Genomic DNA, 69896 nt, shown 5'->3' with positions numbered 1-69896 from the left:
GTTTCCTACAGTTCCCTGCAGCTTAGATTGTTGTACAGGGGCTGTGCCCAGCCAGACCCTGACAATAAACATAGATTCAAGGGGAGCACCCAGCCAAGTGGTGGGGGTTGTGCACCTGTCACTTACAGAGTTCCTGCCACTGCTGGGCACTGTCTCTTTTATGGCCCCATGACAAGGTTCCCTTTGTGCAGGTGAGGACCTGAGACCAAGAGATCGCCGAGTCTCACCCAAGGCTAGGATTTGAACTTGGGTCTGTCTGACTCCAGAGCCCATGCCCTTCTCTGCCCCTAGGCCGTCCCCAGGCACTGTATGTGTGCTGGAGCCCAGAGCCTGGCCACACTGGACATCCAGAACCAAGGAGGCCATGGGGCTCCCCACCCTGTGGACCCCACCACGCACAGCCAGCCCGCCAAGTCCACTGGCACTCTCTGGACCGCACATGTCAGGGGAGCAGCGCTAGCTGGCTCTGAGTGTCCCTGCAGGAGGCATGGGCATGGCCTACGCCTGGCACTTTGGGAGGCAGCGCATGGTATAGCCGTGAGCCAGCTCCAGGATGCAGGGGGCTCGAAGCTCAAGTTTTAGGCTCTGCCACGTCCTGCTGTGTGACTGTGTCAGTGCTCTTTCATCTCTCTGACCCTCAGTTTCCTCCTCCTTAAAATGGGCACACTGAGCTTCCCTAGTGGTGCAGTGGTTAAGAATCTGCCTGCCAATGCAGGGGACACGGGTTCAATCCCTGGTCCGGGAAGATCCCACATGCCGTGGAGCAACGAAGCCCGTGCACCACAACTACTGAGCCTGCGCTCTAGAGCCTGCAAGCCACGACTACGGAACCCACGCACCACAACTACTGAAGCCCATGTGCCTAGAGCCCGTGCTCCACGATAAGACAAGCCACCGCAACGAGAAGCCCGCGCACCGCGACAAAGAGTAGCCCCCGCTCGCCGCAACTAGAGAAAGCCCGCGTGCAGCGACAAAGACCCAACGCAGCCAAAAATAAACAAAAATAAAAATAAGTAGATTTATTAAAAATAAAAAAGGGCACACTTGGCTCTCACCCTCCTGTGTACTACATTGCTCTCAGCTGCCACCAGGTAACCAGCTGAACAGGCGGCAAAGAACCAGGGCCCCTGTCCCCACCTCTCAGCCTGGGTACCGCCTCCTCTAAGTACCTCAGGACTAAATGTACCCCACAACTCCCGGCCCTGTGGATGACGGCTTCCAGCCTAAACACACGCCCCTCACCCGCCCATCATCTCTTTGACTCTCATCCACTCCCCTGGCCCAAGCCCACCCCTCCCCTCTCTCCCAAACCCCGGATGTCTGTCCCCATCCCCACCGAGTGACTGTGTCACAGCGCATCCGGCGACCTGTTCCCAGGACTGCTCACCGCAGGGAATTCCTCCTCCAGCCCTCCTTGGTCCCAGCTCTTATATCACCAGAAACTGCTCCACCTCCGAAATCTCAGTTTCTAACAATCCCCCTTGGTTTTATTTTATTTATCTATTTATTCTGGCTGTGCCGTGGGGCTTGCGGGATCTTAGTTCCCCAACCAGGGATTGAACCTGGGCCACGGCAGTGCAAGCACTGAGTCCTAACCACTGGACTGCCATAGAATTTCCCCCACCCTTGGTTTTAAAACAAATATAACAACTTCATCGGGATATAATTCACATGCCATACAATTCACCCTTTTATAGAGTACGATTCAGTGGTTTTTCAGTATATTCACAAGTGTGTACAACCATCACTACAATTAATCTTAGAACATTTCCATCACCCTAAAAAAAACCCTGTACCCGTCAGCTGTCACTCTCCATTTCCCCTTCACCCAGGCCCTGGTAACTGCTCATCTATTTTCTGTCTCTAGGGATTTGCCTGTTCTGGACATTTCATATAAATGGAATCATACAACCCGTGGTCCTGCTGTGACTGTCTTCTTTCACTGACCATCACGTTTTCAAGGTTCAACCATGTTGTTGCATGTATCGGTACTTGATTCCTTTTCATGGCTGAGTAATGTTCCATTGTGTGGATATACCACATACTGCATTTCCATTTGTAATCCATTGTCGTCCATTAATGGATGTTTGGGGTGTTTCCATTATGGAAAACACTGTGAACATTCATATGTAAATTTGTGTGGCCATAAGTTTACAGTTCTCTTGGGTACATACCTAGGAGCGGAATTGCCGAGTCATATGGTAATTCTATGTTTAACCATTTGAGGAACTGTTTTCCAAGATGACTGCACCATTTCACGTTCCCATCGGCAGGGAGGCTCTGATTCCTCCACATTCTTGCCAATACCTCTTATTTTCTGTCTTTTAAAAAATTAACATAGTTATCGTACTACGTATGAGGTGGCATCCCCTCGTGGTTTGGATTTGCATCTCCCTAATGATGAGCATCTCTTTGTGTGCTTATTGGTCATTTGAATATTTTCTTTGGAGAAATGTCTATTCAGATTATTCGCCCATCTTTAAACTGGGTTACATGCCTTTTTATTATTGAGTTATAAGAGTTCTTTATACATTCTGGATAAAAGCCCTTTATGAAATATATAACTTGCAAATATTTTCTCCCATTCTGTGAGTTGTCTTTTCACTGGTATCCTTGGAAGCACAAGAATTTAATTTTAACATGGAGTCCAATTTGTCTATTTTCTCTTTTGTTGCTTGTGCTTTTGGTGACATATCTAAGAAGCCTTTGTAACCCAAGGTCACAAAGATTTATTCCTGCACTTTCTTCTAAGAGTTTTATAGCTTTGCCTCTTCCATTTAGGACTATGATCCATCTTGAGTTAATTTCCGTATGTGGTGTGAGGTAGGGACCCAACTTCATTCATTTGCATGTGGGATGCTGTGGTCCCAGCACCATTTGATTAAAAGACTACACTCTCGGGCTTCCCTGGTGGCACAGTGGTTGAGAGTCCCCCTGCCGATGCAGGGGACACAGGTTCGTGCCCCGGTCCGGGAAGATCCCACGTGCCGCGGAGCGGCTGGGCCCGTGAGCCACGGCCGCTGAGCCTGCGCGTCCAGAGCCTGTGCTCCGCAACGGGAGAGGCCACAACAGTGAGAGGCCCATGTACCGAAAAAAAAAAAAAAGACTATACTCTCCCCACTGAGCGGTCTTGACACCCTCTCCCCTCCCCCACTCCGATATACAGCACTTTGTCCATCACCTGTCCTGCTCACGTGCCCCTCTGCAACGGTTCTGAGTCCCAGACCCCCTGGAGACGACCAGGCCTGACCTTTCCCGTTTTCTGGAGTCAGTCATCGTCCTGGGGATTTTCCTCTCCCTTCCTTGGGCGGCTCTGATCTTAGTGTCCATTCCTCAAGAAGTCCTCGTGAAGCCTGTTCTCTCCTCTTCGCTCTCTGTCTCTGTCTCTCTTTGTCTCTCCACCTCTGTCTCTCTATCTCTCTGTCTCTGTCTCTCGCACAGGTTTTCTCCTGGAATATTTGAGGGCAAGTTGCGGACGTGACATCTCTTTACCTTCAATTCCTCGGTGCACGTGTCCTAAGCACAGGGGCGCCCCCTGCATATCCACAACACAGTGAGCAAAGGCTCAGGTCTGCTTCTGGGGAACCCGACCAAAGGCGGGCTGAGGTGAGAGGGCAGACCATCTGAGTGTCCAGCCTGAGGTGAGGCTGGGAACCCAGCCCAGGAAGGGGCAGAGTTGACATCCGAAACCAGGAAGAATCCACAGCATTTCTGCAGCGCCCTGGGGACCCTGGCTCATTAACGACGCTGCCCTAGAGGCTTGCAGCTTACGGGGGGTGGGACAGAGGTGCTGACCCCGGCACTGGGACCCAGGCAGCCTCTTCGCCCTCCCCGTGGCGGGCTCGTGTCACTGTCTGCAGCGTGTCTCCCCACCAGCTGGGCAGACAGGCAGGGACACCGCCCCGCCCCACCGTACACACCTGCCTTCCCACCTGGCAAAGCTCTGCCTGTGAGCCGCCAGGTGGTTGTTAGCTGTAAGTGTGTCCGGTGAGGGAGTCGAGGTGCAGAGAGACGGAGGTGCCGCTTATAGCACGGGGGTGCCCGCTGCTTCCCAGGATCCAGACTCTGGGCAGAGTGCCCACGGCCAGGGCTGTGCTGCCCAGGACTGGACGCAGCTCCTGCCTCCCAGGCCCAGCCAGAGGGCACCGATGGTGGCGTGGACGTCCCCACTGGGCAGCACTCAGCATAGCCGGAATGTCTCACCGCCTGGAGGAGCCTGAAGGAGGCTCTCTGTGGCCAGAGTGTGGGCAGGGATGGAGAGGTGGGCTCTGGCCGAAGATTCCAAGCAGGGCTCCTGGGGGGCAGGGGCTGGAGGGTGAGCTGAGGTGTGTCCTTGAAGGGTGGCGTTGGCCGCTGTGTGGCCAGGAGGGGCGAGGCAGGGCTGAACAGGGATCGTGCCCATTCAGGCTGCGTCCCAGTGGTGTCCAGCACCGAGCTCGGCACTTCTGTGGCACTTTGAGCTGCAGACACGATGCCCCTTCAACCTGAGCACCCTGTGTGGGTACGGTCCGTGCAAAGCCTGCCAGGCTGTTCCCATCCTGCGCGCGGCCGGGGGCCCCTATAATTTCCCTGAAGGTTGGGCCGGGAGCTTCAGCCTCAGGGCCCGAGGTTCCCTGTCCCCTGTGAGGCCCCAGCGCTAGGCCCCAGCGCTAGGCCAGCTCCCGTCACCCCCCAGCCCTCCCCGACTTCGTGCAGACTCAGCACTTGGGCTCCTACTCTGGCCCAGCTGTCCTGGGTGACCTCACCTCCGAGGCATGCCCCCTGCCCGCACCCCTTCCCCCTCCCCTGCTCCGGGCCTGGCGCTCCAGTGCGTGGACTGGGCTCCAGGGCCTCCACAGGGTGTAGCTCAGGCCCCTCCTCTCCATCTCCTGGGGCCCCGCAGCCCCCAGTTCTCTGCCTCCCAGCTTGGCCAGGCTCCCTGCAGTGACACATCTGTCTGGAGATGGCGGTGATGTTCGCACAGCACTATGCATTACTTAATGCTACTGAACTATACACCTAAAAACGACCTAAAACGTGAGTTTTATGTTATATCTATTTTACCAAGATTGAAAAGACCCAATCCTCGTTTACCGGCAATAAAGGGCCTCATGCTATGACGGAGTCAGCCCCCGCCATCCCACGTCTGTCACCTCTGCGCCACCTGGGGAGATTTTGGCCGGCAGTACTCACCCCCAGGCCGCTGCCCACACTGCTTTCCCTCCGAGGGGAGCGCCCGCTTCATCTGGGAGTGCCCTCTGTGTTCTGAACCCATGCAGGGTGCCTTTGGGGGACGGGGACACCTGGACAGACGGATGGACAGGGACGGATTCTTGTACAGGCGAAATGCTGCTCGCAACAGGCTCCTAGGAATGTATCCCGAGGAGATGAACAGTTAAGGCTTTGCACAAATTCTGAGCTGTGATACGTCCCACGGCGCTATTTATGACACTGAAAACCAGGTGTGACTTAACGCCACGTGGCAGGGGGTCTGAGGGATGGTGTGCCATGGGGCACGGCACTGGTATGCAGGCTTCCACTCAGAGCAAGTGGAAAGTGTCACTTTACCTCCTAGGGTGACAAAAGGGGTCATACCCCAGAGGGGCCCTATGATGCCATTTTGGTAAAACTTAGACAGGATGTATGCCTATACATCTTTCTATCAAAATCTGGAAGGAAGTTCTCTAACATGTGCACCATGGTGGAGGGACCCTGGTGATTTGTTTTTTTTTTTAATTGGGGTATAGTTGTTTTACCACGCTGTGTTAGTTTCTACTGTACAGCGAAGTGAAGTGAGTTCCCTGTGCTATACAGCGGGTTCTCATTAGTTACATGCTTTATACATATTAGTTAGTGTATCCCCGTCAATCCGAATCCCCCAGTTCACCCCCCGATATCCCACAGCCCCGCTTTCCCCCCTTGGTGTCCATACGTTTGTTCTCTACATCTGCGTCTCTATTTCTGCCCTGCAAACCGGTTCATCTGTACCATTTTTCTAGATTCCACATATATGCGTGAACATACGATATTTATTTTTCTCTTTCTGATTTACTGCCTTTCTCTCCACTGACGCGTGTGGAGGGTATAACTTTTAATAGTCGTTTCATAGAGATGTGTGTGGGCGCGCACGTGTGCGTATGTGTTGATGCGGTGTGTGTGTTGCTTTGGGTGTGCAGGTGCCCACCTATGTGTGCTCACGCGTGCATATGTGTGTACGTGTGTGTGCGTGTGCAGGGTGTGTGTGCTGGGTGCGGTGTGTGTGGGCATGCTCTGCCTGGGTGTGTGTCGGCGTCTACACTCTAGCCACTGTCCCGCCCAGCAGACAGTCCTGGTCCCGGAGGTGCATTCTCAGGGCCAGGAAGAGAGTTCTTCCCAGACTTCCTGTCCTGGGACTCATTCCGGAGGGGGGAGGCCCATGGCCTCCAGCGGGGTCTGGGCAGGGGCCAGGGTGCTGAGAGCACAGCGCTGGTCAGTTTCCCGGGGACAGAAACTTGCTTTTCCCTTTGCTACCACAGATCAGAAGAGCAGGGCTTGGCAAGCACCCACCCGGAGTGTACGAGTGGGGAAACCGAGGCCCAGGGAGGGCACGAACTACGCCCAAATCAGAGCGCACGTGAGCGGCACAGTGGGGACGTGGACTCGCGGCTCAGAGCCCTGCAGCTCCTGCCCCTTCAGCCACCCCCCCCCCCCCCCCGAAGGGGTCCCTCCCCCGCAGGCCGGCTGCTGTCTGCGCAGGAACAAAATAGACGTGAGCCCCGCCCTCGAGGAGGTCGGTCCAGGAACATTCACTGAGCACCACTGCGTACACCGGGACAGGCCAAGGGACAAGTTTCCAGTCTGCATTTGGCCAGAGTCTGCATTGGAAATTGTCCTTGAGACCATGTGCCCTGTGCAAGTCGCAGCTCTGCCACTCCCCAGCTCTCAGCTGTGAGCAACGATCCAACTGTCTGAAATGCTGTGTCCTCACCTGTAAAGCGGGGGTGACCATGCTGACCTGCCCCAGTGGGGTCAAGGGTGACCTCCCCAAAGTGCTGCCCAGACAGCGCTCAGTAAACACGCTCACGGCCTTCCATCTGCTGCTCCCCAACAGCCTGCATCACCCCCGCCCTGTCCCCATCCTCTCGGGCCACGGGCCCCCCGCTGTGTGCCTGCACACCAGGGAAATGCCTGGGTGATGATGTCACCTGGGCACACCGACACAGCCACTCACTCAGGCAGTGTCCAGCCCTCTGCCATGGGCGGGGAGGGCCGGGGGTAGTGGGGGATGGGCATGTCTGCGCACCCGGGAGGGTCTGGCGCTCTGTTATCCATCCTTCTCGACCGTCTCTCTGTTTCTGTCTCTCTCAAGTTGGGAAAAGTAACTTCTTATTGTGCATTTCTTACAGTATTGTGAGTCCTACTGGTGCTCCTAATAATAGAATATTCTGTGGATCATTTAGAAAGTAGGAAAAAATAGGCAGACCGTTTTTTTTAAAGTGTTTTAAAAAATTTATTGATTGATATATGTACATATATGTCTGGCTGCGTTGAGTCTTCATGGCTGTGCGCGGGCTTTTCCTACTTGCGGCGAGAGGGGGCTACTCTTGGTTGCGGTGCGCGGGCTTCTCATTGCAGTGGTTTCTCTTGTTGCCGAGCAGGGGCTCTAGGCACAAGGGCTTCAGTAGTTGTGGCTCGTGGGCTCTAGAGCGCAGGCTCAGCAGTTGTGGTACACGGGCTCAGTAGTTGTGACACATGCGCTTAGTTGCTCCAAGGCACGTGGAATCCCGCCGGACCAGGGATGGAACCCGTGTCCCTGCATTGGCAGGTGGATTCTTAACCACTGTGCCACCAGGGCAGACAGTTGTTAAAGCTACCCCATCATAGTAGGTTGGATGGTGGCCCTGCAAAAGGTATAGCCAAGTCTTAACCCCCGGACCGGTAGGAATAAATTGAGCTTGGGATTGACATACACACACTACTATATATAAAGTAGATAACCAACGAGGACCTACTGTAGAGCACAGGGAACTCTGCTCAATATTCTGTAACAACCTAAATGGGAAAAGCATTTGAAAAAGAGTAGATACATGTGTATGTATAACTGAATCACTTTGCTGTACACCTGAAACTAACACAGCATGGTTAATCAACTCTACTCCAATATAAAATAAAAATTAAAAAGAAAAAAAACAACAGACCCTGTGACTGTGAACTTCCTTATTTGGAGATAGGCTCAGGACTTCCCTGGCGGTCCAGTGGTTAAGACTCTGCACTTCCAATGCAGGGGGCGCGGGTTTGATCCCTGGTCGGGGAACTAAGATCCCGCATGCCATTTGATGTGGCCAAAAAATAAGTCAAAAAAAAAAAAGGAAAAAAAAGGAAATAGTGTCTTCACAGATGTAATTGAGCTAAGGGTCTTGAGATGAGCTCACCCTGGGTTATCTGAGAGAGCCCTAAATCCAGTGACGAGTGTCTTTGTAAGAAACGCACACACAGAGAAGGAGGAGGAGATGTCCACACAGAGGGAGGCAGAGATTGGAGTGATGGGGCCACAAGCCAGGAACACCTGGAACCCAAAGAAGATGGAGGGAGCGGGCTCCTTCCGAGAGCCTCTGGACGGAGCCCGGCCCTGTAGACTCCTTTATTTGGACTTCTGGCCTCTGGGGCAGTAAGAGAATCAATTTCTATATTTTTAAGTCACCACGTTTATGGTACTTTGTTATGACAGGTCCAGGAAATGAATACTGACTCCAACCCCAGCAGTCAGGGTGGACCCTGGCTGACAGGCAGGGTGCTGTCCTCTGGCCTTGAGTCTTGAGGCGTGTATGCGCGTGTGAGTTTGTTATGTAGTTTAGATCTTACTGACAGACTTTGTATTATCTTCATTTTAAAAAACAGGGTTTCATGAAAAATTTCTCGTTTTATCCAGTAATTTTCACAGAATGTACTTTCTTTTCTGATGACCAAATGTATATTACAAAATACGTGTGTATTTCATAAAATTTGGAAGATACAGAAATATACACATAAGGAGTAAACATTATACTTGAGGATGGCCACCAGAGATAGCGATCACGTTTGTGCTTTTCTCCGAGGCGTGCACCTCGCTCAAAATCTTGTCGGGATGTGTAAAGTGGAAAATAATCTGACAGTTTCTTAAAAAAAAAAAAGAAATCTAAACTAAACCTATACGTAGGACTCAGCTATCATATTCCTGGGTGTTCATCCCAGAGAAATAAAGGCTCGCGTTCACACAAAACCTGCACCTAATCCTTCAGAGCCGCTTTCTGGGTAGTGGCCCAAAGCGACGACTTACATGAATGGTTAAGTCAACCGTGTGTGTCCGTCCATCCCATTCGCACCGTGGACGCCACTCCCAACGCAAAGGAGGAACCCACTGATAAACAGAACAACTTGGGTGGCCTCCAGGACATCATGTGGAGGGGAAAAGTCAGTGTCACAACTTCACATACTGTGTGATCCATTTATGTAAACTTGGAAGGACAAAATCACAGAAATGAAGAACAGATTCGTGGGTGCAGGGGTTTAGGGACGGTGGGGAGGATGTGACGCAGGGAGATGGCCGTGGGGGAGGACTGGCTCTGTGTCTTGCCTGCGGGGTGGTTGCATGAATCTACGTATGTGATAAAGTGGCACAGACACACACATACACACACCTTCTAACGTCAATTTCTGTGCCGTTGTTACATAAGATGCAATCAGCTGGTTGAAGGGTACCTGGGACCTCTCTGTACTACCTTTGCAACTTCTTGCAAATCAATAATTATTTCAAAATAAAATGTTAAAAAAATCCTCCTGGGAAAACAGACACCAGTCTCGGCATTTCAAGCAGGTGATGAATAACAGGCACTGGGGCTTCCCTGGTGGCGCAGTGGTTGAGAGTCCGCCTGCCGATGCAGGGCACGCGGGTTCATGCCCTGGTCCGGGAGGATCCCACATGCCGCGGAGCGGCTGGGCCCGTGAGCCATGGCCGCTGAGCCTGCGCGTCCGGAGCCTGTGCTCCGCAACGGGAGAGGCCACAACAGTGAGAGGCCCGCGTACCACACACACACACACACAAAAACAAAAACAGGCACTGGTCACGGGGCAGCAATGGAGGCACAGAAAAGCTGCAACAGTGCACGAAGCCACCTCCACCCCTGGGGGCAGAGGAAGGAGGGGGCGTTCCCAAGTTCTGGGGTCCCCTGGCCGGAGCTGGGGGAGATCTGAGGATCCCTGTCCCTCCCCCATTCTCCCGGGAGCTGAGCCCAGCTGGAAGCCAGCTGGCAGCCTGAAGGGCTCTTCTCCCCCAGACACAGGGTGGATACAGGGAAGACGAAGGGGCGCTGGGGAAGCGGGGTCAGTGAAGAGCGGGGTGTGCGTAATGGACGCTCCCACCATGGCTGTGCATCACATTTATCGACTCATGTCACAGAGCGACCACTTCCCCCTTCGTTAAACCTTCTCAAAAGCATGCTTTAGGTGGCCACGTGTCACCTAGCCGGGTGGGTGCTGTCATCTGTTTAGTCAACCCCGCCTCCTCGAACGGTGCGCGGCCACTGATGAAGCCGGGGTGAATGTCCCGGGCGTGAATGTTTGCGGGCATCGTAATGGTGTCTTTAGGGGGAAGTCCTGTAGGAGTAGTCACGGGGTCATGGATATAAACTCCTTTAAGACTTGGCACTGAGGGCCAACTTGCTTTCTAGAAAGGTTCTACTGGTTCATCCCTCCTCCAGCAGGAGGGCCCGTCTTGGTGCGCCTTGGCCATCCTGGAGTCTCATCTCTGAAAGAATATTTGCTGCGTGCGGTACCCCTGCAGCCCAGCTCCTGCTGCCTGAGGAGTGTCCTTGGAAGGTGACGGGGAGGGTGTCCAGCACGGAAGGCCGGAGAGCCGCCTGTGCTCGGGGACGACGCCTGGGGTCTGGCCGACAGCTGCTCACCTCAAAACCCTCCCACCTGGCGGCTGCTTGCTGGGCCCTCCCTGCAGCCCTGCCCTCGGCCACACCCTGCAGCTGCTGGTCCCAGGGCCCGGCCCTGGCCCTGGTGTGGCTCTTCCTGGAATTGCCCTGGACGCCCCTCTACGTGCTGCTGCCTCACGCGCACTCACCCATCCACACATGACATCCTGGGGACGCACAGACAACACTGAGAGCTGGCGACGTTGGCTGTCGCACAGAGTCAGGCCCCTGAATGCTTCCCCTTTGTGGAACCCTCCCCAGTCCCCGGGCGGGATGTCCAGCCCCTTCTCTGCACGCACTTCCTGCTTTCTGTCTGCCTCATCGGACGGCAAGAGGGAGGAGCATCTGCCTCTACCCGCAGCGTGTGCTGCATCCTTCCTCCCAGCGGCCCCAAGGGGACCCCAGACCCAGCACGCACCCGGCAGGGGCTCCGTGAACCCCTCACCTCCCTGATGGGACCCAGGTCTCTCAGGTACACTGTCTGGAGCCCGCCCACTTCCTGGCGCTCTGAAACGTGTTCACCCCTTCTCCCATCACCATGTTATAGATGAGAACCCGGGGCCCAAGAGGGGAGTGGCTGGTCCCCGGGCCCACAGCTGGCAGGCGTCTCTCCAACCTGAGGTTAGGCCAGAGTGCCCTCCCCGGGTACCGCCAGCGGCAGGAGGTGGTGATTCTGTGCAGGGGACACCGGGCTGGATGTCCCTGGACTGAAAGAGCCCCCATGGGAGTAGGGGAGGCTGGGCTTTGAGTCAGAGGCTGTCGGAGCTTGGGGGCGCCCACGAGAGGCAGTCAACAAACACCCTCCCAAGTTCCAATAACCACTCGCTGAACGTGGAGTTCAGACTTCTGGTCTCCCACACCCTGGGGCGGGGGGCCGTTGTTTCTCTTCCCGTGTGGCTGGTGTTTAAACCGAGGCTCAGAAGAGGGAAGGGCCCGTGTTTGACAAGGAGGAACGTGTGGGTTGCCGGGAAGTGAGAAGCAACTTTACGTCTTCTCACTGACGTGCAGTACCGTGCCACAGCCAAGGGCACAGGGCCTAGCTGGACAGCTGCATGGATTTTCACAGACCACACTCCCGTATCACCCCACCAGGTCAAACAGCAGGTGGCGACCAGCCCTCGTTGTCCGCTACTGAGGCCGGGGCGGGGCTTACCGGCCCCGGGAGTCCAGGTAGACTGGTCACAGCTCTCGCCCTCACTGTTTGCCGAGACAAACTATCACGAACTGGGCGCTTAGAACTTGTTTGCTTTTGCAGTTCTGGAGGCCAGGAGTCTGAATCAAGGTCCTGGCAGGGCCGCTCCCTCCTAAGGCTCCAGGGGAAGATCCTTTCTGCCTCTTCCAGCTCCTGGAGGCTCCAGAAGTTCCTGGGCTGTGGCCACGTCACCCCAGCCTCCACATCTGTCACCACCTCTTCTCTCTCTCATAAGGACTGGTCTGGATGTAGGGCCCATCTGCATCGTGATCTCATCTCCAGGTCCTAACTAATTACACCTGCAAAAACCCGCGCCGCAAGCAAGGTCACATTCTGAGGTTCCGTGTGGACCTGAGTTTGGGGGATGCTATTCAACCCACTACCTGTCCTCAGGGCCTTCCCAGCCTCCTTGAGATTATAGCTACATTTTAAGCCTGACCAACAGGCAAACAATACTTGCCATGATTTTTTTACCCTGAATCGCAGTGCCATTTTATTGCCCCAGCTGTAGGCCAAGGGCCCTCATGCAACAGTTAAATAAATAAACCATTAAGGGGACAAGGAAAGCGTTGAAACTGACACAGGTGATGAGGGGAGATCTGTGACATTCACAGCCCCTACTGGACACCATCCAGGCTCCAGCTCCAGCCCGCTTCCCATAAGGGTAAGCCCACCCCCATGTGCTGACCACCCCAGGGTTACCAGGACACGCCACCCAGGGAGCAGGTCGGGGGGAGCTGGGAACCACAGGCTGGGTCTGGGTTCTGTCCTTCCCAACCCACGTCCCCTCCTTGGGCCTCAGCTTCCAGAAGGGGCTGGGGTCATACGGTCCCTGCAGGACCTTCATCCTGAAAAGGCCACGGCTCCAACCGTCCAGCCAGGACACGTGCAATTGTCGTGCAGGACACAGGACACGTGTAGTTCAGAACAGAAACTCCCACACGTGCATTTGTCTAACACACAATTCACAGAAGTAGCCTGGCAAAGTCTCTGCAGCAGAAGATCCAACAACGATCTGCCTGGCCCGTCCTTCGGTGGAAAATATATATGACAATAACTCACGGTGAAAAACATGGCCTGGGAAAGAGGCGCTTAAGGGATTTCTGAGAAGAGAAAAGAACATTCTGTTCTGTGCAGAAATTCTCCGAGTCTCCCTCCACGTGGGTTCAAAGCCCTTTCTCAGCCACGCAAGGCAAACCTGCTGCCGTGTCCAGGGAGGCTGAGAGGCTCCCTCAAACCCCAACCCCTGGGGACACTTCTGTCCGCTTCCTGACCATCTTCACCGGAGGCTTACTCCTCCCGGACCCGCCTTCGGTCAGGAGGTCTCACGCCTGTGCCTTCCTGTGCTAAGCCTCCTGGGAACCAGCCCAGTGCTGAATGTGGCACAGACGGTGGATGGACCCACCCCAGGCCCCATAGTGAGCAGGACCCCCGCAGGCAAGCAGGCGGTGACAATCTAGTGTGAAGACTGCTGCACAGTGAGGTGTAGAGAGCAAAGTGGTGTCCTGGCGAGGGAGCCCTGCAGCCGGGAAAGGCTTTACGGAAGGGGCCATTCATAGTGGGTTCTGAAGGGTGAGTAGGAGCCCACTGGCTGGAGGAGGGAGCACGCATGTGCAAAGGAGGCATGATGGGTGGATTATGGCCCAGTGCATGTGGGTCATCCCTGACATGCTTCTCCCAGAAAAAGATAAGAACAGGGCCATTTATTGAGGGTTTGTACTTTACAAACACACCCTCACATGATCCTTGCAGTAACCCCTGAAATCGACACCATTACCCCCATTTTACAGATGAGGAAACCAAGATTCCAAGGGGGTTAAGTTGATCACAGGTGTAGGTAGCTCTGAGCTCTGGGCTATGCCTTGGACAGGTCCCACATGGTCCCTCATATGCCCAGTGCGATTGTCAGAAGCGCCAGACGTCCCTGACAGCTCCGTTCTGAGGTCTGTCTGTCCACGTGGGCAGGCATTTCTGGGGGTTGCTGCTTCCTGAATTAGAGACAAGGTCAGTGCCCTCAAGGAAGGCAATGGAGCCGGGCAGACCTGGGTGGGAACACCGTTCGGCTGCATTCTCTCCCTCCCCCTGATTCCTCTCCTTCCTCCTTCCCCCCACCACTCTCTCTCTCTCTCACACACCCACACACACACACACACACACACGCATCTCTCAAAGGAAAAGAAACCCAGATCTCAGGATCCAGACGCCAGCCCCAGCACACAGCAGCCCTCAAGGGCAGAAGGGACTCACACACAGCAGCCGGAGGGCTTCCACTTTCCTGGAGGAACGTGCCAGCCCCCGCCTGTGTTCCTGCAGAGCCAGTGGTGCCCACACAGGATCTGCGTTCCCAGGCTCCAGGCCACCCCCTTTCCCTCCCTCTGGGGCACTCAGCCTGCCTGTCCCAGGCTGCTGGTGTGGAGGGGACCGCCGCCCTTGCCCAGTTCTCTCTGGCGCTTGGCAGGGGGGTGCACACAGACAACGGTCTGTTGAAAACTGCGCCCGCATCCCCATCTCCTTCACCTGGCTCTGTAAGTCCACCCACAGGGTTTGAGTTGCCTTAGACGGCTGCGGGCAGCAGGATGGTGCCCTCTAAAATGCTCACTCCCTAACCTTGGACTCTGGGACCTTATACGGCAAATGTGGTTACACTGAGGACCCTGAGACGGGGGATTCTCTTGGCTTATCTGGGTGACCCTGCATGCATTCACAAGTGTCCTTATGGGAGGGAGGTAGACCAATGGTGATGTGAAGATGGAGCAGGGTCGCGTGAAGACGCTGCCCTTGAAGAGGCTGGTGTGACGTGGCCACAGCCAAGGAAGGCCAGCAGCCAGCGGTGCTGGAACAGGCAAGGAGCCTGGAGCCTTTGGAGGGGGGCCCTGCGGACCCTGGATTTCAAACTTCTGGCCTCCAGAACTGAGAGCGTACAATTCTGTTGTTCTAACCCAGCCAGTCTGTGGGCATTGGTTACAGCTGCCACAGGAAACGAATAGGTTCTTATACCTGAATAAACGAGTGAAAAGTTAAAAGGAAGGACTGGCTACCAGCCCAGATCCCTGTGTGCACCTGGTGTGTTTCCCTTGTGCCCCTGCCGTGTCCCCTGCATTTTTCCAGAAGGGCCCACCCTGCACTGGAAGCCTGCAGAGGAGAAGGGCTTGCTTTGAACCAAGGCTTGGAGCACTCCCAAGTCACCTATGGGCCCTGGCAAAGCTGGCAGGTATGGGTGTGGGGAGGGCAGACCCCACCATGTGGCAGTCATGGCCCTGAGTGCTGAAAAGATCAAGGTTCTCTCTCAGGCTTCTCTCGGAGTCCTCAGGGAGCTTTAACCAATTCTGTTGCCAGGTCCCCACCTTGAACCAACGAACGAGAAACTCAGGGCAGTGACCATGCTTGCTCCATTCCCGTGACCGTGTTACTCTCGGCTTTAAATGTGGCAGCCTTAGGATCCGAACTTGGCCACCCGGAGAAGCATCTCCCCCTTCCCCTCAGTTCTCGGGGGCTATTAGATGACTCTGCCATCAGGGAGGACCTCAGCTGCCGAGGAGACCCACACCCCAGTCCTGGATGTCACACTGCTGGCGGCCACGGTCCTGCCCAGGTCACCCGACATGAGCCCCCACTCCATTCACACCCCTCAGGGGGCCTCTTAGCACTTCCTGGCCCCCGAACTGGGGTCCGGGGCCCTCTGACTGGCTATCACCCCAGCCACGGCCGCTGCACCGTGGGGAGCCACAATGGACCACCTTCCTCTCTCCCCCCTGCTCCAGTTCCCCTAAGAGAGTTTGATGGGTTTCAGTTTCCAGACGGCAGGGCGTGGGGCGTTCCTCGGAACCGTCACCCTCTTCTAATTCACAGCACCTCCGCCGCACCGTCTGTCTTCAGTGGACCCTTGACCGATTTTTTTAAAAAAGACTTTATTTTAAGGGAAGTTTTAGGTTCACGGAAAAATTGAGGGGAAGGCACAGAGAGTTCCCATATACCTCCTCCCCCCCAGAATGCTCAGCCTCTCTACCGTCAGCATCCCCGCCAGGGTGGTACCTTTGTCACAGTCACTGAGCTACAGTGATACATCGTCATCGTCCAAAGGCCACAGTTTACGTCAGAGTTCACTCTTGGTGTTGTGCTCTCTATAGGTTTGGACAAATGCATAATGACATGTGTCCATCCTTACAGAATCACACAGAGTAGTATTATTGCCCTAAAAGCTTCCTATGCACCACCTCTTCACCCCTCCACCCACCACCCTGGGCAACCACTGGACTTTTTCCTGTTTCTACAGTTTCTGCCTTTTCCAGATGTCCTATAGTTGGAATCATACAGTCTGTAGCCTTTTCAGATGGGCTTCTGTCACTTAGTCATATGCATTTAAGGTCCCCCCCCCCACCACCATGTTTTTTAGTGGCTTGATAGCTCATCCTCTTTTAGCCCTGGTTGGTAGCTATTTATCTATCCATCACCTACTGAAGGACATCTTGGTGGCTGGAGCAAATAGTAAGAGTATGTTTCGTTTTTGGGTTTTTTTTGCGGTACGCGGGCCCCTCCCGTTGCGGAGCACAGGCTCCGGACGCGCAGGCTCAGCGGCCATGGCTCACGAGCCCAGCCGCTCCGCGGCACGTGGGATCTTCCCGGACACGAACCCGCGTCCCCTGAATCGGCAGGCGGACTCCCAACCACTGTGCCACCAGGGAAGCCCTGTTTCGTTTTAATTTTTAAAACTGGGCTTGTGAATAGTCCAATCAAGTCTAACATTTACTTTTTTTTTTTACGTTTTAGTTATTAGGAATTGTAGCATTCATACCTAAACGTGTACACATTGTAAGCAAGGCAGTTTGATGAATTTTCACAAACGCATTCGTATAAACAGCCACCTTATGAAACCCCCTAACAGTACCAGCACCCCAGAAGATTCCTTGAGCCCCTTTCAGTCACTAAGGATAATCGCTATGAACTGATTATGCCTGTTTTTAAGGGTGTGTTTAGTTTTGGAAGAGACTGCCACACTGCCTTCCGACGTGGCTGCGCCATTCCGCGTTCCCACCAGTGGCGAGCGAGAGTCCCTGCCGCTCCACGTTCTCACCAGCATTTGCTGTTGTCAGTGTTCTGGCTTTCGGTCACTCTGATCGGTCTGTGGTGCCTTAATCCAAAGTTAGTAGGGAACTGCTTTTTGTGGTACCTTTTCCCGTCTGTTAATCTAGGCTCGTAATCGTAAAACTGTTTTCATCCCTTTAGCCTTTGCTCCGAACCGTCCAAGCCAAGCCCTTCTGGGATTAAAAACAAAGCCCGCTCCATGTCAGGTGCTGCCGAGTCCAGATGGGGCAGAGAGAGGGGGCGAGAGGGGTGCCGTTGGGGCAGGGACAGGCTCTGGACTGCAGGACATAACCCCGGAGACTGGCCGGGATGGGAGGATCTGTGCCACCTGAACCAGCGTTTCAAGATAACAAACGTCGTATCGGCGGTGTCAGACTGTGTGCAGCGTGTGCCACCTGTTCTTCTCGTTTAATCAGTATTTATGAGATTCATCTAATAATGGCCCTGATTCCTTCACTTTCACTGCGGGATGGCATCGCAGTGCACAGGTCGGGATGCACTTTATTCTCCCTTTGGATGTTGATGAAGTCTTCAGTTCTTCATTGTATCTGTCAACTTTTGCTGACTGGTGCGATGCAACAAGCCATCTCAACACTTAGTGGGTCTATACAATGACGCTTTTATGTAGCTCAGGCGTCCCTGAGCCACCGAGCAGCCCTGACTGGGCCGGCCTGGCTGGCGGCCGCTGAGCTCTCTCATGCCCCGGTGGCCAGCAGGCGGCTGCGTGATCGCGCGATCTGGGACGGCCCTGCTCACGGGGATAGCGATCGATGAGGGTACCTGGGTCCTCCTCCTTGTGACCTTTTGCTCTGCAGGAGGCTCAGCTCTCTCGCGTGAAAGTCATTGCAGCCAAGCCCCCGCCCCGTGCACAGCACTTTTCAAGCCTCTGCTCGCGTCCCACGTGCTAATGCCCGCTGGCCAAAGCCACTCCCCTGACCAATCAGGATTCAGTGTGCGGGAAGGAGACTCCACCTCTTGAGGGGAGGGAAGAACTGTGTCCGTTACCTTCTGCCACGTTTACCGTCACGAAGCCACTTCTGTGCAATCCTACGCGTCCCTGGGGCCCGTGCGAGGTTTGCTGTATATGAAGGTGCCATACTGCTCTTGGAAATGGCTGTGCCTGTCCTAATCTCAGGAGCAGTGTATAGACACTACCCTGTCCGTGAGCTCACCAGTGCTTCCGGTGCTCTGGGACGAGCGGGCATCTCACTGGCCGGAGCTCATTGACAGGACTGCTGGTTGAGGCTTTGCAAATGCTATTGGCCAATTTGCTTTCTGCTTCCATAATTTGTCTGCTTCTATGTTTGTCCCTTGATGTAAAATGACTCTGTGTGTGTGTGTTTGGTTATATATGATGTTTTGAGATTATCTATCTTTATATACAGTTACATGTGTATACAGTTATATATTATTATGTATTATATACACGTGCGTATACATATATGTACATTACACATAGCACACACACACACACGCACACATTGTTACCACTGCTCTGGATACATGCATTGCAAACATCTTCTCCAAGCTTGTGGCTTTTTTTTTTTTCCTGAGATGTCTTTTCATGCACAGTGGTTTACAACTTTAATGGTAAACAAGCATCAATCTTTTCCTCTTGTGCTCTGTCTTGCTGGAGACATTCTTCCTTAGCCTGGCTCATGAAAATATTCTTTTTCTTTTTTTTTAAAGAAGTTCACATCATTTCTTCTTTCCATATTTTGGGTTTTTTTTGTTTTTTTTTGTTTTTTGCGGTACGCCGGCCTGTCACTGTTGCAGCGTCTCCCGTTGTGGAGCACAGGCTCCAGACGCGCAGGCTCAGCGGCCATGGCTCACGGGCCCAGCCGCTCCGCGGCATGTGGGATCTTCCCGGACTGGGGCACGAACCCATGTCCCCTGCATCGGCAGGCGGACTCTCAACCACTGCGCCACCAGGGAAGCCCCCATATTTTGGTTTTTAACCTGACAGGAATGGGTATTTGAGGAGGCTGTGAGGTAGGGATAGCATTTCACAGGTGGGCAACTCAGTGTCCTTAGGTGGTAACTCAAATACCTAACTTCTCCCTGAAGATCTGCACACTTTATAACGTGTCCACATGCTGGGTAGTTCAATTCTAGGCTTTTGATTTTTTCCATAGTTATTTCTTTATCCCTGTCCCAATACTACCCTGTATCCATGAAGTAACTTTGTAATAAACCATTGGGTCTTATAGGGCAAGGATTCTGAACTGTATGATTTTCCAAATGGCATTTCCTAACTCATGTCTGTAGGAACGAAATTGACTTTTGTTCACTCTTTTCCCAGGAAACTTGGCTTCGTAATAATCCTAAGAGCTGTCTGAGAGTCGCCTGGGGTTTTCTGTGTAAACAGTTTCCGTCGGTGAATAATGGCCGTTTGTTTCTTCTTTAACAACCTTTAAGCCTATTTCTTTTTCCTTGGTTTGCTACATTGTCTGGGACCTTCAAAGCGATATGGACTAGAAGTGGTGGCGGAGGCCACCTGGCCTCAGCCTTGAACTTACGGGGAACACGTCTTAGGCTCCACTAAATATGGTAGAAAATCGTTCTCAGGTCGAGGGGGTCTGCTTCTTATTTGCTGAGAGGCTTTATCGCGGGTCGGGTGAAAGAACGCGCAATGCGTTTCCTGCACCCGCTGCGGTCTTCCTTCGCTCTGTCGGCTGGGGACTGGGGTGAGACATCAAGGCCTGTGAAAGGCCACGAGGTGAGCAGCTGAGCTCACGGAGGCCCTGGCCTCCTTCCAGCCAGGACCCATCCGCACACAGAGGGCTGTCCCCAGGGGCCTCTCCATCTCGGCCACCCCGTCCCGGCCGGGGCCCTCTGGCCGTGTCCAGGAAAGCAGACGTCCAGGCCCGCCCATCCCCCCACTCGGCTCCCGGATCCAGGCCATGTCGGGAACAGGCGTGTCTCCTCGTGCCGGACAGCAAAGCCTGTGGTGTGCAGCCATGACCGCGCTCTGCGGGGTCCTGCCTGCTGGCCTCAAGGGGGCTGCCCGGCCGCCTGGGTAGCAGCCGGCTCACGGCGGGATGCGCGATGCAGGCAGGGGCTGCCCCATGGGGTGGAGGGGAGAAGGGGGCCTGATCCTGGGCCTGTCCCAGTCCTGGTGAGGGGACCTGCCACTCGCGCTGCCCTCCCCGAGGGGCGAGCCTGCCGGAGGAGCCTGAGATACCAGTGTTGCAAGAGCTGTTTCTCCCTCCCTCTGACTTCTCTGGAATCCCAGCCCCGCCCTCCCCTAGCCTCACGGCCTCCCCAGATTGAGAGGTTCCCGGAGAGGTCTCCACACCCTGAGGATGGGGCACCCGGAGCCGTCAGAGACGTGGAGCCCACCCTGTCTGTGTGTTCCCGGAGGTACGGCCCCCGTTTCCTGGAGACGCCCCGACCCTGCATTCCCCTTCCTGGGACACAGGGCAAACCCAGCCCGAAGCCACAGGGATTGTGAAATTTTGGTTCTGGCCGGGGGAGACGGCTGGCCTATTGAGCCCAGTCCTGGGCAAGCAGGGGCCGTGCTTGCACCACAAGCGGCAGCGCCTGGGGGAGAGGGATGCCCCTCAGAGCCCCTCATGCCCATGGATCCAGGGCCACCCCGCTCCATGAGGGAGGCCCTGAAGCCCAGGCTGCCCCGGGGGCTGCAGCTGTGCTGGAGGGTGGCTGAGAGCCTGGGGTCCTGACACCCGGGGCCCCCACCCCCACCTTTACTCCTGGTGCAGAAGCTGAACTTCAAGGCCTCACACATGGACTTGTAGAGGCTGGAGAGCACGGGCAGGTGTGTTGTGGGAGGGTGAGGATGGAGGTCTGCGGGGAGGCCAGAACATGGGTCCTTCAAAGTGGGGCTCCAGGCTGCAGGGACACCTGGGGCGTGGCCTTGGTATTTGTTATCCGTGCCTCATAATAAATACTCATAAACGTAGGTGTTAAAAGCACATCCATTTATTATCTCACACTTTCTGTGGTCAGGAGTTGGCAGAGATCTCTGCTCAGGGTCCCAGCAGACTGTATTCAAGGTGTCAGCTGGGCTGTGACCCCATCTGAGAATCAGGGGCCCCTTCAAAGCCACGTGGTTGTTGGCAAAATTCGGTCCCCTGTGGTCGCAGGGCAGAGGTCCCCACACCCTTGAGGGCTACCAGCCGGGAACCACTCAGCTTCTTGCCATGTGGCCCCCTCTATAGGAATTTCACTCCATGGCTGTTTGCTTCTTCAAGCCTGTAGGAGAATTTCTGCAGCTTCAAATCTCTCCCCGCAGGGAAGGCTGGACCCCCTTCTAAAGGGCTCACCTGATTAGGTCAGGCTCACCCAGGGTAATTCCTGTCTGAGTGACTCAAAGTCAGCTGATTAGAGACCTTAATTACATCTGCAAAGTCTTCACCTTTGCACATACATTACCTAATTATGGGAGTGAAATCCCATCACATTCCCTGTTTCACTCAGATTATACCGGCCCTTTTAGAATTCTGCCTTGGGACTTCCCTGGCGGTCCAGTGGTTAAGGGTCTGCACTCCCAGTGCAGGGGGCACGGGTTCCACCCCCGGTCATGGAATTCTGCCTTGGGACTTCCCTGGCGGTCCAGTGGTTAAGAGTCTGCACTCCCAGTGCAGGGGGCACGGGTTCCACCCCCGGTCATGGAATTCTGCCTTCCCTCTGGGTGAAAACACGTCATCATCTTCCTTCACTTCAGCCCTGGTGACCTTAAACCTGGGAGAAAATGCTAGGTGTTTATGCTGTTGTTACTCTTGTTAACAGTCTGGCGAGAAATGTACCCCCTTTACAGATGAGAAAAATGAGGCTCAGAGCACATTGGCCTATGGAGGAGACATGAAGGGTGCCTTCTGCTGGGTGCTTCAGGTCACACCAGGTTGGAGGGAGGTACAGCCTGGACTTGACCTTGCACAAACAGACCCCCACCCGGCTGCCGACAGGTCCCACCACCTACACAGCCTGTGACTGACAGCCCCTCCCCAGCCAGGCGCTGGGCACCCAAGGAAGCACAAGCTGACTGCTCTCAACTCCCCCAAGATGCGGTGGGATCACGGGTGGTGCAGACCCTAGTCCGAGGGGCATCTTACATCCCCTGAACGCTCTCAGAGCAGCCTAGACCCACCTCTCCTCCGTTCGGGAGGAAGACCTTCCGTGGCCTGCTCGAAGCCCTCTGCTGATGGAGAGCTCCCTTCTCCCTTAGGTAAGCTTCCCCTTCTCTTGAGAACTCAGCCGGAGAATTCAGCTTCATGCCGAGACACACCCACCTCCTTGCAGCTCCCACCCGCCCGTTATTCGGAGGTGATGGGTTGCTGTGGCTCCACCATGATGATGAAGATGACAGATATGCGCACACTTGAGATGGTCACTCTCCCTCTCTGAGCTTCAGTTTCCTCATGCAAAGCTAGGGGCCAACCTGGACTTGGTTCTAAGGGTGGAGACAGCGTGCTGGCAGGGAGCTTTAGGGCCTTGCAGTCGGGAAGGGTGCCGTGTGACCCTGGGCAGGTTGCTTTCCTTCTCTGTTTGGGAAAGTGAGTGGGAGAGTCTTCAGGGACCCCCCCACAAGGAGCGCGACTTTTATCCCCAGCCCCGGGGACTCCTCCAGGAGGGGCCACTTCTCCCTGCTTCCATGGCTCAGCCCTGTGCCTGGCCCACGGTCGTTACTGAGCATGTACGCAGTGAACCCGAGTGAGAAGGTGACTGGATGGACCCAGTGGAGACACTGTTTCTAAAACCGGGGCAGCAGGGCTTCTGGGCTGTGTGCCTACTGTGTACCAGATGCATGCCCATCTCACGCCTACTCTGCTGAAAGAGGAGATTGGGGCCTTGCTGCCCGGGGCCCCGGCCACCAAAGGAACAGAGAAGCATCGGAGCCCAGTTGGCCTGGGGCCCAAGCCAGCCACGCGCTGGCCTCCAGCCGCCTGCTTCTCGCCTTGGCCACAAGCGGGGGGTTGGCCACGGTTCTGCGTACCTACTGTGTGCAGGCACACAGCTTCTCTTCATGCTCAGAACCTTGAGGTAGGGTTTGGTTTTGGTCACAGATGCGGAGGAGACTGAGGGTCTGAGAGGCTGAGCGACTCGATCAGAGTGACTCAAACTTTGGTTCAGGACCCTGCGGCCTGCGGTTCCTGGAGCTCTTCCCGTAGCAATAAGCACCGTTAATAGGAAACAGGCCACCACTGGCCCTGGACCTGGCAGTGCGCTGAGCCCCCTGCCTCTCGAATACTCACTTCAACCCAGATGCGGGGATTATCAGCCTCGTTTCAGCTGCGACCAAACTGGGGCTCAGAGAAATAACCTTTCTCACCCCAAAGCCCACAGCCTCCAAGTGGGGAGCTGGTATTTGAACCCAGATGTTGGACAACGAGCCTCGCCTGGACCTCCAGGTCTGCCACCCGAGAGCAAGGGGTCCCAGGAGGCCAGAGCCCCCGGGGTGGGGCCTGGGGTGAGGGGCCGGGACTCCAGGCGGGAGGGGCAGGGGCACGACAGCTTGTGGAAGGTCAGGGAAGGCACGGGTTCCGAGGCACGTGGTGGGCCAGGAGTGAGCCGGCCACCGTCCCCAGCCCATGCGGCGAGGCTACAGGCCCATGACCTCAGAGAGCTGTGTCCCTGGGGTTACTGCGATGGGGCTTCCTGCTGCATCCAGCGCAGGTCATCCCGCCTCCGCGTTTCCAATTACAGCTGGCCTCCTCCTACCTTCCACACCCGCCCAGCCCACAGAGAAGGCAGGCTGGGGTCAAGGTTAGATAGAAGGTTTGTTGGCAGTTCTGCTGGGACCAGCTCCTTCCCCCAGGAGGTGCCAGTTCTGGAAGCTCTCTGCTGCCCCCTGGTGGGGGAGGCCTGGGAGGGGCCTGCAGCGCGGTGGGGCCGCTCTGGGGCTCCCCGACCCACCCCAGGACCAGAGGAAGGATGATGGAGCCCCCCTGCCCTCCTTCCCCGGGCCTTCCAGGCGCTGCATCCCGGGCGCAAAACCAAACCAGGGCTCTCCTGCCTCGGGAACCCCTCTCCAGGCTCCGTTTTTTTCTGTTAACCGGGAGGATGGGAAGTACAATGACTGCTTCACGGTCCAGGAGATTTCTCTGGGGACACAAAAATGTTTTGGAACTAGACAGAGTGGTGGTTCCGCAACCCTGCGAATGCCCTAAGTGCCACTGAATTGTTCACTTCAAATGGTTAATTTTATGTTATGTGCATTTCACCTCATCAAAAAGAGAAGCTTCGGGACTCCTCTGGTTAGTCCAGTGGTTAAGAATGCAAGCTTCCACCGCAGGGGCATGGGTTCAATCCCTGATCGGGGAACGAAGACCCCATATGCCACACAGCCAAAAAAAAAAGAGACAGAGCGAGAGAGAAGCTTGGAATAGTGCTGTGGGGTGGGTGAGAGCCACTGGGGATGCCCAAGGCCTCTGAACCTGGCACCCTGTCTGGAAGTCAGGGAGCTGATTTCAACCCTGCCTAGATTCCTGGTCCTTGGCGGGTTGCTGGGAGGGAAGGGGAGAGAGAGGGCGGGGAGGGCTGGGGTAGATGGCCCAGGTAAGCCTTTAAATACACTCAGCAGTGGACTACACGTCGGGCTGGAGGCCCTGACACTACGTGTCCTGAGGGCTGACTGGGGGCTGGAGGTGGGACTGGCCAGGCTGGGCAGGAGGACAGCCAGGTGGGGGGCACTTGGACCCCCTTCTCTCGTCTCCATCACTTTCAGGACACAGAACTGGGGTAGAGAGGTATGGAGCCATGTACCCGCCCTTGGGTCCTAATGGGACACATCACATGGGGCAGGCTGGCAGAGTGGTGCAGTGGTTACTATGCTGGGCTCTGGAGCTCTGCCCCTACCTACCTGCTGTGTGACTTCAGACAACAGACCTAACCTCTCTGTGCCTCTGTTTCTTCAACTATAAACACATATAACAGTCCCGACCTCACAGGGTGGTTTGAGAATTAAAGGCAGACAGAGCACAATGCTGGACATTCAGTGAGGGTCCAGGGAAGGGAGAAGAGGCCCAGGGAATCCCACCACCTGAAACTGGGGTTTGAGGGGAGGACTTGCCCAAAGCCACACCGAGAGTGACTGGCTGGGGGGACCTGGCCTGGGTCGGCTAGACTCACAGTCCTGCCCGCTCATACCCGAGGACGGGATGCAGCAGCAGGGTGGCCCCCGGGGACAGGGCCCAGTCCCCAGACACTCCCCAGGAGGCAGCCCAGGGAGGGGAGCCTGAGGACTCCAGTTTTCGGCAAAAAACATTTATTGCTACTTGACCCCTGCCCTCGTGCCCGCATTTCCCAGGAAGCGAGCCCCCTGAGACACTGGGACAGACGGAGGCCACGGCTCAGGACGGGGGCCCGGGGACCAGCCAGGCCGCCCGCCCGCAACACCGCCCAGGGGCCAGGTGTCCCCGGCGGATGTTAAGCTCGGTGGCGAAGGTCCGAGCCTTCTGGTAGAAGAACAGGGACTTCTCCCGGTCCAGGAGGAAGTTGTGGTAGATGGCAGCCAGGCGCGTGTAGATCTTCATCTGCGCCTTCTTGTTGCCCAGGTCCACGGCCGCTGCCAGTGCCAGCTGGTAGTACCCGGCCGCGTCGAGCGGGTCCTGCAGGGGACACGGCATGTAATCGATGGGACAGCTCCGCACCGGGTGCTTTGGGGGAGCTGTCTCCCCCAAGGCTGTGCCCTGCCTGCCTCTCCAACCCCGGGGCTGGGCCCACGACAGGGCTCCAGGGGGACAGGACGCTTCATCGCCCCAGACGGGCCACAGCTTCAGTGCCTCTGGGCTGGCCGCGCATGCTTCCCCCAAGGAGGCGCCCACCTGTTCCCGGGGCTGCCTGAGAGCGGCTGGAGGTCTGCGGGGGCCTGGACTGGTGTCTCGGTGACCCTGGTCCCTCCTGTGCTCTAGACCCACTGGTCCTCCCCCTTCCTGGAGCCAGGGTCTCGAACCTCGTAGCACCCAGCATCCCCTCGTCCTGGAAGCCTCTTCCCTGCTCACCCCTGGGAACTGGGGGGACATCTGTGGCTTCCCCTTGAGCTGAGCTGGGGTCTGACCGGCTGCTCTGAGAGCCCCCAGCAGGGCTATCCCGGCCCAGGGTGGCCACGGCTTGACTCCCTCCAGCCCACGTCCACACTGATGCCAGCACGAACGGCCTTCCCCAGGCCAGGCCCAGCGCAAAGCCGCTCACGGGTGTCATCTCAGAATCCCCTGCAGCTCCAAGGGGGCGTGCCTCCCCCCAGGTCATGGGATCCCGTTTCAGACACATCTTTGCCTCAAACCCAACGTCCCCAGGCTGGGATGTTCCCCCACTCCCGCCAACTCCTGTCTCCCACCCCAGCATCCCCAGGTCCTCCACCCAAGGTCACCCAAGGGACTGCTCTAAACCCAAACCCAGCCTGGCCACCCCCTGCTCACAATGCCTGCCCAGGACAGAGGACAAAGTCCAAAGTCACCAGCCCTGGCCCCTCACTCCCCCGCACCGCCCCCCGCCGAGCAAGGACCCAGATGACAATTAAAGCAGGTGTGTGTAGCAGTTCAGTGACACTGTCCCAGCCCCGGCCCCGGCCAGGCACAGGACCCTGTGTGGATGGCAGGGACGGGGAGGCCAACACGGCTGATTCTGGAACTACAGGACCACAAGGGTCAACCAGCGCTGAAACAGAGGGAAGCTGTGGGAGCCTGGGAAGCACCTGACTCAGCCTGGGGTGGGATGGGAGGGCTTCCTGGAGGAGGAGGCATCTCAAATAATGGAAGGAATTGGCCAGAGTGGGCGGTTGGGGGTGGTGGTGTGCATTCCTGTGCATGTGTGCACATGTGTGTGTAGAGGCTAGCGGGTGGCAGACCCAGAATTCACACTCAAATCTTTCCTAGTCCAAGCCTCACTCTTTCAGCTATGACCCACCACACACAGGCTAAAGATGGTCCTGCCTCTGTCCAGGTCCTCTTTCTCCTTCCCACCCCTGCCCCAAGCAGGAGAGCCCCTGGGTCACACACAGGGCATGAGGGGGCCGCTTTCCCTCCTGGGCACGTGGAGAAGGATGGGAGGTGAGGGAATGCCAAGGCCTCAGCATGGTAAAGGCAGGCGTGGCCTTGGCAGGGCGATCACGGTGAGGCTGTGGATGGCAGCACAGCCTGGGAAGCCCATTTGGAGGGAAGCGAAGGCGTTCTCTGCCCCTTGACCCCAGCTGCCCGGCCAAGGGAACCTGGCCTCAGCTGCAGCCCTGCCCTTTCCTTCCTGCCCGGAGTGACCGTGGAGGGATTAGCCCCCGTCCCCAGGGCTCCCTCCCAGCGTCAGAGGCCAGCGAGCGCTCCGCCTGGGCTTAGATCAGATACCTGGGGTCTGGAACTGACCCAGGCCTGGCTCACTCCTCCTTCCCCATCTTGGGTAAATCTGTTCACCTCCCCAGCCTCAGTTTCCCCTTCTTGTTTTGAGCTGAGGAAGCTCACACGGCTCCTTGCTGAGGTACGGAAGTGATCATGCAGAATCGGGGGTGGTACGTGCTCGATGTGGCCCTATCCTCAGGCCGTCCAGGGCCACAGGGCTCGGGGCGAACGGAGAGGTTGGCTCAGGAGAGGCTGGCCCCAGTCGCTCCACCACCAGGCCCCCCGCCCAGGAGGGGGGCCCTGATGTGGAGAGAATGAGCAGGGTCGCAGGGCCCCAGGGTGCCAGGGTGCCAGGGTGTGAGTCTCGGAGGCCCATGCCCGCAGGGCCACAGGGCTGCAGAGTCCCAGGTGCTGAAGGCCAAGCGCGCTATTCCTCATTCTACCGTAATTAGCTACCCACTCCTGGCCTCAGTCTCCACCCTGTCCTGTGGGCTCACCAGCTCCTCCTACAGCAAAGCATTTGAAGAGCCAACCACACAAATCCCGGACAGCACGGAGCTCGGACAGCACGGAGACCGGACAGCACGGAGCCCGGACAGCACCGAGTCTGGACAGCACGGAGCCCGGACAACACGGAGTCTGGACAGAATATAGCCCGGACAGCACGGAGTCTGGACAGAATATAGCCCGGACAGCATGGAGCCCGGACAGCATGGAGCCTGGACAGCATGGAGCCCAGACAGCACGGAGCCCGGACAGCACGGAGACCGGACAGCACAGAGCCCGGACAGCACGGAGTCTGGACAGCACAGAGCCCGGACAGCACGGAGCCTGGACAGCATGGAGTCTGAACAGCAAGGAGCCTGGACAGCACGGAGCCCAGACAGCATGGAACCCGGACAGCACGGAGTCCGGACAGCACGGAGTCTGGACAGCATGGAGCTCGGACAGCACGGAGTCTGGACAGAATATAGCCCGGACAGCATGGAGCCCAGACAGCATGGAGCCTGGACAGCATGGAGCCCAGACAGCACAGAGCCCGGACAGCACGGAGTCTGGACAGAATATAGCCCGGACAGTATGGAGTCTGGACAGAATATAGCCCGGACAGCATGGAGCCCGGACAGCATGGAGCCTGGACAGCACGGAGCCCGGACAGCATGGAGCCTGGACAGCACGGAGCCCGGACAGCACGGAGCCCGGACAGCACGGAGCCCGGACAGCACGGAGACCGGACAGCATGGAGCCCGGACAGCACGGAGCCCGGACAGCACGGAGCCCGGACAGCACGGAGACCGGACAGCATGGAGCCCGGACAGCACGGAGCCCGGACAGCACGGAGCCTGGACCCCGGCGGGGCTCAGCTGCAGGGGTCATCACTGCCCTTGGGATCCCCCAGCACTGCCTGGCTCTGACATAGCAGAGGCTGCAGTGACCACTTCTAACCACCATGTGTCACCAGTGCACAGGCTGGTCTGCCCTATAGGCAGGGGACTGGGGGTCACCTGCAGGGAGTGGGGGATCTTCCAGGGCCACCCCAGCTCCTAGATGCCATTAGTTGGGGAGGGGAAAGGGAAGTGCTCAGCCCCTGGGCTGGGGCACCCTCACCCCTCAGCCAACACAGAGCGGGGACACTGTGAAGGTGCTGTGCTAGACCCGGAGTGGGGGTGATGCGGGGTGTCTGCCCGTACGGGGAGTGGCGGGGAACAATAGAGGAGACATTTCCAGGCCCTTGTCTGCATCCACTGCGGGGCTCAGAGACAAATGGAAAAGCGGTCCCCTTCTCCTCCCAGTCCTGCAGCTCTGACAGGGCAGCGGCTCAGCCAGGGTGCTTGAGTGGTATCCCTGCCATAAAACCTGTGGCACCCCACCTTGAGCCCCAGTTTCCCTCTCTGTGAAGTGAGGTGATAATAGTGCCCCTACCCGCATCCAAGTGATGTGAGGATTCCAGGAAGGAAGCGCTCTGCAGACTGCCAAACTTCCTGGAGGAGATGCCAGGGTTTGGGTTGCACCTTGCAACGTGGGTCTCTGGGAATGACGGTGACCCTTCCCCTGCCCCAGGAATGTCTTTATCCCCCTCCCCCATTATTTTGTGGCTAATTCCTGCTTGACTCTCGAGACTCAGCTTTGCAGTCACCTCCTCCAGGAGCCCCCCGCCGCCACTACGCTCCATTTTGTCCTTTACCCGATGGCTGCATCATCCGTTCACACGTCAGCCTCCTGCACTGACCCTGAGCTCTAGAGGGCAGGGCCTGACCCACAGGGGGGACTCAGAGAGTGTCCGCTGGCCTCGCCTGCTCGTCACAGGAAGCCCAGAGCTCCGGGGAGACCACCGGGACCCAGGCCTCCCCGGTGTGGGTGCACGATGGCTGCCTCGCCCCAGCGTCCCAGCCCTGCCTGCACCCCCCACCTTGAGGTCGTAGAAGATGATGTCGCCGAGCACCAGATACACCTTCACGTAGTACAAGGTCTCCTCGTCAAATTCCAGTGGCGAGGTGCAGAGCGAGAGTGCCTTGAGGTAGAAGTGCTCGGCCAGCTCCCCGTGGCCCAGCTGCTGATGCAGGGCGGCCAGCCGATGGTAGGCCACCCGCTCGTTCAGCCGGTCCCCTGGGGATGCAGGGAGGGGCCCCGAGTGAGGACACGGCTGCTCAGGGTGGCAGGGCACAGGCCAGCCAGGAGCACCCGGCCGTCACCGTCTCCGAGCTCCAGCCGGCCCCTTCCTGGCCCCAGACTCACTTTCCCACCTGCATAGGGGACCTGATAAGGCCCGCTCCCTTTCTTCCTCAGGGATGCGGCAGAGTCATGGATCACGCTGCCCTGGCTCTGGGCCTGCACGGACCCTCCTGGACGGGGGGCTTTGGTTACTGTTTTGACTGGAGAACCCAAAGTCCTGCAGTCTGTGCACCTGCAGGTGCCAGGGCTCTGGTCAGCCTGCAAACACGACCTTTGGCCTCCCGCTGTACAGTCAGCGGCCCCTACCCCGTCCTCGGGGAGTCACCACACGAGGCTGTCTCCAAGATCCCCCCCCTTCCAGGACTCCCCTGCTGAGCACCTACTGTGTGCCCAGCCCTCTTGGGCCCCCTGTCTCGGGGAAGACATTAGGCACGGAGGGATGCCAGGCATTGAGGGACTGGCCTCTGGAAAGGGGACCGGGATTTGGCCAGCCAGCAGAGGCTGCTGGTGGCGAGTGGGGAAGGGACAGCGGGAGGGGACAGCAGGCAGAAAGGCACGGGGTGGGCCCGCCTGGCACCTTGGCCAGCCTCATGGTCAGCTAGGTGGGGGGCAGCGGGGGAGCCGCAGAGCTGGCGTTGCTGGTCCAGCCTGCGGCGCTTCCTGAGACCCCGGGTGGGCGGGCGGGGCGGGTGCGCTGCTGCCCGTCTCAGCAGCCTGGCCCGCGGGAGAGGCGCCTGCAGTCCAGGAGACGCGCGGCCGCGCTCAGACCTCAGGGGTGGAGGCCCTGGGCCCGGGGTGCGGCTTACCGAGGGTGATGCTGAGTGCCAGGGCCGTGTGGGCGAACTCCAGGCCCTCCTGCGGCGCCTCCGTCTCGGCCAGCAGCGCTGCCAGCTTGTTGCAGAGCCGCAGCTCGGCCTCTTGGCTCCCCGTGTTCACGGCCAGGGGCAGCGCCCTGTCCTGTGAGCACAGGCGGGCGGGTCAGGCCTCCGCCCGCAGCAGCCAGCCAGGCCCGGTACCCTCCTCAGAGCCCCCGCTAACCCACTGGAGCTTTACACAGCTCTGCCCCCGCAGGAAAGGCCAGCTCAGAGTGGTGTGACACCCCCAGCGTCACTGGGCCGTGAGTAAGCTGGGTGTGAGCCTTGCCCATCGAGCTACACCACACACACTCAGACCAGCCCTGACCCTCCTGGGTGGTGGGCGCCTGACCAGGAAGGTCCAACACCCCTCTAGGCTCTAAATACGCCGCGTTTATCTGTCCCCTGGGGCTGAGCCACACGCACGAGCTGGGTAGATGGACGGGGAGAAGCTGCCCTCCCTGGCAGGCACGTGCAGACCTGGCCCTGGTCCGGGTCCTCCCCCTGATGTGCTGTGTGTCCTTAGGCACACCCCTGTGCCTCTCTGAGCCTGTTTCTTCATCTGTAAAACGGGGACAGTCCTCGCATCCCAGGGTTGTTTGGATCACGGGGATGCATGTCCTACGATGGTCCTTCTTTGCTCTGTCCCTCCCAGGCTGGGGATGGGGGCCAAGGTCATCCCTGACCAAACCACTGGGAAACTAAACACGTACGTGGGGGATGCTGCTTCCAGGAGGGATGCCCCCTGAGGCCCACCAGCCTGGACCCACAGCCGCCGCTCACCCGGTAGAAGGACACAGCTTTCTCCCGCTCCCAGGTCCCGTTGAAGAAGATGTCTCCAGCTGCCTCAAAGAGCTGCAGCCCCAGCTTGGGGTCCCCTGTGTACAGGGCCGCGTTCTGTGCCACCTGTGGGGATGCAGAAACTCTCATGGGTCCCCCAGTGACCCGGCAGGGCGAGGTGGCCGGGCCCGCTGGGGGAAGCTCACAGCCACCTGCCGGCCGCCCGGGACCCTCTATCACACTGACACGGAGTGAGGGTTCTTTCCTCTCATACACCTCAGTCCCTGTGCATGCGGGGCCCTCGTCACCTGCTGGCATGAGGACAAATCATCTAAGCCCTGTGTCCCAGGAGGAGGCCTTTCCAGCTGAGGCCCCAGGAGCCAGCACGTGTGGGCTGGGGAGGCACTTGGGACGGAACTCAGAGCCAGCCTCTGAATCCCGCCAGCCATGCCCAGACCACAGCATCCTCTGCTCGGCTTCACCTGGGGCTCCCAAATCCTGGCTCCTTGGGCCCCCCTATTTTCCCTCCCAAGCACTTAGAGACACCCGACCGCACGTCCACTCGTCTCTCCTGCCAGAGGACTGAGGCTCTCGCTCCTCTGCTGCGTCCAGGGCTTCGCACGTGCCTGGCGCATAGTAGGTGCTCTGAAAAAAACGCCGAGTGACTGAGGAGACCAGCCCTGGTCCGCAGTCCAGCCACACCCAGCGGCTCGCAGCCCTGACCTTGCTGCACTCCCGGGCACCGCTGGGCCTTTGCACCTATGAGTCCTGGTGCAGGAATACCCCATATGCCTACCACCGCCCTACAGTTCAAACAGCCTCCGTGACCCCAGGCTGACCGAGTGCACCCCCCGCTCCTTTCTGTGCCGCAGCCCTGGCCCCAGGCAGCACTGCTTGTAGAGGAGGCTGTACCCTCCACCAGCCGCCAGCTACTGATCTGGTTCATCAACCCCGGCCTGGCCCAGGGGAGGTACACAGCAGGTGCCCAAAAAGGAAAAAAACCCACAAGGCTCTTGGGTCTCTCAATTAGTCACAAATCACGTCATGTTTGAGAAACTGTCAAAAAACGGAGCTTCTGTGATAAATGTGCTTTTTAAGGAGAAATGCTGTGGGCTGCTGAAGCAGGTCCTGTGTGACAGCTGAGTGGGTACAACATTTGCACACTTATCGAGCGCTTGCTGTGTACCAACACAGTCGGGGGCACTGTCCCCAGAGCTCAGTTGGTTACGGAAGATGCTGGAGGTCTGGGGCGGCGGGAGATGGCGCGGGCACCTGGCACGCGGCGGCTTAGGGATGAGCGGGCGGGTGGGTGAGTGACCGCGCGCACACGCCCGGAGCCCTCGCACCTGGATGTAGAGATCCACCAGCTCGTTCTGCTGGAGGATATAGTAGATCTTCCCCGCCCGCAGCCAGGCGTGTGCCTCCTTATCCTTCTTCTGCAGGTCGATGAATATCCCCAGACTGCGCTTGGTGTAGTCCAGCGCGGATTTGTAGGCCCTGGAATTAGATGTGGGCGGTCAGAACAGGTCTCCCAGGCCGGCCGCCCACATGGAGCGGATGGGGCTCTCCCCAGGGCCGTCTGGTGAGCATGGACCTGAAACGTCAGGAGCAGGAAAAGAGTCTGCCCTTCCCAGGCTGTTGGGAGATCCGGGATGAACATACAGCAACTCGTCCAGCAAAGGTGAAGGAGGCCCTTGGGATGGAAGCGGGCAGCCTCAAGGGAGGAGGAGTGTGCTGTCCGTTTGCCTCACTTCCCCAAACACAGGCCCGTGTCACTTCCAGACGCAGCAGGGATTGCGGCCACTGGGCAGAAATTTAGAGATCGTCCAGGCTACTGGTTATCAGGCCAAGGGAAAATCAGAACCGCCCAGGGGGGCTGTTCAGACACAGATCGCAGGGCTCTGCTCCCAGAGCTGCTGACTTAGGAAGTCTGGAGTGAGGCCTGGGAATGTGCATTTCCAACCAGCGCCCCGGCAAGGTGGAGGCTGCTAACCCGGGGTCCCCACTTTGTGGAGCATCGATCTAGGTCGCTGGCCCATTGGCCCTGCTGTGAAACCGAGGCCCGAGGATGAGAGGCAGAGGCCAAGACTGGCACATCTGAGTCCTGGGGAACCTGGCTCCTTCCCTGCCCTCGGGGAGCCCCCACTCTGGAGGGGTTGTTGTGAGACTCTGCCAGCCCGCAGGCTGTGTGGTCCAGCCATTTGTGACCCACCCCCGGTCAGGACGCTCTGGGTGGGCTTCCTCACATGTGGTTCTGAAATCCTGTCCCAGGGAAGCAGGTGGGACAGTCAGCTGTCTCCAGTGGATGAGAATCCTCTGGGCACACGTGGCTGCTGTCCTCACATCTGAGGGGACAAACGAGGACCAGACTACCTTGCCCAGAGCTGGGCCAGCGAGAAAAGACTCAGGGCAGAGCGGGGTCAGCTTCCAGAAGCCACCACGGCAGGAAGAAAGGTCCAGAAGCACATGCTCTGCCTCCCTTGGGGGTGAGACCAGGCCTGCTGGCCCAGAGCCCGTCTGACCCTAAGGGATGAAATGGCCCCTGAGGAGGGGCTGTCCTAGGATGGCGGTCCAGCATCCTCACCACCCTTCCCGCCCCCAGGGCCAGCCCTCACCTCTCGGTGCCCAGGGACAGGTAGAGCTGGCTGATGGCCTCCAGGAGCTGCCCCTCCAGCACCTTGTCGGCCACCCTGCGGGCCAGCGAAAGCTGGAACTCGTGGTAGACGACGCACTGGGCCTCACTGGGCATGACTGTGCTGTAGAAGTGACACAGCCGCTGGACGGCGTGCAGCTGGCCTGGGCGGGAGACAAAAGGAAAAGGCAGCAACGTTTGCAGGGTCAAAGTCCCCTGCTGGGCGCCCGCCTCTGTGAGCTGGGGTCATCGCACATGCAGACGGGCTGAGCGTCCTGCTCAAGGTCACACAGCCGGCGAGCATCTCGAGACAGGGCCAGGCCAGGCACGTCACAGGGGCTCGAGGGACAGCACCGACCACTTTTATAACCCTCAGGCTGGGCCGTCCCGGCCAGGCTCTCCCACCGCGCCAGGGTGCTGTTTCTGCTTCACAAAGCTCCTCCCAGCCAAACAGGGGCTGCCCTCACATTGAGCGGACAAGGCAGGGATCGCCGGCACCCCCCCGTGGCAGAGGGGCAAGCCGAGTTCAAAGCTGGAGCACACGGCATGCGGTGGAGAAGGGATTCAGCTCCAGCTCCGGTATTCCAGAGCCGACGCTCCTTCATGGAGCCGGGCTCCAAGCCCTCAGCCATACTTGCCCCTCCTAAAACCAGAGGGTTGGGAACCGTTGGGAGCTTCCACTCTTAAAAATGACCCGGGGATGAACAAGCCAAGAGAAGACTTGAACGACACGGCGAACCAACCAGACCTAACAGACCACAGAACACGTCCCCAGCGACAGCAGAACACGTGCTCTTCACGTGCCCACGAACATTCTCCAGGAAGGACCAGAGGCTGGATCACAAAACTATTCTCTGTAAACATAAAAGGATTGAAATCATGTGACGCGTGTTCTCCAGGTGCAACGGAATGAAATCAGGAATCAGTAACAGAAGGAAGTTTGGGAAATTCACAGCTCTGTATACGTGAACAGCATATGCCTCAATCACCAATGGGTCGAGGAAGGAAACTGAAAGATATCTGAGACGAGTGAGCATGAAAGCACAACGTACCACAATTTAGGGGATGCGGAGAAAGCAGTGCTTAGAGGGACTTTATCACTGTAAATGCTTGTGTCAAAAAAAGAATAAAGAATTCAAATCAAAACCCTAAACTTCCCCCTTAAGAAACTAGAAAAAGAAAAGTTAATTAGACCCAAAGCAAGCAAAAGGAAGGAAAGATAAAAGTTCAAGCGGAAATGATAAAATGATAGAGAATAGAAAGATAGAGAAAATCAATGAAACCCAGTGATGGTTCTTTGTAAAGATTAACAAAATTGACAAATCTTTAGCTGGACTGACCGAGAAAAAAAAGAAAGAAGATGAAAATCACTAAAACCAGGAGTGAAAATGGGGACATTCCTACCGATCTCACGGAAATAAAGGGCATGCTATGAACAGCTGTATGCCAACAAATTAGGTAACCAAGATGGAATGGACAAATCCTAGGAAGACACAAACTACTGAAAGGGGCTAAAAAAAGGAACCAGACCAAGCACGGAGTGACCCTGGGGTGTCACCCTAGCCCTTAGTCTCCTCACTGTTCAATACAGGGGAGGAGCAAACAACGTGACCCTCTGGGTCCCCCAGCTCTGCATTCCCAAGTCTGAATCCCCCAGTTCCCGGGTTTGGGGAGGTGGGTCAAAGGAGGTTTCTGATAGGCACACGGGGGGTCCACGTTCCACTGCCAAGCACCACCAGGACCTGCCTGAGGGCACGGGGAGGGTCAGGGATCCAGCTCTTGGTTCCTTCTGGAGGTCCAGAGGGACCTCTTCCAGCCTCAATGAGTGGTCTACATCCCTCAGTAGCTCCCCAGCGCTCTCAGGAAAAACACCAAACCACAGTCTGGGCTCCTGGGCCCCTGCCTAGCTTCCCACTTAAGGTTCGGCCCAGCTCACTCACCCCAGGGCCTTTGCACTGGCTGCTCCTTCTGCCAGACCCCCATCCCGTGCTTGGCTAAAGCCTCCTCATCCCTCAAGTCCCAGACTAATCAGCCTGCCCTGACCTACGAGTTGAGGCCTGGTGCCCCCATATTTAAGCTGAGCTCCTGCTTTTGTGGCATCTGTTTCCCACGCTTGGCCGCCAGCCCCCAGTGAGGACCACTCGGGTCCCTTTGCAGGTGGAGCCCCGCACAGAGCCTGGAGTATTCACACAAGTAGCTGTTGGATGAAGCAACTGTCCTGCACCCTCTGTGCAGGGGAGATGCCAGGTGTGCAGGACTGCTGGGAGATGCCAGCACCAGCTAAAGCACCCAGCATTCAAGGCCCAGGTGGCTCCTCGGCACGGCTGCCCCCGCCTGGCCTGGGCCACGTCCAGGGTCACCACCGCCCATTTGCCGGAGACCGCCAGGATTCCCGACCTCGGGACTTTCAATGCCCAAAGCGGGACGGTCCCAGGCAGACTGGGACGAGTCCTTTGCCCTGGTGACATCTGGCCCGGTGTGGGACACCTCAAGGCGTCTGCAAACGTCTGCTGGTTTCCAGTACTCGGCATTGTCAGTGCAAAAACAACCGCTCGCCTCTGGATCGCAAACCCCAGGTGTGTTCTGAACAGAGATGGAAAGAAAACGTGTTTTCTTTCTTTCCAGGAAGCCAGTGTGGCCCACACTTACTCTCCAAATGGTCCGTCTCCACGGCGACCAGAAAGGCCCACTCGTAGTAGCACTTGCCCTGCCGGGTGAGGGCCCTGCGGGTGCACAGGTGACCCAGCCGCAGGAGCACCTGGGTGAAGTCTGGGCCGCACTCTCCACTGGGCAGCCGCGAGAAGAGCTTCACGGCCTCCAGGAAGTAGTGCTGGGCCAGCCTGCCGGCGCCGGTCTGCAGGCACAGGGTCCCGAAGTTGGCCAGGACCACCGCCTTGTTCCGCTGGCGACCCAGGCGCCTGGCGACCCGCAGGGCGCGGTGGTAGCCCTCGGCCGCCTGCTGGGTCCTGCGCATCCTCTTCAGGCCAATAGCTGCCATGTTGGCGATCACGCCTTCCTGGTCCAGGGCGGCCACCGCCGCCTCCAGGACGGACTCCAAGATGTCCAGCGCTGCCGGGATCTGCCTGTGAAGCACGTGCAACCAGGCGAGGGCCACCAGGCGGTCCACGACCGTGCGGCCGCCGATCTGGGCGTCCGTCTCCGCGGCCCGCGTCATGAAGGCGATGGCCCTGCCCTGTCGCCCGTGCTGGCTGTGCAGCCGGGCCAGGCTGGCGTAGATGGGGCCGCGCAGCGCCCGCCCCGCGCCCGAGGCCGGGGAGGCCAGGGCCTGCAGGAGGTAGGGGGCGAGCTGGGCGGGGAGGCGGGGGAGCTGGGGGCTGTCCCGCAGGACCAGGGCCGCGCTCCGGAGCGCGCTGTCTAGCGAGCCCCGCGCCCGCCGCGAGGCCACCTTGACGCAGCTCAGCGCCAGGTGCGGGAGGCACTTGCGGCTGTAGACGTCCGCCAGCAGCAGGTAGCAGTCTACGGGCCACGAGGCGCCCGGAGCCCCCGAGGCCCCGTGCAGCTGCAGCAGCCTCTCCAGGTAGGGCAGGGCCTCCTCGGGCCGCTTGTCGCGGGCGTGGTGTTTGGCCAGCAGGAAACAGGCCCGGGCCTCGGCCTGTGGGCTGCGGGCGCCGATAGCCCTCCGCAGGCCCAGCTTCAGGAGCCCCGACTCGGCCTCGGAGCCGCCGACGTGGCCGGGCGTCCCCAGGAGCAGGGCCAAGGCCTTGGGCACCACCTGCGCGCACTTCTCCCTGTTCTTCTGCCGCAGGTGGACGGCGGCCAGGCTGGTGTACACGGCCGCCACCAGGACGAGGTCCCCGAAGCGGCCCCCCAGCGCCCCCAGGGCTTCCTCGAAGTACACGCGGGCCTGGGACAGCTTCAGCCGCCGGACGCACAGCTGCCCCAGCAGGAAGCAGAGCCTGGCCAGGGCCATGGGCAGCCCGGCCTTCTTGGCCACCCCCCGGGCCTCAGCCAGAAGCCGGGCCAGCTCCTCGTCGTCGGTGAAGCCTCCAAACACGCCATGCAGCCCGGGCGGGGAGAGGCCGTACAGGCCCTGGAAGCCGGCCTCGAAGCCGGGCTTGTCCAGGAACTGCAGCAGGGAGCCCAGGGCCTCCGGGTCGGCCCGGGCATCCCCAGCGTCCAGGCGGAAGGAGGGCTCCTTGGTGTCCGGCGAGCTCGCGTCACCGGATGCCCTGTGGACGCCCGGGGACCCTGGCTCCTTGGGGCAGCCGCGGCAGGACTTGCATCGTTCTAGGACATTCTTCACCTTCTGCAGGGTCTCACGTGGCTCTGGGTGCAGGCAAGGCGGGGGCATCTCTGCAAGTGACCAGAATGCCCACGTGGGTTAGAGTGTGACCTGAGTCCAGGCTGGGCCAGGGGGCGTCCCTCCCCGAGCCGCAGGGTCCCTGTCACTTCTCCCACGGGGCTGCCCTGAGCGTCTGAGATTTCTGTGGATTGTGGAGCGCAGAGTTGGGCGCAGTGCGGGGCCGCAGTAGGAGCGACTGCTGGGGGGACACAGAGCAGGTTGGCCAAGCTTTTATCGAGGAATGCTCCTCGCCTTTGCCCTTCCCTCTCAGCCAGGTGAGGAGCCCCCGTGAAATTAATCAGTAGCCAATCAGCCCTGCTGGCCAGCGTGAGCTCAAAAGCACCCACAGAACCGACAGTGGCCTGTGTGTCCATCTGGGGGACACACATCTGTGTCTAGCAAGGGAGTCATTATGACAGGAAACACCGGGAATGGCTCCCAGAGCCCGGGGCTCCCCCTTCATCTTGGCTGGTTTGGGAATCTGAGGCTCACGGTCACTAAAGGGTTAAAGAGGAGTGCCAGAGAGCCTGGGGACAAGGAGGTGCCCACAGCTGCCCGCCAAGGGACTGTTGGCGTTGGATGGACTCAGCGCCCGGAGGCACGTCCAGCCTCGAGGAGCAAACAAGCTACATTTCCTGTTGCAAAAACATGGGCTTTGAAGGGGAATTTGTTTGGAAGGAAAGAACCAGGATCTAAAGACTTCTGTTTCGAGTTCACTTGTAGAAAAATATGTTCAGAACTGTCTATTAGTCTGTAAAGCCTAAGAATTTAAAAAATTAAGTATGGTTGAGCGGCAAATGTGCGATGTGACCGTGTACTTGATTAGCTAAGAAACGCCTGCATCCAGTGGCGGCAAGTGGGCTCCCCAGGGCACCTTCCCACGTTATCCCGGTTATCCTGTCCCCGACAGCTGAGATCCTCCCCGAAGAGAAGCTGCAGAGGGTCTGGGGAGGAGGGAGGGCCCTGGAATAGCCCTGGGGCCCCGGGGGCTGGCTTCCGGGCCTCTTCAACCACATCCCACAGTGGTCCGTCTGTGTTTGTACTTAGATGGATCCCATCCCCAGGGAATCTCAGAGGGTCCTTGGCACCTGTGTCCCCAGGCTCTCCCTGACTCCGACCCCCTACTGTGCGGAGGGGGAGTGTGGAGGGAGAAGGAGGGGGTCTTCCTGAACCAGCCCCCCACAGGAAAGAGCAGATCCTCAAGGGACTTTTCCAACGTAAGGCTCCAAATTCAGCAACCTCCATACCCCCTTCACCCCTCCAAGCAGGGCACAGGGCAAATTTCAGCTTCTCTAGGTTACCTGAAAGGAGCCCAGAATGAGGCATGAGCTCAGACAATGGCAGGGATGGTCCGTCTTTGCTGGGGACGGCGCAGGGGGACCCGGCATGGGCCTGGCAATGGAGAGGTCACCCTCCCTACACAGGCACAGTGCAGGGGGGCTGGCACGTTTGCTGGGGACCTGCTGCGGCAGTGGAGGTGAGCCTCACCTCCACCTCACCCGACGTCCCCCCTCCAGCCCTCCTCCACGGATGAGTAACGTCCATGGCCAGCACCCATGCAAGCCCAGCTCCGCCCCCTCTGTCTGGCATCACCCCACGGCCCAGCCCCGTGACCGGAGGGAGCCCAGGCCGTGTGGGAAGAACGTACCATGTTCTTCCTGTTGCTGCATCTCAGCTTCTTCTGTGTCTGAAAAGGGAGAGAAGGAAAGCATCAGGGTCCGGCCAGCACCCTCTGTGTCCAGGGCCAAGTCGGGGCGGGGGGTGGGGGGGGCACCAGAATTATAATGTCCCTGAAACCAGCTCCCTGAGGGGAGACGGGCTGGGCCGGGGGGGGGCACTGGCCGGGAAGCCACATCTCCCAGGGTGTGTCCCTGCCCTAGGCCTCCCCTGCAGGACTCCATCCTCCCGGAGAGGCTGCTGACTGCTGCGGCTCCTGCTCTGGGAACACTGATCCCGCCAGCTCTCCCAGGGGCAGGGCGGCAGATCTGGGATTGACCCCCCTCCTCTCCCACTGCCAGCGCTCCCCTGCGCCTCAGTTCCCACCTCCTGAAAATTGGCTGGCGCTAATTGCCCACGGCGTTGCCATAGAGACCAAAGGAGAAAAAGAGCTGTAAAAACACATGGGAAGTGGGAAGTGCTGCCAACTACAGAGCACCCGGCAGAGAGGGTCCCACAACACCCCGCAAACGAGGGTCCCATTGCGGCCTCTGCAGAAAGAGAAGAAATCGTGTGCCAGGCTGGCTTAAGCCTGATATGCCAAGGTCAAATTTAAGTATGCCCGTTTAGGAAGAAAAACTGATTTGTGGGATCTCGAAAGTTTAAATCTAATATTGGCAGGAAAAGCCTTATAACACGTGTCAGCAAGCAGGCAGAAAAGATGTGTGTGTACATGTGCACATATGTGTGTACATAGGTACACGTATGTGTACATATGTATTCACATGAGTGTGTACATATGTATATGTACATGGTGGATCTGTGGGTGTACGTGTGTGGCTCTGAGTGTGTCTGTATGCATTCATCTGAGTGTGTGTGCGTGTGTGTACATATATCTGTGTGGGTGTGTACACATGCGAGCATTTATCTCCATCCAGAGGGGTGAAGGAATGAGCTGTAACGTTACGTCCCCATGACCCGTGGGAGCTGGGGGTAAGTTTGCTCCAGCACCGTCCGCTCTGCTGCATTTCCTTTTGCTGTGGCTGCTGACACGCTTCCTTCATCTACGATTTGCACTGCAGCCCGGGGCCCGCACGCTGGCCCTGCCCCAGTGCAGCAGGGCGCCTTAGGCTGGCACCTGGAGTTAGCGGAGGAAAGGCTTCGCTGAGGCCCATCCTCGGGCAGCTGGGAGGCTCGGGCCTGCTTTCCTGCATCTCCCGGCCCCTTACCCTGGCTCCTCTGTGTCTGGCCCGGCACGTCCCCACCTACCGGGAGGGCAGTGACAGCAACTGGCTGATCACCTTTAAGAGCCCAGGGGCTGGCATTCATTACTGTGGCATGACGGGGGAAGGAGAACATTCCCGAAGGGAAGCGGGGTGGGTGCCGCTGTGAACAGTGGGTGAAGCAAATCCATTCAAAGCTCTGCTGAGGGCTTCCCTGGTGGCGCAGTGGTTGAGAATCTGCCTGCTGATGCAGGGGACACGGGTTCGAGCCCTGGTCTGGGAAGATCCCACATGCCGCAGAGCAACTAGGCCCGTGAGCCACAACTACTGAGCCTGCGCGTCTGGAGCCTGTGCTCCACAACAAGAGAGGCCGCTATAGTGAGAGGCCCACGCATGGCGATGAAGAGTGGCCCCCGCTTGCCACAACTGGTGAAAGCCCTCGCACAGAAACGAAGACCCAACACAGCCATAAATAAATAAATAATTTTAAAAAAAACAAAAAAAAAACAAAGCTCTGCTGAATGGACAGTCCAAACTCACAGAGCCCGGTGCCGACCGAATAGGGCTGATGGGGTCTCAGCCACGGGACAGCTCTGCACCCTTCGTGGTCTTTCCAGAAGTCTGCCCCGAGAAAACTGTCCTAAATCATGGGCTGTAGGGTGTAACCAGCGGCGGGTCCTGAGAGGGGCCCGCAGTCATCCCGAGGGGCGTAGGAAGAGCGCCCCCCAACACCCCGCACACCTACCCAAGCTGTACACAGTGCAGACGTCCGTGCTGGACGTCCTCCTGAGTAGCTGCCTGGCATCCTCCTCAGAAAAGCGTCCTTCGCTGCTGAAGAAAGACCTTTCCTCTTCATTGAGAAAAATCACATTTTCCAAGCTGGAAAAAATAAAGTGCATTTAGATTGTACGTTTCCAAGATTTCACACAAAGACCGTTTTCCACTCTCTCACTTGACAGATGGTCCCTGCATACCTATCCTGTGCCCAGCGGTGAAGACACCAAGATAAAAAGAAAATAGATCCTGCCCTTAAGGTTGCTTTGTCTGGCCAGAGGCAGACGCCCAGGAGTGGGAAATGCCATGACAGATGCAGCTGGTCACAGCATCCTGGGAAGGTGAGCTCCTGGGCAGCCTTCAAAGCCCCACCTTAAATGCCCCTTCCTCTGCAAGGCCAGCCATGACAGCTGCAGGCAGACTCTATTCCTCCACATTGCAAGCTCCACACAGAGCCTCACACAACACGAGCTCAGGGCACGTGTGTGCTCCGAAAACTCAGGGAGAGGAAAACAGGAAGGAGACAGGGAGGGGGAGGCAACTTCTGCTGACAGGGCTAAATTACCAGCAAAATATGAAACTTTCACACGTACTTCAGAACTTAGAGGGAGCTCTTTTGAGAAGTTAAAGAAAACCTTAGGGTAGATTGCAGGACATTCGATAAAATAGGCCTGTATTCCTCAAAAGTGTGGGTGTCCTAAAGGACAAAGAGAACAGGGAACTGTCTCAGATCAAGGAAATGAGACTAAAGAGAGATGCTCACATGGGGTCTGGAATTTTCTTTGGCTATAGAGGGAATTACCGGAAAATTTGGTAAAATCTAAGGTCTGCAGATAATAGGATTCTATCAATGTTAACTTCCTGATTTTGACAGTTGTGCTGTGGTCATGCAAATGATGTCCTGATTTCTGGAAACACATATCGCATTATTTAGGGGTAAAGGGACATTGTGTTTGCAACTGATTCCCAAAGAATTTAGGAAAAAAAAAAAGAGGAGAAAGTAAACGTCATAACATGTCAACATTTGGGCAACCTGGGTGAAGGACATCCAGGAATTTTATGCCCTTTTTGTATCTTTTCCCTAAGTCTGAAATTATGTCAAAATAAAGTTAAAAGAAATGAATAGCTACCAGAATGCTCATTAAAGAGAAGATAAAAGACTCAGATCTGGAATAGGAAAGATGTTCGGTAAACATCTGTTGAGTGAATGAGGGAAGCTGTTAGGGCTTCTCCAGCTGTAAACAGGACCAATGGCACTGGGCCCTGTCACCCTTCTGGGTTAAGGGAGGGCAAAACAGACTGGCTCATTCCCACAGCAATTGCAGCTCAGCCCGTTAGCAGGCTCAGGACAGGTTTAAGTCACATGGAGCCCAGACATCTGCTGAGCCGTTGTGGTCTCCCCAGAGATGATGACCAAGGGTGCCCAAAGAGTGATCCACAGAACAACAGCTAATAGTGCTGTCTGGGGTTTCCCTGGTGGCACAGTGGTTGACAGCCCGCCTGCCAATGCAGAGGACACAGGTTCGTGCCCCGGTCCGGGAAGATCCCATGTGCCGCGGAGCGGCTGGGCCCGTGAGCCATGGCCGCTGAGCCTGTGCGTCCGGAGCCTGTGCTCCGCAACGGGAGAAGCCACAACAGTAAGAGGCCCGCCTACCACAAAAAAAAAAAAAAAAAAAATGTAGTGTTGTCTGGAGGTCAAGTGTGAACAACGCATTTCAACAGGAGAAAGAAAAGTTTCAGACTCTGGGTGCCTTCCTTGTGCTGGGAATCCCCGTGGACCACCAGCCAGGGCGTGTGGAAAGCACACCGTCACTGATAAAGTTTGAGATGGAGCCCTGGGGGGAACACACTTTGGGAAACTTGGGTCTAGCTGCTGCTCTGGGCATCCGAGCCCAGCCCAGCTTCAAAGAGTTTCTGACGAACAGGAGGCCATGGAGCAGACAGACACTTGAATTAGGAAACAGAGTGACTGGTGGGACATGTCATGAAGCCAGAGTGGCCTCTGAGACTTGGTTTGGGAGGCGTCGGTCTGTCTGAGGTGCCAGACAAGAATGAGACGGTATGTACGTCAGGGCTAGCGGGGCGCCGAGGAGGAGCATCTCACAATGCGTCCGAGGGGCAGATGCTGACCCAGCGAAGGGTCCTTTCTCTACACTGACTCCTGGGCTGAGGTCTTAACAACAAAAGGTCACGAGCACAGCTGACCACTCTCTCAAGACCCCCCTGCTGCTGCCCAGGGCCAGGCAGTGGGGACTTGGAGGTGACCAGACAGTCCTGGCTCAGAATTCCCTGGATGGGGGTGGGGAGGTCACACGGGGAGTAGAGCACAGCCAGGAAGGGTGCGCCCAGGGATGAGCCATTGGAGGTGAGACTGGGGGCCATCGAGAGCCCCCAGGAAAACGGGATGGTCGGGGTGGAGGGGACATCTCACGTAGAGGGAGGCGCATAACCCAGAATCGTTCTAGAAGGGGTGAGCCAACCCGCACGCTGGCCTCAGGGTGACACAATGGTGAGTGGTGGCCTTTGAAACTGGGGGTGACCAGGGCCTGGGTTGCAAGAGGCCTTGAAAGACAGGCCCAAAGCTTCGAAGGGCTTTATGAAGGGGAATGACAGGGTGTACTGGCTTGAATAATGTCCCCCCCAAAACCCACGTTCCCCGGACCTTCAGAAGGTAACCTGATTTGGAAATAATAGGGTCTTCTCAAATGTGACCAAGTCCAGGATCCTGGTATGAGGAGATGATCCTGGGTTATCCCGATGGTCCCTAAATCCAATGACTGGTGTCCTTACAAGAGACAGACGAGAGGACGCAGACAGGGAGGAAGCCACGTGAAGACAGAGGCAGAGGTTGGGGTGATGAGGCCACAAGGACCGCCTGAAGCCACAGGAGCTGGAAGAGGCGGGAAGTCCCCTCCCGTGGAGCCCCCAGAGGGAGTTCGGCCCTGGCCACACCGTGATTTGGACGTCTGGCCTCCAGTCTGTTGTTTTAAGCCCCCAGTCTGTGGTGCTGCCCCCGCAGCCCCGGGACACCCGTGCACGTGGACACCTTTGTATTTCAGGGACCAACCCTGGAAGCACTTGGAGGAAGGGCAGGAGGGGTCCAGACAGGAAGCCGAAGCCATGCCCTGGGGACAGTGGGGTGGCCCTGGGCTAGGCCCAGCCCTGGGGACGGAGGTGGGAGTGACGACCAGGAAGAGGGGCTAGGGAGGGGCAGGAGGTGCCGTCCGGGACACTGCGGATCTGTCACCTGGGAAGCAGGTGGACGGGGTAGGCTTCCCACGGCGGCGGGGGGTGGAGTCAGAAGGGGGTGAGGCCTCAGCCACTCACTCAGACACTTGGCCCTGCGCACTAATGAGGCTTGTCTGCACAAAGGCGACCTGGCCGGAGGCCACGTGCCGGCCCAGGCACCAGGGCAGGCCAGGCACCTGGGCGCCCAGGATCTCGATATGGTCCCCGCTTCGGAAGGTCATCTCTTCGGGCCCTGAGCCCTGGCAGTCCGCCACGGCCGAGGCCAGGCCCACAGCTGCAGGAAGGAGGCCACACGGTCAGTGCTGGGGAGGATAGGGACGGGCGGCCCTCGGCCGCAGGGGTGGTGTCCCCGGCCAGGGAACATGCCGTCCTGCTGAGGAACTGGGTTAGCACCTGGCCGGGGTGCGGGGCTGCCGCACACGAGGGGCTGGACATCCATGCGGTACCCGAAGTGGGGGCCTCTTTATCCCCACGCTGAGGATAAGAAACTGAGGCCTGGGGATGTCGATTAACTTGGCCCAGGGCTGTCGGCCTCCAAGGCCAGGGCCCACTCAGGGCAAATCCAGCTGTACGTGTCCTCCCATGGGGCCTTACGTCCACTTAACAGGTCCACAGGCCACCCAGACACCAAGCAGCCTGGGGCAGAGCCAGTCCACTAGACCAGGGACCCAGGCCGTCTTTTCTAAACAAGACCCCTGCCTCTCGCTCCTCCATTTGCAAACGTGGCGAATTCAGCCGGGACCCTGCCCACCCCACCTCCACCGTCTGAGGGCCCTCCGAGGTGTCTGACCCAGTGCCAGAAAGAGAGCAGAAGTTGCAGAAGTGCTGGTCAAATAGGGTGTGGAAGTTACTCTCTAGAGGCAGGGTGACCAGGGACCCCAGCCTGGCCTCCCCGCGTGCTGTGTGAGTTTGGACCAGCCAGTGGACCTCTCTGAGCCTCTGTTATTACCTTGGGAACTGGAGGGGATTCTAGCTACCTCTTCTGCCTTGGGGAGGATTCAGGGTGGGCGCAGAAGCTTCGGGAATCTGGTGCCTGCCCTTCCTCACCCACCTCTTCCCCAGGGGAGGAGGGCCAGTGGAAATACTTACCCATCGGCTGGATGTCCGGTGTCACAGGTCCACCCATGGAGTCGTTGATGGGGTCCCAGGGGACCCTAAGAGCCCACCTGGAGTAGGATGAGAGAGGATTTTAGGTTTAGGGCAGATTGAAACTGTGTGTAGGCTGGACAGGTCAACGGCCCCCAGGGACCCGAGCGAAATCCACCACCTGCCCCCACTTCACGTGTGCGCACACACACATACGCCCAGGTGTGTGGCCTTCAGCTCCAGCCATGCCCCATGGCCCCCAGCCCAGGTGTCTCCTGCCGTTCCTCACGCTGGAATCCTCGGGGACCTCCCTCCATCAGCCCGGGAGAGAAACTCAGCCACAGACTGTCACTTCATAGACACTGAACATGAGGAGATGCAGTTTCTCTCTTTGCTTTGGCCGCCAGGAAGCTCAAGCCAAGTTTACGCCCCACGTTCAGCACATGAACACGAGCTTGCGTGTTACCTGTCCCTGCCTTCCCCAGGCTGTCCCTGCCTTGGCTCTTATCTGCACACATCCCTGCGTGCTCCCTTACTATGAGCACAGGCTATGTAGCTCCCACAAAAGCTTTCCAGAACAAGCTAGAACAGGAAGTCAGAGCCCCATGCTGTACACTCCCAGGCCAGCTCATCCCAGGACAGCCCTGCCGGGAGGTGTCACTATCCTGTTGTGCAGGTGGCAGCCACGAGGCCCAGACAGCTGGACTGGCTTGCTGAAGCCACACACCGAAAGTAGCAGAAGGGGACGTGGCCAGGTCTGCCTCGGGCTCACACCGGCCCCCGTCTACCAGCCTTGGCCTACTGTTGGACCCGGGCCTGGGGGAGTCTCCGGGAGGCCGGACAACACGCTGGACCCATAGGAAGCAGAGAAACAAAGGTCGGTACCTACTGATGGAACGGAATCAAAGGCTCCACGGCTGTCCGCTCCTCTGAGGATGTGTTGTGGCTGGGGGCCAAAGAGTCCACTGCCAGGGCCGCCTCTGCCCGGGGAAACCCCGAAGCCTGCCTGAGGGGCTGGAGGCCATTCATCACTTTCACATGGTGGTCAGGACACAGCACAAAGAAAGGCCCTTCAAAGCGGCAGAGGGTGGTCATTCAGGCGGCTGGACACAGGTGCAGCTGTAGTTTGCAGGCGGGACTACCTGTTCTCCACCAGGGATACCTGCAGGAGTTCCCCCACCCCAGTTTCTGCATTCACAGAAAGACACTGAAGGCCCCAGGGGCCCAGACCTGGAGGCTGGACCTGGGCTGGAGTCCGCACTCCGCCGGGACTTGCCCGGGAGCCTGGTTCAGCCTCAGGCTCTCTGGGCCTCAGTTTCCCTATCTGGGCTATGAGGGGCTCGACATGTGATCCCAAGGGCCCTTCCTGCTTGGACCGCAGCGGCCTCCTCTTGTCCGCTCTGTGGCTGGGGAAGGGCAGGAAGCTAATGCCCTGTTTGCTGCGGCCTCGGAGCCCAACTGTGAGGCCACCGAGGTACTTGGAGCAATAGCTTGGTCAGGAACTCGGGCTTAGGGGGGCGCTGGCCAAACTCCTTTTCTGTTATTTCTTGGGGGGGCTTTTCCTTGCCCCAAGCGTCCTCAGTCTCCGGCACCTCCAGAGCCCTTCTGCTGCCCGTGGCCCCGGGGCGTCCCAGCCCGCGAGGAGCTACCCAAGGTCACCATCGCCTGCACAGCACTCACCTTCCTGGAAAAGGAGGCTCTCGTGCGTCAGCTTCAAGGCCTCCTCATCCACGTGGACTTGGATGGCCGTCTCCTGGTCTTCATCAGGCTCGAGCAGCCAGAAGGTCTGGTCCACAAGCAGGTTTTCCAGGCAGTGATGAGTGAAGCCTGGAGCAGACAGTCCTGGTTACCAGTGGGCTCCAGGCCAGCGGCAGGGAAGCCCTGATGGCTGGGTGTTGGCCGAGCCCTGCGCCGACCAAGCCCAGGGAGATGGACCACCCGGTCCTTGGGGACTCGTGGTACCGTCCACTACCTGGGCAGGCCACAGGTCAGACCATCTGGGCTGCGAGAGGACCAGCCGTGATGGTGGACAACTCATCTGCCTCCCTGTGCCCTGGGAAGTTCGGGAGGGGTCTAGTTACTTCTTCTAGGACCCTCGGTCTCCTCTTCTATGAGATGGGACGGGAGATCAAGGAGATCACGTGCACTGCAGGCGTGGGCACAGCCCTGCTCCAGGGGCACAAGAAACTGTCACCGTGAGTCTCATTTCTCACTTCCTCAGCCCTCAAGTTCCTGAGGGAGTGCGGGAGTGGGGCAGCAAGTTTCCCCAGGAGAGGCACTTAGACGGCCAAAGTCTCCCTTAGAACAGGGAATGTTTCAGAAAGAAAGCACTTGGGTTGAGGTTGAAACAGGGTTTCCTGGTCTGTGCTCGGCCAGTGAGAGCTCAGCTGCCCTGGGGGTGAGTCACGCTCAGACCTTCAGACCCGTGTGCATCTGTGACTCCGCCCATCACAACCTCACTGAGAACAGATGACGTCCGCAGAGGCCGTCACGAACTAACTTAGTCTAAAGCCCCGACTGGTAACATAAAATGCTTGGTGTGTGACAAGCGTCCCCATAACGGGGTCTGCGAGGGTCACCGCCTTACCGAGAGCGTGGTAGGTGGAAAACTTCCAGATTTCTTCAAAAGTCTTAAACGTCACCACAATCCGATCCTGGTCACTGTGGATGGACAGCAGCCTGGCCGATAGCTCCTTACGGGGAATAAACAGAAATGAGAAACAGTCCCAGTGGCTTTGGGGCGTCTGCCCATCAGGAGGACGGAGCCACGCAGTAGAAACATTTTGCGGAAGTGACCCTGGCGGGACTTCCCTGGTGGGGGCCAGTGGGTAAGACTCCACGTTCCCAATGCAGGGAGCATGGGTTCGATCCCTGGTCAGGGAACTAGATCCCACATGCCGTAACTAAGAGTCTGCATGCTGCAACTAAAGATCCCACAAGCTGCAACGAAGATCTCGCGCGCCACAACTAAGACCCAGCACAGATTAATTAATTTTTTTTTAAGTGACCCAGATATGGACTGCAAGCACAGAGCTGATTCCTTTACAACCAAGCTGCTCCTCTCCTGCTTCTCAAGCCAGCTGTGGCTCCCCAGGGCTGTACCAAGCCCCACTCCTTCCCTGAGCTCACAGCCTCCATGCCCTGGACCTGCACCCTCTGTGGCAGAGGTCCAGCATCCCCTCTCCTGACACCCATCCCATGGACACTCCTGGTGGTGCTGGGGCATTAAAAGTGACACCAGCTGACGCTGACCAAGCGGGAGAGGGTACTATTATCATCTCCATCTGGATTAAGAAATAAGGTCCCGGTTCCTTTCTGAGGTCTGACCCTGGGACAGCTGGGATTCAGTTCAGAGCCAGCACGCACCCAGGACGGGCATCACAGGGGCAGCCCCACTGCAGAGCACCGTGCTGGGTGCACCATGCCTGCTGTCCGCAGGTCCTCACGGCAGCTCCGTGGCGTAATAAAGCTAAGCATCCCCCGTATGTGGCTGAGGAAGCTGCGTTCACAGAGGCTAAGGGACCTCGGCCAAGGTCAGGCCAGGCTGAGCGCAAGGTCAGGTTGTGGCCTCTCAACCCTAAGCCATGGGGAGGTCACCCAGCTCAGCCTCCTTCCCCACCAACCTCCTGACAGACCGTCCATCTGTGCGAGGCCCGTCACCAACAAATCAAGTAGAGAATAAAATCAGCTCACAGCAGTCCTTTCTGCTCCCTATGGAGAGACTCAAACTCCTAGCAGGGTGGGGTGTCCATGCAGAAAGGGACTGGGGCATTCAGAAAGTGGTGGCCCACGTGTGTCTGTGACCCTTGTTCCTGGAGCCAGACAGCCAGGAGAGCAGATGGGGGACAAGTCACCCTGGTGGTGGCACCATCAGGTAAGGTCTGGACATCATGGACAGACCTCCTCCTAGGTCCACTGCCCTCTCCTCCTCGACCCCATTCACAAGCGTGGATCCCCTGCACCTTTGCCTACCCAGGCCCCCCGAGGAGCCAGACTCACCCCGAGAGCACGGGCCACCTCCCAGCTGTCATTCTCCAGAAGACGGAGCCGGCCCCGCAGGACCTGCTGCAGGCTGGGGTCGGGCAATCCGCTTTGCCTCTGCACAGCCAGCAGCTGCAAAGTCAGGTCTGGAAGGGGAAGATGAAGGTGGGCAGTTTCCCTGGCCCAGGCCAGTTCTGTGGGGTGCTCTCCCGTCCCGAGGGCCCCCGCCCACAAACACGGGGACCCGGATTCACAGCCCACGTGCACTGCACAGGTGCTTTTCTCCCCTGAGGCCCAGTTTCTTTGGTGGTAAATGAGTTACGTGCTACCCACATCTTACAGAGATGAGAGGAAGTGGACTGTGTCACAGCCCCAGGACAGGCCAGCACAGGGCAGGCATTCAGCAAATGGTCCCAAGTCACCGTGACCTCCAGCCCCGACTGCTTCCACGGCTGGGCTCCAACGGGGCATCCAAACTCCAGCAGACACCCCACGGGCATCCTAGAACTCTTCATCGTCCCCCGCACCCAAAACTGGCTAGTCCTCCTTTCTTTACCATCTCCAGAAGGACCGCCTCCCCAATCCTGCTCAGACCAATGACACCTCCTTCCCTCACACACCACTGGCTGGTCCACAAGCGAAGCCCACTGACCCACCTGCCAAACCAGGCTGAACGCACCACGCTCACCCCTCACCATGGCCCCGCCCCATAGGTCCTCCTGAGCAGTGTCTGAGCCCTGGCCCTCCCTCCAGATGGTTCTCTGGTCCACAGAGGGCCAGAGGCTCCCCTCACAACCAGCTCTGGCTTATGGAACGCCTTGGCTCTCAGCCCTCCGGGCATTGCTGTTCCCCAGAAATTTCTGCAGCAATGGACATGTTTGCTCTCTGCACTGTCCTGCACAGAGGGCACCAGCCACATAGGGCCCTGAGCTCTTGAAATGTGGACAGTGTAATTGAGGAACTGGATTTTTAATTTTATTTAAGTTAAATTTAAACATAAACAGCCACATGTAGCTACTGTATTAGACAGCACAGCCCCGGTGGTTTTGCATCTCAGGAAGAATAGAATGCGGATCCTTTCCAGGCACAGCCTGAAGCATCCTGCACTTCACCCGGCCCCGCACAGCCCCACCTCTTCTCCCCCCCCCCCGGCTCCCCGCTTCCAGCCTGTGGCCGCCTCTCTGATGCCCTGAGACATCGAGCTCCCCCCAACCCACCCCAGGGCCTTTGCACTCACCCTGTCCTCCACCTGAAGCACCCTCTCCCAGACCAATTCCTGGCCTGGCTGGTGCCCTATGATTGGATCTCAGCTCAAATGTCCCCTGCCCACCCACACCCCGTCCCCCTGAGAGGCCTCCTGGCCACAGAGATCCTCAGATCATGGGCTGTTCCAAAACTGGAGAGGGGAGATGAAGGGGAGAGGATGGGAAGGGGGAGGGGAGAAGAGAGAGGGAGAGAGGGAGAGAGGAAGAGGGACAGGACCCGGAGACGGGGAGGGAGGTTCCTCACACCCTCTGAATAAGCCTTGCACCTACCTGCCTTGGAATTTTCCAGCTAGGGGACCCTCGAGCAGACATCCCCATCCCCTCCTGGGGGGCAGGGCCAGAGCAAAGGAGCACATCTGGGATCTGGAATCAGGCCCCTCCCCCAGCAGGAAGCCAGCCCAGCATTTCCCAACCGGTTCTAAGAAGTGACCCCTCCTACTCCCGTAAGAGGGTGGGGTTGAATTGTCAATCCCATAATAATCTCCCTCGTTGCTCAACAGTCCAGGTCATCCCGAGTGACCACAGGCAGCGCTGCCCACCCGAAGGAAAAGCCGGAGGACGGGCGGCTGTCACGGCGAAGGTGGACGGCCGACAACGCTGGGGTCTCCGTGCCCCCCACAGCTGGGGCTCGGGGGGAGTCGGGTCTCCAGCGTTAGAGGCTTCTTGCTGCCCCCCTCCGCCCATCAGCACCCTGCGGAAGTCCCGCCGTTCAGTCCTCGGAGCCCCTCCCCGGAAGCAGTTCCCCGATGCCTCTCCCGAGGGCCCTTGCCATCCCCCTGCCCCCCCAGGGTGTCCCTCCTGGGGTTTCACTTCCCCTGCATGCAGCCTCCAGGGCCGTGCCCCCCTCTTGTGTGGGCAGATGCAAACACAGAGTCGAGCGAAGCCCTTTGCACGTGCAGGCGAACCCTGTCCCCAAGTGAAAAATGCAGAGTCCTGGGCCCTACCCCTCACTCCCTGCATCAGAACCCGGCAGGACCCAGGCATCTGTGCTTAACAAGCCTCTCCTCCACATTCAGGGTGACCTTAAAGCAGGGCGTCCACATTAGAGAAGCCTGGGTTAGACGCTCCTGAACCAGAAGCCCACGGGATGGGTGAGGCCGAAGGGAAAGGGGGACGCCCAGGGATCCCACATTCACGTCCCCAGCCCAGACTTAACACTGACACGTGGTGTAGCGCCCAGGACGTCTACCTGTGGGGTAGGAGCCCATCTGGCCAGGAGAGGGCCTAGCAGCCGGTGGAGAAATGCCAGGGGCAGCAGCGTCTGCATCAGAACAGGATCCTGTGATTAAGGTGAGAACAGGCAACTCTCAGCTACGGGCGCCAACCCCCAGGTATTTCCAGAAGAAAGGTATGTCCACACCCATATAAACCACCGTTCACACCCTTCCTCCAGGGTCACAAAGCCCAACGAGGTCGTTACTAATTACCCTACCCTAGAGGCTTCTGGAAACCACACAGTGTTATCTTGCTGTTCTGGGGTTTGAGAAGGGTCTTGCTGGGACAAAACAAGGTGTGGGCAGGGCTGGTTCCTTTCTTCTGGAGGCTCCAGGAGAGAATCTGTGTCCTTGCTTCTCCAGCTTCCAGAGGGGTCCGCATTCCTTGGCTCTAGGCCCCTCCTCCATCCCCAAAGCACAGCATCTCCAACCTCTCTGTGACTCTGACCCCAGGATAATCTTCCCGTCTCACGATCCTTAATCCCCTTTGCAAAGTCTCTTTGGCCGCGGAGGTAACGTGTGTGTGTGTGTGTGTGCGCGCACAGGTTCTGGGGACTAGAATGTGGACTTCTTTGGGGGCCTTTACTCTGTTGACCACAGAGGAGAGGTGACAGCCCAGGGGGAACTCGGGGTCTGTGGCAGATGGGGCTGCATCCTGATTTTGACTGGCCTGTGAGGCCGGTCCTCTGCTGGTTGTCCCTACCCCCAGCCCCCAGCCGGGAAGCCAGCTCCCAGTCTGCATCCTGGCCAGGCCCCTCCACGCACACACCCGTCTCTGCCCTGCTGGGTTCTCATCTGTACAATGGGATGAGCAATCAGGGCCTTCAGATCAAAGGGGATCTGATCTGGAAACACCTGTGGTTCCAGGAGACGGTGCTGAACCTCACTGCAGCCTCTTCACCCCGGGGAAGTAACCGCTCAGCCGTGGGCACGATGCTGCCACGTTGGCCTTGGACCGTGCAAAGCGATAGGCTCATTTCTGCTCTCTCCCCACCTACGCTATACCAGCCCTAAGCCTGTGTGGTCAGAGCCCGTGTCCAGCCCTTCCTTGTTCTGCATCCCCAGAGTGGGGGCTCAGAAATGCCTGTCAAATCCGAACAAGGGCACGGCACCCAGATCTTGGCTTTGAGGACTGTCCTCCCCCCGAGAAGCCAGGGCTCCTTGAGGAACGGTCGATTCCAGGGCTGCGACAGGGAGAGCAGAGATGAGACGTGAGCCTCTTTTTGTCCCAGAAAGTAGGACGTGCTCACAGGATACAGGAGATGCATCGCAAGACCAAATCGGGGGCAATATGGACAACAAAATAAATAATGACAGCAACTGATAGAGTCCAGAGAATGAAATAAAGACCTCTGAGCCCACCCATGCTAAAATAAATCAATGAATACCTGGGGAGAGGGGACAGCTCTTCTTTTCAGTGGAAGGTCCATTAACAAATGTCAAAAGAACGCAGCATTAGAGAGTCACCACTTAGCAACCATCGTAATGTTATGATTTCAGTCAAGAACCTTGCACGGATGATAAAACTAGTGCTTGATTCGGACCAGAGGAACCGGCTAGTCACAAAGTCCCCAAGTATCTTCCCACGGGCTCCTTACTCATGACAAAGGGAAGAAGGGTGACTTTGACAGTGATATTTACGCTGTCAAACATCTCCTTAACCAAGCGATGGACGTGAGCCGTGAACGTCACCAGGGACCAGACAAATGGACATCGAGGTCTCCTGGTCGGCCGCACGGAGAGGAACCGAACACTTCTGCGGTATTTCTGCCCAGAGTGTCTGCCTGCAATCCTGAAAAAACAGGCGCGCTTGAACTGAGCTGTACCCAAACGTTCCACAGAATATACCTGGCCCAGAATCTTCAAAGTATCAACCTCCAGGTTAGAAAGCTCCACAGGCACACGGCCACAGAATGCAGAGCCTGACCCGGGTTTTCTTTGGTGGAAAGGACATTACGGGGACAGATGGCAGGATGGGAGTGAGGTCCGTCTGTAGATTAGATAATGGTGTTGTTTAAACCAGGAGAGTTGGAAGTTTGAAAACACTGCACAATGGTTCTGTACGAGCAGGTCCTGGTTTGAGGAAACACACACGCCAAAGCACTGGGGGATAAAGGGGCATCATGTCTGCAGTTTACTCTTAAACTGTCCTGAAATATAAATAGATCAGTAAATGCAGAAAGAGAGAAGGCAAGCGTAGTAAAATGTCAACATTTGAGGAACCTGGGTGGGGTACATGGGAATTATTTATATTATTTCTTGTGACTTTTGTTGTCAATTTGCAAAAGAAGCTGAAACGGGAAGGGGCTCTGGGTGGATGGGGTGAGAGTCCACTGGCCAGTTGGCTACTTGGGGCCAGAGAGCCCAGGAAGACAGGAGGGGTTCCCAGATCCCGCTGCCTGGGCTCACAGGTCCACCCCAATGCCAGCCAATGCCAGCTGTGCTGTGGGGCAGGAAACACTTGGCAACACGGTCAGAATGCTTCTGGCTCGGCCGCGGCACCGACGGCAGGAATCCCCGTGCTCTAGGACTCACGGCCCCTCCTGGGCTGGGCTGCCGTGGGGGAGGCTGGTCCAGCCCCCATGCATCCGGCGGAACCCAGCTCCCCTGTGGCGTGCTGGCGAGCTCTGGAGGGCGCCCGACCCAGTGGGATCCCCAGTCCAGGCAGGTGTCAGCACCCACGAGGCCACCCCGACCTTTCCCGTCTCCGCTTACGCCCGGAAGGACCAAGAAAAGAGGTGTAAAAATACCTCTAATCGCCAAGCATGCACGGCGTCAAGCTCTGGGCCAGGCACCGAGTATGAGGTTTTGGTTCCATTCTCCCAAAGCATCAATCATTCGTCATTCCAATATTTATTGGGCACCTGCTATGTGCTGAGCCCTGGAGGCAACTAAGCAGGTGACCAGGCTGAAGGTGACGATGTGACGAAGGGAAGCCCAGGGAGGGACAGGAGGACAGGCTGTCCCGGGCTCGGGGAGGGGCCTGGGCTCACCTCAGTCTTCTTCCGCCCTTCCCTTCTCGCCTCCAGGACCCAAGAAGTTAGGGAGAGGGGTCCTGGAGATCTCCTAGGCCACCCCTCGGGTTTCCATGTCACGTGGCCCAGTCCTGCTCCCGGCACAGCCCCTCTCGCGTGCACATGGGCAGGTCGGGTGGGACACGGCTCTGCCCTTGTCACACCCCTCATCCTCCGCTGTTCAGGAAGTAATCCTGCCCGGGCCCTGGCCCAGGCCCTGCTTCCTTCCCCTCCCTGGGCCTTGGTTTGCCCTCCTGGAAGAATGAGAGACGCCCCGTCCTGAGGAGTCCCCGGGACTCACCTCCAAGGACAAAGCAGAACTGTGGGCACCCAAAGCTGCATTTCTAGAGGTTCCAACCCCTGCCCCTCCCGCCGCGCCCTGGAGGAGCACCAGGTGGGCCCCCATCTGTCTAAACGCTCACTGGGCGCACCCCCCTTCAGCACAAGCACTGACAGTGCAGGCGTCCAGCGGCATCCTGGGTGCGGTGGACGGCAGGGTGGACGCACGCATGCTGCACTCACCGCTTCCCACGGTAGCCTTGGCCTCCTCAGGCCCTGCTCGCCCCCAGACGGCTGACGCACTCGCTCCCGCTCCCTGGACCTCGCGGCCACCGCTGCCTCCCGGGGGCCCCACGGGCCCCCTCCCCGTCGGGCCCTCCATGACGCAGTGGACTCAGCGCCAAGGGCCCGGCATGCCGGGCTGGTGTCTGTGGAGAGAAGAGAGTGCAGGGGTCAGCAGTGGGGACCTCTCTAAGAAGACAGGCGGCCGGCACCAGCACGGATGCTGCCGCCAGAGTTGGGGTCAAGAGGAGAGAACGCCTCCTCTTTGCCTGGTGGACCCTTGAGCATCCTTCCAGAGCTCTGTTCACCGGCCACTTCCCCTCCAAACAGCACAGTCCGCCTGGAAGACTCTGTTGGAGACACGTGCCTACGTCCGCTTCCAGCTGGAAGAGTCCCTGTGGGCGGTAGGGGCCATTCTCGCTCATCAACAGACCCCGAGGAAGTAGCTCAGATCCTGGCACCTGCAGGCTGCTCAAAACGTTCCCACCGGGGCTCGCCTGGTGGCGCAGGGGTTGAGAAGCCGCCTGCCAATGCAGGGGACACGGGTTTGAACCCTGGTCCGGGAAGATCCCACATGCCGCGGAGCAGCTAAGCCCGTGCGCCACAACTACTGAACCTGCGCTCTAGAGCCCGCGAGCCACAACTACTGAGCCCACATGCCACAACTACTGAGCCTGCGCTCTAGAGCCCGCGAGCCACAGCTACTGAGCCCGTGTGCCACAACTGCTAAAGTCCATGTGCCACAACTACTGAACCTCGTGTGCCTAGAGCCCGTGCTCTGCAGCAAGAGAAGCCTGGGCACCGCAACGAGCGCGACATGGACGCAATAAAGGCCGTGTGGGAACAGGGAACAGAGCAGGTGTCCTCTCGGGACATCCCGGGACCGTAGTTTAGAGATAAGCCCACTGCACCTCCCACCCAGCGAGGGCTGGGAGGGACAGACTCCCCCAAAGACAGAGCGTCTCCTGAGAGAAGAATACGCAGCTCCATTTCCTACGGGGCTCAGCTGGGCTGTGACTCCAGCCTCGGATTCCCACGGGATCCTGCTGCTCCTTATAACTAAGCCCGCATCCTGGGGGCTTCAGTGGGCCCCGTCTCTCTCACCAGAAGAGGCCTGCACCCCGTCCAGTTTTGCAGGAAATGGGCCAGGTCCCACGCTGCCCCATGAGGGGAAGAAGCAGGTGGCAGAGGGAGGGAAAGGAGGAAGTGGCCAGGGAGGAACCAGAGACCGCTCCCCACTCCCGGGGTGCCCTGGGGCCTCCCCCCGAGAGCCAGTCATTATGCATCACTCTTTCCTGGGGCCAGAGAGGAGTGAGGGCCTTTCTGACCCGACAGACGGTGCTCCCAGGGTCTGGGGTTTGGTCACCAATTAGAGGACACAGCAGGACACGGAGCCCCTTCCAGGCACAGGTGACAGGGAGGGCGGGTGTGCAGACTGGGCCGGGGGCTGAGGCACAGAGGCAGAGCCCCTGCCCCCATCCACGAGGACGGGAGTCAACTACGCCCCCCTCTGTTTCCACCTCAGGGACAGAGGGGACAGGAATGGCCCTGCTCACTCACACGGAGGTGGGCAACAGCAAGGCCGGGAAGCAAGTGCAAGAGAAGGTCCTCTTGTCAGGTCTCTGTTCTCTGATGAAGAGCTGGGAGGGTTCAACCCCAAACCCTGACCAGGCCGGCAAGAATTCCCTCTGCACAGAGCGGAACGCACAGGGAGACAGGAGAGCACACCTCTGAGCCCCTTTCCTGGGGACAAAACTGCAAACTGGAGAGGTGTGGCCTCCTCCAGACCCACACCCCGTCCTGCAGTGGGTGCTGGGGAACAGGGGGCCCAGCAGAGACCAGAGGACGCTGGTGAGGAGCGTGGGGCTCAGAACCCACTGGGCCTGCACAACCCCGAGGGCCCCTGGCCGGCCTCCCAGCTCCACTCGCTTCCTGAAGCAGAGAATGGGCAGGAGATGCGGGGGCGGATGGCGGCAGCTGTCGCGTCACCTCGGGGCTGGGGGCGGGGGGCTGAGGCAGAGGACACCGGGCACGCAGGGTTGCGGGGGGCACAGCACTGAGCACCCCGTGAACGCACAGAGGAGCCGCCAGAGCATCTTAAACCCTGAGAAGGGCTGCGTTCTATCCCTTGGAAGTTTCGTTCCTGTATTTGTGCAGAAAGGACAGAGGAGGAGAGAGTGGAGGTGGGACCTGCGGTGGGGGGCCTTGGGTTCACTTCCCTGCCTCGAATTTTCACCAGGATCAGGGAAGCTGGACCTCCGTCAGACCCAGCAAGGAGTATTTTCTTCAGAACTATGGACCCAAGGCTGTCCCAGAGCGGTGGCAAGTCTCCACAGGCTCCCAGAGGGCCTCAGACATAAGTATTTGTCAACACCTGCATGCACCAGGTGCCTCAGCCAGGTTCACTGCAGCCGGCGGGGAAAGGACATCACCCCGTTCTACAGATGGAAAAACTGGGCTGGGCTCCGAGGGGTGGGCAACTCAACCCCCTACACACACACGCTTGCACACACACACATATATATATATACTCTCACATTAACACTCTCACACACTCACATCCCCCCCCACAAACCTCTGTCCATGCCCACCCTGCTACCCTTCTAGGCAGCCCCTCGCCCCCAGGGAGGAGGAAGGAGGCCGGAGGGTGCTCCCTTGCCAGAGGAAGAAGCAGCATGGACCGGCAGGTTCCAGGAACACAGCACTGCTGCAGAATTCTCCAGCAACCTTTGTTAAATGTCCAATGTCATTTCAAGCCCTGGTGCCTTGTACTCCCCGTGCCCTGGTCCCTGGGGGCCGTCCCCGCCCTTGTCACGCACGAAGACCTCCTGGCATTTTTCAGGGTGCCGCTCCATCTGTCTGGCCCTCCTCAGCCCCCAGCCAAGCCATCGTCTGTTTCCTTCCTCTCTTTACTCTGAAAACAGCGAGCCCCACACCTGTCATCGAGGGCACCGTGGCCTGGTCACAGGTGGGTGCCGGGACCGGGAAGCACGCGGCTACGTGGCTTGGAGGCCAGGCTGCTTTCCCCGCTGCTCTGCTCTTCTGAAGCATCTCAGTAGGGCACTTGGACCCATTGCCCCGCACAGGTCCTGTTTGTGGGGTCTCTATAACCCCCAGCCGGGGTCCTCGTCCCCCCTCTCTACAGCCAGGCATCTTGCACAACCCACACCCAGGGCGTCTGACTCCTGTCCCCGCCTCCGCCCAGGAGTCAGGACCAGCCCATCAGCACCTGCGTCCCTGCCCCACAGGCCTGCCCCCAGCAGCTCAGGGCCGGTTTCCTGAGAAAACAGAAGGCTCCGGGGCTCAGGGGACTTCCCACTTGCTTGATGAGGGACCTGCCCATCAGGCAGGGCTGCCGGTGACAGTCGTAAGCGTGGGGTTCCTGGTCCCAGCCCGCATGAGGAAGTGGGCTCTGTCTCCCTGGGAGGGTCCCTCCCTGCTGGGTCCTAAAATAGCCTTGCTCAGCCTAACAGGCTGCCGGCTCCCGACTGCAGGAGGGGCCGCCCAGCCCGCGGCCTGGCGGGTGTCCAGAGCCCCCACGGGCGGCCCTGTGGAGACTCAGGGACTGTCCTTCCCTGTGGCCTCTGGCCCCTTTGCTCTGTTCACTGTTGGGCCACCCGATGGGTCAGCAACAGGCCCCAGGTCCCAGCCAGCACCCAAACCCAGGGGACGGGAGTTTGGCACCAGAACACCACCCCATGCCTCAGTTTACCCACCAGAGAATGAGAATGAAAACACCACCTACAAGGAGGTCAATGGATTAAAGGCTGGTGCTCCTGGGTTACAGCTGCGTTTAATAAATGTGAGCTGGACGAAGGGAAGAGATGGTTTGGGGAGGTCTGGCCAGAGCTTTCTCTGGACCCGTACTGAACAAATGCCTCGAGGGCTATGCAGACCTCGTCCACCTCACCAAGAAGCACCTCTTGAGGGTTGTCTGGTCACCCCCTGTACTGGGGTGACCAGTGCACCCCCAAAGTCACGTCCACCGCTAACCTCAGAAGGTGACCTTATTTGCGGTACGCGGACCTCTCACTGTTGCGGCCTCTCCCGTTGCGGAGCACAGGCTCCGGACGCGCAGGCTCAGCGGCCATGGCTCACGGGCCCAGCTGCTCCGCGGCATGTGGGATCTTCCCGGACCAGGGCACGAACCCGCGTCCCCCGCATCAGCAGGCGGACTCTCAACCACTGCGCCACCAGGGAAGCCCAGGTGACCTTATTTGGAAACAGGGTCTTCGCAGGTGAGGTTAGGATGAGGCCACACAGGACCGAGGTGTCCCTGCATGCCTGGGGTCCTTATAAGAAGAGGAGGGACACAGACACACCTGGGATGCTGTGTGAAGATGGAGCCGGAGGCCAGGGCGATGCGCCCCACGAGCCCAGGGTCGCCTGCAGCGGTCAAGAGCTGAAGGACCCTCCCTCAGAGCCCACCCCCCCCGGGAGGGGGGCAACCTCCCCACACCTGGGCTTCAGACTTCCAGCCTCCGGAACTGGCGGAGAATTAACTTCTGTGGTTAGAAGCCCCCAGTTTGTGGCCCTCTGTTACGGCAGCCGCAGGACAGCAGTCGCCCTGGGTCCCCCGCGCCTTGAACTTCTCTGCCGTCAAGTTGGCGTTCTGGGAGGAGGATTAAGTGGCCTCAGGCATCAGACGGCGGCTGAGCACCGGATACAGGAAGCCTTGTCGTTGTCGGGAGCCACCGCCCCCCAGCGCTAAGCGTCCCCGCTTAGTCCTCAGGACGGCCTGCCGGAGCAAGCGCTGGGCCCATTTCACAGAGGAGCCGTGAAGGCTCCGTGAGCAGCTGTGCTGACTCAGCCCGGCCGGCGCAGCTCTGGTGGGATCTAAACCCAGGAGGGTCTGAGTCCAGCCCTCGACACCCACCCTGAACCTGAGCACACCCTCGACGGCTATGCCTCTATCCACAAGCTCAGCCACAGCACGGCCCCCCGTACCCAGCCCCCCGCCCCGTGGGAGGCTACGCCCCAAGGGACCCGCAACACTAACTCCCGCCAGTGTGGCTTTGCCATCTGTCATCTCTAGGAAACTCCCACAGAGGGGGCCGGGGGTCACCACAGGCCGGGGGAGGGTCTCAGTGATGTGCTGGGACCGCACACCCAGGGCAGGACCTGGTGCTCTGAAGCCTTGGGTCTGGGTTTCCCCTAGAACCTTCCGGTTGGGGCCCCTGGTCAAGTCACTCGTCCCATTTGTTGATGGAGAAGAGGCCCAGGGGCAGTGACCTCAGAGTGGCCAGGTCACAGCTACAGTGCCACCCGGGCCGGGACACATGTGGTGTCTCCCAGAGGTGGCGTCAACCCAGGGTGGAGGCCCACTTGAGGCCCCCTAGACCCGGAACCCTGCTTGCTGGCGATGTTCCTGCGTCCTGGCCAGACCTTCGGGACGCGCTGGCTGGCTGCCTGCGTGAAGTGGGGGACAAGCGAGATCACGGGAGCAACTGTGCTTTGTCAAACCTGACATCATCACTGGGGCCATGGCTGCCGGCCAGCACGGGGTGCTCCCAGAGCTCTGCCCGGCAGTCCGCTAACCAGTGCCCACAGCCTTCGGGCCTCCCCAGACTCCACTCCTTCTCCCTCCCGATCCTGAAAGGTCAGAAAAGTCTCCAAGAAAGTGAAAGGCAAGACGGCTCAGATCCGACCGTGGCAAGACCCAGCTCTGTGGACGACGCCTGCTCGGCCGTCCTCGCCCGCCCGTCCAGCGCCCCGTACCTGCGCCCCGCTCTGCAGGACCGCGGCGCCAGGCGGCCGCTCCCAGCTCCTCGCTGGCTCGCCCTGCAGGCCGTCTCCGCCGCCCGCAGCCCAGCTGACTGCACAGTGGTCGCCACCGCCCCCTCTTCCTGCCCTACTTCCTCCCTGCACCCGTGCCTCCGGAGAGAGGCAGGCCCCACGCTGCTGCTGTACCGCCCCCAAGGGCCGGTTAATCATTAGTTCCGTCCTGGACCAGCTCCAGGCCCTGCCCCCCCTGCCCAGGGCCCGGCACCCAGGCTCAGATGTGGAGGCCACACCGCCTCAGCTGCCAGGATTGGGGAAGTCTGACAGCTGCCCCGCCAACCTCAGCTCTGCTCTCTCTTCCTCTTCCACTTACCGCACACACACACGTGTGCACACACAAGACATACATGCGCACACGTGTGTGTGTGCATACACATACGTGCAGCTCCTTCCCTCTGCCCCGGTGCTGCCCCGGCCTGTTGGTCCAGTCAATGGGAACGCGCACAGGGGACAGCTGGGCGCCTGCTGTCCTTCCCTCTTTGTCTTTCCGCTGGGCTCCAGGCCCGACCTGGGTTTGATAGCAGGGGATCTCAGCCCTGCCTGGGAAGCCAGAACTGGGTCTCCCGGGTCTCAGACAAGAAGCAGGAACTGAACACGGGTCGGCCCCTGGCCCTAGCCTCCCATGTGCTCTCAGGCCCTCACGGCGGCAGGGGTGTGGCTCTGGTTGCTGGCCCCAGCCCAGACCCAGGAATCAAGAACAGAGGGCCACCTTCTCCGTCCTGTGCTTGAGAAAGGCTGGACTTTCACTCACGGCCTGGCTTCATGACCAGGAACACCTCTGAGTTCAGTGGTAATGTGCCCATTTTACAGACAGGGAAACTGAGGCCTGGGACAGGATGTGGCATGCCCAAGGCCGGTGATAACTAGAAGGTGAGCCCGGAACCAGGTCTGACCGACACCAAAGCCCCCGGGCTCGGTCTCTACCGCGGCACTGCCGGGGCGATTGCGCTTTGTCACGGGGAGGGGGTTGCCATGTACACTGGGATTTTAGCAGCATCCATGGCCTCTACCAGCTGAAGCCGACCCCAGCTGTGACAACCATTCACATCTCTAGACACTTGTCTCCTGGGGGCAATGTTACCCAGAGTGAGAACCACTCAGGGCTGAGATATTTCTGGATGACCCCCTCCCCCCGCGTCCGTCCTTTCTCAGATCAACTCCCAGCATTAATGCAGTCACCCCAATGTCACAAATTTCCTCCCCTCCCCAGTGGGCCAGAGCCCAGGCGTGAGAGGGCAGCTGGAGACGTGTGGGCGCGTGGCCAGCTCGTACCAGCAAAGTCCCCACTGAGGGCCAGCATGGGGCTCAAGCCCCTCTCGGAGCAGCTCTGGCCACTGAGGTCCAGGGCAGGCAAGCCACTCCCTCTGGGGGCCCCAGAAAGGCCAGGCCCGGAGCTCAGGCTGCCCACACCCCCAGCCCAGCTGGGCCATACCCCACACGCCACCAACATGCTCGGGGACCACAAGGCAGGAGCCAGAGGCTCCAGGTGGCCATGTTCACAGTCCCCCAAGACCACAGGCCAAGTAACGGGGGAGGATTTCACACCACCCCCTGGGTCCCAGGGGGCCAGGCAGCCGCTCCCACCAGCAGCTCTCCCTCCCTGCCCCAGGGAGGTGTGGCCTCCCCAAACCTGGCCTCTGTCTGTGGATTGGGGCCCCCTAGTTCTCCAGCCGCCTCTCCAGAAACCCACATTGTGCAGAACATGAGCTGCTCGCTTCTGCTCCCTTTGTTTTTCTGGAAACTGTGTTGAAAGAGGCCCCAGACGGGCTCCACATCCATAAAAGGGTCTGGACGCGTTTCCTCTCCTGGCCATTGTGCCCCGCTGCGGCCCGAGACCCCGTATCCTGTTTGTCTCTGTAGCTGCATTCTTGGCCCAAGGCCGAGGGAGTTTCCAAGAGCCTCCCCCACTGTGCCCAGCATCCTTCAGCTCTGCACAGAGCACCTCAACTCTGCATACTGTACCCCAACTTCACAGCGTGTACCCCAACTCTACAAGTGTACCCTAATGGCCTTCCAGAGGAAGAATGTGAGCCTTTCAGGTGGGGAGGGGCTTTCCAAATAAGGGGTCCCTCCTGGAAGTTGCACCACAGGTCAGCCCTGTACAGCCCTGCATGCAAGAGGCTGGTTTCGACGCCAGCCCAGCCCAGGCTTCGGGTGCCCCTGAGAGAGCCTGTCACCCCCTGGGCCTCGCTTCCTCCCTTTTAAATGGTCAACTTGGGCTTAGAGATCTCTAAGTGCCCTCCCAGGTCAGCAGCTCTGATCCCTGCAGGGTTGTAATAAATTCCAATTATCACTTGCCAAAAAGATGCTGGATCCATGGATTGTAGCCATTCCAGTGTATTACCACCATCCCACTGGACTGAGTAGCAAACGGGCTTAGGAGAGGCAGGACCTGCCCCGGGTCGGGTCACACAGTCCCCAGGCTGACACGAGGGCTGCCCAGGGCCAAAGTGGACCCCTGACACTCTAAGGCATGAGACACACAGCCAGAGGAAGAGCTCTCAGGAACTTCCTGTGGGAAATCCTATGGCCACCCACCAGCAACCCAGCAGCAGCTTCTCTTTAACCATCCCTGTGGGTCTGAGGTGGCCCCCTCCCACCTTCAGCCCGCCTGGACTCTGCTCTACCATTGTGGACGGAGGTTCCCAATGAGCTCCCAGGACGGCTCCCGCCTGATTCCTAGACCATAGACGCTGGCCCTGGGCTGCCAGCCAGAGCTGGGGGACAGGGGCTGTGGGGTGCCCTGCCTTCCATCCTCTGCTTATGTTTTAACTCATGGAGCAAATAGCAACAACTGTGGTCCTACAAAGACAAAAAGCAATTTCTAATTTTGTCATGCCATCTTAGAGCATTTCCAGTCCTCTGGGGCTGTGAGGGGCTGTATCAGCACAGTCTTGGGCCAGGAAAGGTGACCTAGCCCAACTCCCAGGCCCAGCTGGGATCCTCTGGACAGCCTCCATGGCACATGGTCCAGCCTCTTGGGGGGTCCCCCACTCCGCCTTGTGACTGCTCTACACTTTGGGGTTCAGAGCTACCCTGCCTGAAGTTCTGACTTCAAGTCCCCACCCACAACGGGGCTCAGACAAGTTGGGGTTACAGACGTGGAAACAGACTGGGATGATGTACCACGATCTGTGCAGTGCCAAAGGAAGGGGAAGAAGAGGGAGGCGAAATCTAGGAAGGCTTCCTGGAGGTGGAAGCTCCTCAGCTGACTCTTGGAGGAAGAGGGACTAGGCAGAGAGAAGGTGTAAAGGTCTGCCTGGGGACAGGGGCAGCCAGAAGAGCACGTGAGCCTGGCCTGCTCCAGGTAGGCAGCTTGCTGAAGCATCCCACAGCCACTTCTGGTGGCTGCAGATCCTGGGGGCAGGTCACCCTCTTGCCCTGAGGGTTAAACTACGACAGGCCATAAACATAAATGGTGAATCCCAGGAATGCAGAGGCCCTGGGGAGGGGGTGGGTTAGGGTTGGGGGACAGGACTACTCCCTGCTGGGTCTCTGCAACAGCCCAGACAGTGGAAGCAAGACGTACAGGTGATTCTAGAAGAGGGGCAGCAAATCCTTTCCATAAAGGGACAGAGAATAAATAGGTTTGGCTTTTCAGGTCATAATGTGGGCTCCACCACAACCCTTCGGTTACAGCCTGAAAGCAGGCTTAGGTGATAGGAAGTGAGTGGGCCTCGCCCGGTGCCAAGAAATCCTTACTTGCAGAACAGGGGTGGGATTTGGCCCTGGGTATGGGCCCTGCTCTAGAGAATGGGGCGGGATGGGGAATTCATGGAAAAGCCCCTCAGGATCACCCTGCCACTGATGCAGGAAGGAGTCACTACAAAACATCCCTTGCCATCCTGGAATTGGGATGTGGAAAGATTCACCATTAGTGAAACAGGGAAGAACAGAATCTGACTCCATGTTGGATCTGGTTCTTTTACTTTAATCATTGCTTTTTGTTGCTTTTGTTACTATAATCACTAAAAGGATACTGCCTATAGCTGCAAGCATACATAATGGCCTGCCTCGGGGAACCCTGCCCCTCTGCCTGAATGTTAAACGAAAGTGCCTTCGTTCACCTCACAGGAAGACATTCTGACCCTGCCCACCTGTGAATGGCTGCAGAAAAGAAATTAACACATCCCCTCCCGGAGGCTGGCCAAGCCAGGAGATATTTTGCAAGACAGGCAAAAAAAAAAAAAAAAAAAAAGCCTTTTTGCTTTACTTCCTCCCTGTCTCTGTTCTATAAAAAAAAACTGGCATGAGACCCAGATAAGATGGTACTCTAGGGGACTTCCCTGGTACTCTAGGGGACTTCCCTGCTGGTGCAGTGGTTAAGAATCCACCTGCCAACGCAGGGGACGTGGGTTCAAGCCCTCCAGGAAGTTCCCACATGCCGCGGAGCAACTAATCCTGTGCGCCCCAATTACTGAGGCTGCGCTCTAGAGCCCGCGAGTCACATCTACTGAGCCTGTGTGCCACAACTACTGAGCCGGCGCACCACAGCTACTGAAGCCTGCATGCCTAGAGCCCGTGCTCCACAACAAGAGAAGCCACCGCAATAAGAAGCCCACGCACCGCAACGAAGAGCAGCCCCCGCTCGCCGCAACTAGAGAAAGCCCATGCGCAGCAACGAAGACCCAACGCAGCCAAAAATTAAATAAATAAATGTATTAAAAAAAAAGATGGTACTCTAGGACATTAGTCCGCCATCTTCTCAGACACCCGGCTTTCCAAATGAAGACGCTATTCCTTGCCTCAACACCTCGTCCCGATTTATTGGCCTGTAGTGCAGTGAGCAGACCGAGCTTGGATCCGGTAACATTAGGAGAGCATCTCAGTAGAGAATGGTGGAGCCGGCACCAGCACCAGGCAGCCTGGAAGACCAGTGATGACCAGAGAGCTGAAGACCGTCCTGTGCTTCATGCCGGCTCAGGACACAATACAGGAAGCTGCACCCTTCCTCCCTCCTCCCGCTGGTTAGGACTGCAGCTGCTAAATTATCGAGGGTTACCGAGAACCGGCACTTAAGAATGTTCCCAATAAAGACAGGTGATTGGGCTGCGAGGTAGCAAAGTCCGTCCTTCAGGCTTCGGGGGAACTGAGACTCGGGAAGAGAAAGCCCCTCACCCAAGGTCACAGGAGGGGGTGAACCCAGTACTCCCACTGGTCCACGCCAAGCAACGCCCTGGCACCTTTCCTGGTCTCTGGCTCCACATCTGTCAGATGCAACCCGACTAAAGGAATCTCCCAGAAAGACACTCCTTCCAAGGCCAGTGCATTCCTGAGCCCCACCCGGGTCTAAGGAGCAATCTGCCTGAGATGTCCTTCCTTTGCACAACCAAGTCTGAGGTCAGAGCCCCGAACAGAGAGAGAAGCTGCTAGTCTGGAACCAGGCACCCGGCTGCCGCTGGACCTGCCGAAAGGGCTAGAACCACGCGTGTGCTCAGCGGGGCTCGGTCTGTGTTTGTTGTTTCTGGCCTTAGCAGCTGAAACCAGGCCCAATCAAAGATGAGCAGAGCTCTAGGCCCCGTGATTTCAGGAACTGCTTTTTGCAAAACAAGGATATCAGGAACAAACAGCCTTTCCAGATGACTGATGGCCACCCGGGCCAGGTCGAAGGCCCGCAGGAAGCGGTCAGCAGTTCCTGTGGACCGGAGACGCCACCCGCAGTGGCCGTGGCCCCAGCCCGTCCGGCTCTGTCCGGGCAGGCGTCGCCCTCTGTCCAGGAATCGCTGACTCTGCTGCCCTGTCTCCCCTCCTCGGCCCACGAGCTGGCCAGGTGCCTGGGTGTATTTGTGCCTGGGAATCTTCCGCATTCAGAAGAGTGGTGCTCCCTCGTCAACACCCCAAATAATGTGACAGGGCACTCGGAGCAAGTTGGTAAGAAAGGACAAAGGTTGTTTTCACAGCCTATAAGGGAGCAAGGTCCGGACTGGCATGTCCTCCTTGTCACATCCTTAGGGGGGCCCTGTGGTACCCACCAGTTCAAAGTAGCCCCCTCCTTTAAAAACTAAGGGACGGGGTGGGAACTCCCCTGGTGATCCAGTGGTTAAGATTCCAACGCTCCCAATGCAGAGGGCCCAGGTTCAATCCCTGGTTGGGGAACTAGATCCCACATGCCACAACTAAGAGTTCGTGTGCCACAACTGAGGAGCCAGTGAGCCGCAACTAAGGAGCCCTCGAGCTGCAACTAAGACCTGATGCAACCAACCAACCAACCAAACAAATAAATACATAAATAAAATATATAAAAAAGAATTAAGGGATGGAGTTCTAAGCGGCCACACAGCTGGCAGTGGCCGTGTCTTAGAGGTTCCTCCCATCATAGGACAGGCTCGCCCCACTGCCCTGGACCATCCATCCCCTGAGTCGTGGGTGACCAGGAGGTGGCTGCCTGGAGGAGATGGGAGTAGGGGGCTCCAGACTGGGGTGCACGGTGTGGCCTTCACGGCTGCCGTTTTCCCTGGGAGCCTGGGGAAGTCACCCGGCTTATAAATGAGACCCCAGGGACACCCCGATCCCGTGGGCCCTCACCCTCCAGAGTACCAGCATTCCCGAAGCGGGGTGTGGCAACCACTGGAATTCTGGGCGTTATCCCAGCCCAGGCACCAGGGGATGGATCTTGAACTTGGCTGTGCAAACATTAATCCAGGCCCCAGCACACACTTCCCAGAGGCCTCCCAGCCAAGCCCCCCACTGCAGGTGGGACAGGGCAGGAGGGCTCGGGGGGAATTTCTGCAGGCCCCCCGATGTCGCTCCCTGCTGTGCCAGGACTACACACGGGTGATACTGGCTGGGGGCGTAGCCCCCGTTTCAGCCCCCGTTTCATTCATTTGGCTACTTCTCATGTCTGCTCCCTCTGGCGAAACCTCTAGAGCCTTCTACCCCGGCCAGTTCTGTACCCCTCCTGAGCCTCTCCTCACCCACTCCCCAAAACTGCCCTTGCCCAGGCCGCCAGCACCTTCCGCATTGCTAAATCCGATGGTTTCGCCCCCGTCTTCATCTCACTGGCCCCTCGACGGCCACCCTCTGCCTACCTGCCACACTGCTCTGTCTACACTCGTTCTTAGGTGTGAGCGTGAAGGTCGGGGACTTCAGAGCCCTCTGCCCACACTGACAGCCCAGGTGCCACCTCACACCTGAGGGCGATGCCAGGCCTTCCTCTCGGTGGGACTGGACCACTGCCCCATTGCCCACCACCCACCCCTCCATCCCCCGAATCTCAGAAAACAGCACCACCGGCCACTTAGCACCTGGTCCTTCACTTTCCACTGACCTGTCACACTCATGCCACCCCGTTCCCCCGATGGTTGGGGTCCTTGGGCTCCCTGATCCCCTGTGCCCCCCACCACTTCCTCTGCATTTGCACATCCTTTTCCT

The 69896-nt window shown here is 58.3% G+C and overlaps 1 protein-coding gene across 1 annotated transcript; it reads right to left on the bottom strand.

Annotated features, from left to right (window-relative positions):
- Positions 1-25409: 25409 nt before the first annotated feature.
- On the bottom strand, positions 25410-53163 carry SH3TC1 (SH3 domain and tetratricopeptide repeats 1). The gene is made up of 16 exons (XM_065877826.1): positions 53145-53163; positions 50709-50836; positions 49297-49402; positions 48390-48536; positions 47599-47779; positions 46713-46789; positions 45702-45897; positions 42346-42479; positions 40370-40408; positions 37068-38732; positions 34402-34582; positions 33133-33283; positions 31790-31912; positions 30959-31109; positions 29890-30086; positions 25410-25760 (listed from the first exon to the last, which is right to left on the bottom strand). Exons 1-16 carry the CDS (start codon positions 53161-53163, stop codon positions 25503-25505), a joined length of 3753 nt encoding a protein of 1250 aa, XP_065733898.1. The 3' UTR covers positions 25410-25502.
- Between the last annotated feature and the right edge of the window lie 16733 nt (positions 53164-69896).

Source organism: Phocoena phocoena, chromosome 5 (genome assembly GCF_963924675.1).
Source record: "Phocoena phocoena chromosome 5, mPhoPho1.1, whole genome shotgun sequence".
Taxonomy (NCBI): Eukaryota; Metazoa; Chordata; class Mammalia; order Artiodactyla; family Phocoenidae; genus Phocoena; species Phocoena phocoena.
The sequence above is the reverse complement of the archived record's forward strand: the minus strand, read 5'-3'. Positions and strand labels throughout refer to the sequence as shown.

What these genes read in the sequence shown, in the direction of transcription:
- SH3TC1 (XM_065877826.1), bottom strand. An exon ending in ACCGGACATCCAGCCGATGG is followed by an intron (nt 45,898 to 46,712) that starts GTAAGTATTTCC and finishes TCCTTCCTGCAG; the next exon opens with CTGTGGGCCTGGCCTCGGCC. An exon ending in CTGCACTGTGTACAGCTTGG is followed by an intron (nt 40,409 to 42,345) that starts GTAGGTGTGCGG and finishes CTCCCTTTTCAG; the next exon opens with ACACAGAAGAAGCTGAGATG.